The sequence below is a fragment of the Nannospalax galili genome, unplaced genomic scaffold, assembly GCF_000622305.1.
Source record: "Nannospalax galili isolate Female #2095 unplaced genomic scaffold, S.galili_v1.0 scaffold1119, whole genome shotgun sequence".
NCBI classification, from domain to species: Eukaryota; Metazoa; Chordata; class Mammalia; order Rodentia; family Spalacidae; genus Nannospalax; species Nannospalax galili.
Genome location: NW_008343597.1, coordinates 119,742 through 188,064, shown reverse-complemented (window position 1 = coordinate 188,064; position 68,323 = coordinate 119,742). Strand labels below are relative to the sequence as shown.

Below are 68,323 nucleotides of genomic sequence, written 5' to 3'. Positions count from 1 at the left end.
TAGGACTGGGAGGAGAGAGCAAGGGCCTCCCTAAGTCCTCAGGGTTGGTGGGGGTTGAACCAGAACCCAGGACCCTGCCCCTTATTCGTTCAGCTCTCAAGCAGTCTTTCACAGAGGCTTGGGGTGTCATCTGCTCTGGAAGGCCCTAGCCTTGGGATGCCAGGAAATCTGGGAGGAGGACTGCTGGCTGTGAGATGAAAGGGCCTGCTGTGTGGGGCTGGACGTGTGGGGCCAGGTTACAGCCGGGGTCTCTTGCACTCAGCTGGCTTTTCTCACCAGCTTCCCGATGGTTCTCCCCTCTGGTTCTCAGCCTTACCCAGGTCTTCCCCTTCCTTCCGATTCTCTTATCTTTTCTTGTAGGAATTCTCTGGACTCCTGCCTTAGACCACTTTCCCTCAGACATACTTGTCTGCAGCTGGGGCTTTACCAGTATCGCAACTGGCCAGAGACCAGAGCAGGAGGTCAGGGAAATTCCTCCCTTAGCCCTTCCAGTGAGCTGCTGTATCTAGTTTTCCAGTTCTAACCGAAGTGCTGGGGGCAGGGAGTGGTGTCTGCTCAGAGAACAGATGTACAGGAGGCCCCTGGTTTCAGAGGTTAGGGTAGGGTAGGCTGACAAGAGTCTTTGGGGTTCTTTAGGTTTTGTATAGAGAAGCACCTTCCTTCCTAACTTTCTTCCTTCTTTCTTCTTTCTTGTGATGGGGACTGAGCCTTGTGCTGCACCGTGCTACCACCGAGCCACATCCCCTGCCCCCTGAGTAGTGCTGTTTGAGATGCCTTACTCCTCGAGGAGCCCTACTTCCGTGTTTCTTGCTTAATCCCAGGTCAGCTTTTTCCAGCTTCTCAATTCCGGCTTCTATGGTTGCCTCTTTGGGCATGGCTCTTCACACCCCAAGACTCTTACTCCAAGTCCTGCCAAATGAACCCAGTGGCTTTGTCCATTCCCTCTTCCACCCCCCCTTCTCTTGGAGAGAGGCATTGCTGAAAGAGGGAACATAGTTTGTAGGGATTCTGAGTAACTCCCTCTCTTATTACAGAAATGAACAGAAAGCAGAAGTTGGGGTTGGGGGTGGGCAGGAGAACAGGGGTGTGAGGAGAATAAAGTTTTGTTTCAGGGGTTAAGAGGTCTGGATTTGATACTGACATGCTGTCACCAAATTATGACCCAGATAGAGAGTGTGACAAGAGTTTGAGGTGGGGCCGGCTATTTTCCAAAGGGGAGACCTGGGTCAAATAATTGCCTCCTCTTGAGCCCTGGTCTTTGTCTGCAGAACAATACAATAGTACTCTTCTCGTGTAAGAGTTGTGAGGGTCAGCTGAAATAATTTGTGCTCAAATACATTTGCAAAATGTAGAGCACTATGAGGGACAGAAGTTAGGTGGATTCATTTATTTATTTATATTATTTATTTATTTTTGGTCTTTTTGAGACAGGGTCTCCCGTAGCCACAGCTGGCCTAGACTCCTTATAGAGACGAGGCTGGCCTCAAACTCACAGAGATCTGCCTGCCTCTACCTCCTGAGTGCTGGGATTAAAAGCCAGGGCCACCACACCCAACAGGTGTTGTTATTAAATAGCTGTATAATGGCTTGGTTGTCAGATGGAAGTTGGCCTGTCCTTGTATAACTGAGCTAGCCTTTTTGTCTCTTCTCCCAGTGTTGGGGAACGTTTTCCATGTAGAGGCGATGTGGCTGACTCCATTTCCAGCTGTAGGGATATTGGCTTCTGCATTTTGACAGTAACCTTCTGTACATAGGCCAGCTGGCATAGAGAATTTATGAAAAGTAGAGGTTGCTAGAGAGATGGAGGGATGGGTCTGGGATGGCTTGTTTTGGTTTGAGTGGAAGAGAGATACAGGAAGATACAGGCTCACTTAAAGAAAGGCATGGCTGTGTTTTTATATTACCTGTACTTGATTTTCCTGGAAAAAATCTCTGTTAAATGCAAGTGCCTTTAGGGTCTTCTGTAGTGGTAGGATTTAGAAAATATCAAAGATGTTGCTATATATCCTATCCCCAGGCAGCAAAACAAACTCTGGGGATGGGACATTGGCTTCTCTGAGTAAAATCAGCAAGTGAAGAGGGGAGTTGGTTAATTGTTCAAAAAGCCCAGGGATAAGCCCTGCTCCCGTTCTGCATGCCTTGGCAACTGTGTGAGAATGGGTTGGGTGGGTAGCAGAGAGGAGAGGTGGCATGTGTGCCTCGTTTGTTTTGGGAGATGATGGACAGAGGTGGTGGTGGAGCCCAAACACAGTGGCAGTGGGAGTGGCTTCTGGGCTTGGGTTCTGGAGCTCTGGCGTGGTTGTCAGACGGCACTTGGCCTTTCCTTGATACACAGTGCATAGAACCAGGGAAATTGATTGTGGTCAGGAGTGTGCTGACTTGGCTCTTACTGACCCATTGTTAAAAATTTAGGAACGTTGGAGCTGGAGCGATGGCTCAGTAGTTAAGAGCACTGGCTGCTCTTGCAGAGGACCCAGATTTGATTCCCAGCACCCACATGGTGGCTGACAACCATCCCTAACTTAACTCCAGTTCCAAGGAAATCCAACACCTTCTGACCTCTGTGGGCATTGTATGACAGGGGCTCACTTACACACATGCAGGCAATACACTCATTCACTAAAATAAAAATAAAACACTTAAAAAATTAGGAACGTTGCATGCTAGTGGAGGGATATTTATAGCCATGGTGGGAATATTTACACCATAGAAATTGGCAAAAGTAAATAAGGGTTGTACTCCTCCCCCATGAACTGATTATGAAATGTTTACCCGCATACCAAGTGTGTTGTAAACACTTAATCTCTCTTTTTTGTTTTCTTTTATCAAGTAATATACATTTTAAAAGTCTAATAATTTTTTAAAAGTTCACGAAGATAACGATCCTTCCCTGTCTTTCTTCAGTAACCCTTCTTCGTAGACATTTGCACTGACATTCATGAATCTCCACATTTCCAAAACACTGTGCAGATACTATCATCTTTTGATCAATTTTAGATGTTCTCTTATTTCTTCCTATTACTCCACGTGAGGACTTAGCACTCCTACGCCCTCCTCCCAAAGTTCTGTTAAGCCTGTGTTTAGTTTTTGCTTCATTATGCCTGTGCACATGTCATTCATGTATGAAGTGCACTAGGATTTTGGTTTCTTTTTACTTTTATGGTTTAATTGATGTTAAAAATTTCTTTTCAATTTGCTTGTTTTTCTTTGCACATATTGCTAATTCTTATACCTCTGCTAGTGTCTCAGTAAAATTTTCTACCTAAGGTAAGTAAATTATAAAAGGGAGGGGACTGGAGCGATGGGTCAGTGGTTAAGAGAACTGGCTGCTCTTGCAGAGGACCCAGGTTCAGTTCCCACACCCAAATGGTGGCTCACAACCAACCATAATTCCAGTTCCAAGGGATTTGACACCCCCTTCTGGCTTCTGTAGGCATCGCACACACATGGTGCACTTACATACATGCGTACAAAGAACTCATACACATAGAATAAAAATTAAAAGCAAATAAAAATAAAAGGGTTTATTTGGTCATTTGTCAGAGGTCAGGCCACTGTCACTTTTTGTTTGCTGTTTTGGGCCTGTGATGCTACAACATGATGTAGTGGAAACACATAGCAGAGGGGGTTGTACAGCATGTGATAGTGGGAGCATGTAGCAGAGGGGGTGGTACAGCATGTGATAGTGGGAGCACGTAGCAGAGGGGGTGGTACAACATGTCATAGTGGGAGCACGTAGCAGAGGGGGTGGTACAGCATGTGATAGTGGGAGCACGTAGCAGAGGGGGTGGTACAGCATGTCATAGTGGGAGCATGTAGCAGAGGGGTGGTACAGCATGTCATAGTGGGAGCACGTAGCAGAGGGGGTGGTACAGCATGTCCTAGTGGGAGCACGTAGCAGAGGGGGTGGTACAGCATGTCGTAGTGGGAGCACGTAGCAGAGGAGGTCCTCTCATTTCATGGTGGCTGTCAAACAAAGACATGAAAGCACTGGGATCCTTCCTGAGTGTCCACTGAAGGGCATGCCCCGGTGACCTATTGTTCCAGTAGACCCCATCTTTCAGAGATTCCACCATCTCCCAGTAGCATCCAGCTGAGGGCCTTTGGAGGACATTCCAGATCCAAACTCAAACAGTCAGTCTATGTGAGTAGGTGCTTTCTTGGTTCCATATTTTCCCTGGTAGATATTCCTCTTTTTGTGGTCAGTTACTTTGTAGGTCAACAACCTGCCGTGTTGAGACTTCAGCATACTATTCTCCTGGGCATACAGTTGCCTTTTTCTTTGTTATATTCTTTCTCTTTCTTGGATTGATGGAGCTCATCTATCAGTAGTTTCCTTCCCTCCCTTCTTCTCCCCCCCCCCTCCGCTGCCTCCACCGTCTCTTTGATAGGGTCTTGCTATGTAGGTGTAGTTCAGGCTAGACTCAAGCTGGTGTCTGACTCCCAATTTTCCTGCCTCAGTCTCCTGAGTAATTGGGATTACAGATGTGTGCCAAACAACTGGTTCCTGTCAGTCGTTCATCAAGTTAAAAAGATGGTGTCCTGGCAAAGGAAATGCAGAAGATTAACCTGCTTGTTTACTGAGTCATACTCAGTCTGAACTATTTGCCTTCAATGATGATAGCTGTAGTCAGTGGTCAATGACAGATGTTGAATAGATGAATGAATTCTAAGATTTCTCTTCATCTTGGAGATTGTTTTACTCTTATGTTGGATCTCTTTTCATGGTTTTCTTCCTTGTTTTGCTGGAAAATTGCTATGCAGTGGTGCTATGGTTTGAGTGTCCCCACTGAAGCTCATATTAAAATTTAATTGCTATTATAAGAGTACGAAGAGATATGCTGGGTGTGGTGATGCATGTCTTTGATCCCAGCACTTGGGAGGCAGAGGCAGGTGGATCTCTGTGAGTTCAAGGCCAGCCTGGTCTACTTAGCAAGTTTCGGGGCAGCTGGGGCTACAGGGACACTCCGTGTGCGATAGGGAGATTGAGAGAGAGAGAGAGAGAGAGAGAGAGAGAGAGAGAGAGAGAGGGCCCTGTGCTAACAATCATTCATAACTCCAGTTCCAGGGGACCTGACACCTTCTTCTGACCTCTCTGGGCACTGCATGACACAGGTGCACTTGCACACATGCAGGCAATACACTCACACACAAAAAATAATAAATAGAAACCCTTTAAAAAGAGATAATGGTCTTCTTTTTCTTTTTCTTTTCTTTCTTTCTTTTTTTTTTTTTTTTTTTTTTTTTTTTTTTGAGACAAGGTCTCCCTGTAGCCCCAGCTGGCCTGGATCTCACTATGTAGATTAGGCTGGCCTCAACTCACACAGCTCCTCCTGCCTCTGTCTCCCTAGTGCTAGGATTAAAGGTGTGCGCCACCATGCCCAGCTGAGATAATGGCTTTTAAGAGGTGGGTTATTCATCATGATATGGGTTTAAGTTTGGGCCCCTCCTACCTGTGTCGTTGTCTTGCATACCTGAGCAATGATGCTCTGGACTGATGCTGGTGTCATGTGCCTTCTCAGCCTCTAAACCATGAGCCAAATAAAATTCAGTTCAATGTAAATGACCCAATATGTGATACTCTGTTATGACAGCAGAAAATAGATTAAGTGCTTTCCTAAACATTTTTTTTTCCAGGGCTTGTGTTCTACCACTGAGTAGCATGTCTAGCCCCTATTTCCTAGGTGCAAAGATGTGTTGTAATCTGCACATCTAGGTTGCATATCTGAAGGTCATTTGATTGGTAGTTTGGCTGGTATTGAGTGATGAAGGGGGAATGATTTTTTTGAGACAGGCTCTTTCATTGACCACAGAACTCGCCAGCAAGCCCTGGGATCCTCCTGTCCTGTAGGTGCCAGGGATCTGAACTCAGGTCCTCATGCTTGTACAGTAAGCATTTCATCCACTGATCCATCTCCCCAGCCCCGTTAAGATCTTTTTAAAGAAAGAGAAAAACTCCCTAGTGTGCCTCTTCAACTTTAAGATCTTATTTTCTTGTCATCGGAATGTGGGGAACAGGGGCTGAAAGACATTTGTTAAGGTGAGAGTTCTCTGCACCTGGCCAGATTTATTCTTGCTTGCTTTGGGTAGGAGAGGTTGGGATGCCCATCCGATTCTGTGCTGGTTGGTTTTGACTTGTTGAAAGGAGCCACCTCTGGGAAGGAGGTAAGCACAAGCATGTTCAGGGAAACATGTCCTGCATACCGAGTAGAGCCACTGATGTACTCTTCAAGATGGCTGCTAGAGATACAAAGTGCAATGTGTGTCTTTTAGTGGTACTGTCAGGAGAAAGGCTGATTGTCACAGATACGGATGTGGAAGGATGTGAGAGTGAACTCAGTCCACTTGGGCTGATACTTTAAGAGGGAGTGCTCCCAGGCTTACCTTGGTACGTGGAAGAAGCCAGCCTCTCTCGGGCTCTCTCCCTGCAAACATGAGAGCTTGGTTAGCCGGAGAGCCAGAGGCCTCCCTTCTGGTTAGACACAATGTATGTCTGTGGGGTGTTCCCCTGGACACTGGCCCAGCAACTTATCTTCTCTACTGGGTAACAGTTACCATGGTAACAAGCACCAGTTATGCTGGAGACCTTCTGGAGGGGATTAAGCCAGAATCTCACAGGATTACTGGAAGTCACTTTGCAGTTAGCCAGAGAGGTAGAAAGAACTCTGCTTTTAGTCAGGTAGACGTGGGCTGTAGGTTTGGTACAGACACTATTGAGCTGTATGTACTTGAGCAAACTTAGAAGTCTGCAGAATGGAAACAGCTTGTGCCAGGCACCACCCTAAGCACTTCTGATGTATTATTAGCTCCCTGATGCTTCAAGTAGCTTGATGAGGCAGGAAATGCCATTATTTCCAATTTACAGATGAGGAGGCATAGGTTGGAAGAGGGAATTAATAACTTGCCCCAGGCTGCCCAAGTTCCTGGCACATGGCTAGTACTTAGCATGGTGGCCCCTACCCCTTAGCTACCACCCAGTTCTGGAATGCCAAGGGAGTACTGGGCCCAAGAGTACCCAGCTTAACCTGCCATGTTATAGGTGAAGAGACTGATGGAAGTCCTGAGAAGGTGACAGATTTTTCCAAAATCCTAAAGAGGCCAAGTTGGAACTAGCACAAAGTCCCTTGACTCCAAACCTATATCTTTTCTCTTCTTTCCTCCAGGGTCTCTCCTCCATTGTCAGTATTCCCTGGAAAAAGGGGACAGGGACAGGAAGAGACTAGTTGGCCCTGGTGGAGTCAGTCATCAATGGGAGGCATGAACTTAGCAAGGGGCTGGCCTTTAACATAAAGAGGACAGAGCTGGGGCAGGCCACTAAGACTGGTTTTCTTTTGTTCTTTCCTCCGTGCCCAGGAGTATCTGAAAGGCCTGTGCAGCCCAGAGCTGTGGAAGGAGGTCCGATATCCACCGATCCTGCACTGCGCCTTCCTTGGGGCCCAGGGCTTGTTCCTAGACTGCCTCTGCTGGAGCACTCTGGCCTACTTGGTGCCTGGTCCCCCTGGTTCCCTGATGGTGGGTGGGCTGACTGAGTCGTTCACCATGACCCAGAACTGGCTAGAGGAGCTGGTGGCAAGGCTGCGCTGGGGCCCTGCACCTCTGCTCACCCCCCGGGGGGTTTGGGAGGCCGAGGTGACTCGGGCCTTTGGGGCCCTGGTGTGGATCCGTGGTGACCAGTACGCAGGAGACCTGTTGCAGCTGCCCCCAGCTGTCCAGGAGCTTTTGCTCAGTCTGGTGCGGGATGCTGCCGGCAAGGAAGACATCATAGAGTGGCTTGGCCACTTTGGCATCTCTGATGCCTGCTCCAACCCCGAGGTGCTGGTCTGCCCTCCCCAGCAACAAAAAGAAGGCTCAGACATAGTGACTCTAGGCGAAAACCCTGGACCCTTCCCAGAGATAGGAACCTTCCAGATTGGGGATTCAGAAAATTCAAAGACATTAACAAGCCTGGGAGCGACTGGGTCCCTGATCCCAGCCCAGAGCACTCAGCAGGAGACAGCATGCCAGCTGGCAAGGTAAGTTCTAGAGAGTTCTGGCTTCTCTGACCCTCCCCTGGTTCCCCTACCTTTTCAATAAACTTGGGCTTCCTCCAGGGTCCGTTCCAACAACCAACGTGATACGGACAGTGATCGAGAGGAAGGGCCCATCGTGCAAGCCACCAGCAACCAGGACTCTGCAAACCACACTCAAGCCCTGTTGCAGCAAAGGCAGGTACAGAGGATGGAAGATCGACTCTCTTTCCAAACGCCAGTGTCAGCCCTTGGTGTGTGTCCATCCTGGAAGGCCTGGGCCTCTGGGCCAACCTTTGGGCCCTTGTGGCCAGGGACTATTGCTGCAACTTTCTGGAAAATCAACGAACTGCATTCTCTCCACCTGGCCTGGCTCCTCTCCCAGGCTTGCTTCAATTTCCCCTTCTGGCAGAGGCCCCTGGGCCCCATTCAGCTGAAGCTGCCAGGGCAGAATCCTTTGCCCTTAAACCTGGAGTGGAAACAGAAGGAGCTGGCTCCTTTGCCCAGCATAGAAAGCCCAGCTTGTAGGCCAGAGGGGAAGCTGGGAGCAGAGAAAGCCCTAGAGAATTGCCCAAGGTCAGAAGGACCCCCAAAAGTCATGAGTTTATTGGTGGTCCCAAGGAATTGTGGTATAAAAGACAAGGTTAGCCCCAGACTTCCACAAGTAGGTCCATCTTTGACTTCTACACCCCAACTACAAGCTGGAGTTGAGCAGGGAGCACAAAGAAGTACGCTGTCAGATTGCAAAGGGCTGAAAAAGCAGGCCTCTGCGGCACCATCTGCAGAGCCTCGGAAACCCACAGCTCAAGGGAGGCCAGTGGCTCAAGGGGGGGTGATGGCCCAGTCAATACCTGAAGCTCAAACAGAGCCTGAAACTCTTAAAATGCCCATGGCCGCAGTAGAGCCCATAGCTGAAGGGCTGTCTGCAGCTCCCAAAGTGCCCTCAGGTCCAGCAAAACCAGCAGCTCCTGTGGTGTCCACAGCTCAAAAATCAGCTCTGAGTCAGCTTGGATTGGCATCGGCAGCTCACGGGGTACCCAGGACACCTCCAACTCCTACAACTCAGAAAATGCCTTCAGTGAGAACACCTGAGGGAACTCAGACTCCCAAAGCTCCAACGGGACCTGCAGCTAAAACAGGGTCTGCAGCTCCCCAGACATCTGCAACCCCCAAAGCACCTGCAGCTCCCCAGATACCTTTGACCCCCAAATCACCTGCATCTCCCCAGACACCTGTAACCCCCAAATCACCTGTAGCTCCCCAGATACCTGCGACCCCCAAATCACCAGCTCCCCAGACACCTGTGACCCCCAAACCACCTGCAGCTCCCCAGACACCTGTGACCCCCAAACCACCTGCAGCTCCCCAGACACATGTGACCTCCAAACCACCTGCAGCTCCCCAGACACCTGAGACCCCCAAACCACCTGCAGCTCCCCAAACACCTGTGACCCCCCCAAATCTCCAGCTCCCCAGACACCTGTGACCCCCAAACCACCTGCAGCTCCCCAGACACCTGAGACCCCCAAACCACCTGCAGCTCCCCAGACACCTGTGACCCCCAAATCACCCTCAGCCCCCCAGACACCTGTGACCCCCAAAGCACCCGCAGCCCCCCAGACACCTGTGACCCCCAAAGCACCTACAGCTCCCCAGACACCTGTGACCCCCAAAGCACCCGCAGCCCCCCAGACACCTGCGACCCCCAAAGCACCTACAGCCTCGAAAATCTCCAGAGCTTCCGGAACATCTGCAGCCCAGAAGATGTCTAAAGTTGCAGGGCCAACCTTGGATGTAGCAAAACTTCTGAGTGAGGTCCAGGCTTCATCAAAGAGTAGAGCAGCCTTGCCAAAGGGTCAAGGGAAGGCTGGAAGGCAGGGTCCTCAGTCCAGCAGCACCTTGGCCTCCAGCAGTAAGCACCCATTTCTGAAGGAGGGGATCCTTGGGGCCTGGGATGGGGCTCCGAGGCAGGAGAATAGCACAGTGACCAGCTTCCAGAGGTACCATGAGGCCTTGAATACACCCTTCGAGTTGAACTTGTCAGGCGAGCCCGGGAACCCGGGGCTGCGGAGAGTGGTCATTGATGGCAGCAGTGTGGCCATGGTGTGAGTAGACATGGGCTAGGGATGCTGGGGAGCTGGGCAGGCATTCCTTCCTGACTTCCACATAGGTGAAAGAAGATGGAGGGAAGCGGCACGTTGAGTGGCCACTGCATAGCAGATAGTGTGCATGACACTCTCACAGTAGCCCTGTCGTGTTTCTGTTCTCAGGTAGATGCCCATGGTCTGTGAGTCAGCTAGAGGTTTGCTTGGCCTTTGGGTTCAGATTCATCTGCTGCAAAGCCGATGCTCTCCCCGGGCCAGCTTTTAAACCTTTAGCCCAATTAGGAAGACCCAGCCCAGAGCCTGCCAGAAGCTTTTCGTGACCACACCCGCCCTTGTCCATGTTCGGTGCTTACTAGTAGAGGCATTAGCACAGAGACATGCAGGACTGCTTCATCTGTCACGTGGTAAAGTAGTTGTCTGTGCTGAACATGCTCTTAGCACCCGGTAGGTGGTTAGGGATTTTTGTTTTGTTTTTAAGTTTTAAATTGAGTTCTTTGAGACCAGACACTGCCTTTCTTCTTGTCTTGTCCTCGGTGTCACTGCACATACATGCACACACAGAGTCTGGAAGTTCCCTGCTTCCAGTGGTTGCTCACAGAGCACATGGATGTCCTTGGAGATGGACGGGAAGGAAGAGGGTGTTGCTGGCGTCTTTAGTCCTGAAGCTGCAACTTGGGCCTCGCCTGCTTGTGCCACAGGGCTAAGGGTGGAGATGGTAAAGTGAGGCTTGGGGCTGTTCCGCCTGCTTCAGGAAGATACTCCCCCACTTCCACCATCACAGGCACGGGCTCCAACACTTCTTCTCCTGCCGAGGCATTGCCATGGCAGTGCAGTATTTCTGGAATCGGGGACACCGAGAGGTCACTGTGTTTGTACCCACTTGGCAGCTGAAGAAGAACCGGCGGGTGAGAGGTGAGATGCCCACTGCCACCCAGTCCTTCCAGTGTCACCAGGGGTTTCTTCTGCCTGTTCTTCCACCACCTCACTGTGGCTTTTCCCAGTACCCTCTGACCATCTGTCTTCTTTTTACCTCCAGAGAGCCACTTTCTGACCAAGCTCCACTCATTCAAGATGCTTTCAATCACCCCCTCCCAGCTGGAGAATGGCAGGAAGATCACCACTTATGATTACAGGTGTGCTGCTGCTCCCCAGGGGCTCAGGGTGGTCCTGGTTGGGGCAGAGTCCCACCCCATCTTCCCTGGGAAAATGGAGATAAATGTGTCAGGGGGTCATATCTGAGAGGAGAGGGTGGGGCACAAGTGAGGGGGGGAGCTGAGGGTTGGCTTCTCAAGCCAAGGTCACTGGCATCTTTGGTACTTGCTTCCCTGAGTTAACTGGCTTTCCTCCTCCATGGCCTATGGGCCCAAACCCATTGCATTGGACTGCTTGAGCTTTGCGCTGCGAGCATCAGAAGTATCCTATGCTTTTGGGTGCCACCTTGGGTTAAAGTTAATGCCTTAAGGAATGCCTTCAGTTTTTTCCTCCCCCAAGTTCTGGTGCTGGGAGGAGGTATGCATGTGATTCTATGTAGATGGATCCCCCGGCAAGGCTCTAGAAAATGGAGTTAAATTGACCTTGTCTGCCTGAACCCTGAATGCCTCTTGGCTTGTCAGTTCTCAGCACCCACTGAGCATGGCTGTAGTACAAGTGTGCCTAGGGGAGTCTGTGTCCCTGCCTCTACTGGGGCAAGGAAATAAGGCCCTGCCATAGTTACTGGTCCTAGGCCAGATGCTCAGCAGACAGTTCTTGGCTACACTTAGGCATCTCCCAGACTGGATAGGGAGAAATTCTCTTTCTTCCCCACACTCCCCAAGACCTGGAATCCACCCAGCCTTTGGGCCTGTGAAGGGCTTGGCAGGGTCACTCAAGCATCCCACCTTTCAGAGATGGCTGTGGGTTAGCTCTTCAAGTACTCTAAATTCAGGCCTGGATTTGAGGGAAGATGTCTTTTCTGCAGAAGGCCCCTCTGCTGGGCACTTGTGGAACAGCGTGTGAAAATCCCAGGGGCTACAGGTAGCTTTCTTTTCCTAGCCACAGCTCTCCTTAGAAGGAAGGGGATCCTTAGAAAAGTGGTTTATATGACTACGTATATGTGAATGTACATCCTGACATGAATATGAGGACTGTACCTTGGAGAATATTGTGTGCTGACAGGCACTGAATTAGATACTTAAATGCATTAAAAGTATCACCTCAGGCCAGACACTGTGGCACCTACCTTTGATCCCAGCACTAAGAAGACTGGGAGATCTCTATAAGGTAGAGACCAGCCTGGTCCAGGTAGTGAGTTCCAGGCCAACTGGGGCTACAGGGAGACCTGTCTCTAAAAACAAAAACAAAGCAAAAAGGTATCACTTCAGCTTAATCTTTACAGCAATGTGGAGTGGATAGTTTATGTGACCCAGTGACTGAATTCTGTGTTGTGTATGCCTGTGTGTATGAAAGGGGTATGGACTTGTATACACAGTTGAGGTCTGTGGATCCATGTCCACCCTCTGGGGCCTACTGAGATCTCAGAGGCCACATGGAGGAGAGGATGTGCTGCGGGCCCTGGCTTGATGACAAAGGGCAGAGATTTTATCGACTCATCTCGCTGTGGAGCTCTAGTTCATCTTCTAGAGTCAGAAAGTGAGAGGGCAAGTTACTGGGTGGTTAGTGGTTTCCTTTTCCCTTGCAGGTTCATGGTAAAGCTGGCGGAGGAGACAGATGGAGTAATCGTCACTAATGAGCAGATTCATATCCTAATGAATAATTCCAAGAAACTGATGGTGAAGGATCGGTGAGGCATTTCTAAGGGCTCGAGCTACGGCTTCCTAATAATCAGGCAGAATGTGGCAGGGAAGATGTTGGGGACTTAGAGTAGGGCTCACTAATACCTTCTAGGAAATGGGTGTCTCAGACCCTGTGGAAGCACCAGGCAGCAACAGGCCCGGGCCAAATCAAGGACTGACCTATGACCTTGCCCTTTTCTCCTGTGGGTCCAGCCTGCTGCCCTTCACCTTTGCTGGGAATCTCTTCATGGTACCAGATGACCCCCTGGGCCGTGATGGCCCCACCTTGGATGAATTTCTGAGGAAACCAAACAGGTAATAATAGGTCAGGCCTCCCCTACCTCCCAGATCCTCCTGGGAGTACTTCCACCTCATATTGGTGCTGCTATCTATTTACATTGCTTTCAATATCTTTACAAACATGCATTAAGATACACTTCCATGACTTGCATTTGTGCTTAACATTTTATTATTGTTTTTAGATATATGCCATGCAAATTCATGTAGAGCCCTTGAGCAGCCATGCAGTATTCCATTATGTGGGTATCCACCCAGCAGGTGTGTCTGCTCTCTGGCTGGGCCATTGGGCCATTTCTACTTTATGCTGCTGCTGTGATATACCAGCAAGTAGCCTCGCTCTCAGTTCACCGTGTCCACAAGAGCTGTGTCTACAGTATATGCTGTCATGTCAATTGTCTCCTTTGATCCTCACAACTTTGAGTTAGAGGTAAATGACACTTCATAGATGAGGAATCTGAGGTTTAAGTGACTTTTCGAAGGTCACGCTGGCCGAACTGGTTTGTAGTAACTCAGCCTCTGGCCTTTCCATGATCCGAACCACTTTTGGTGCCCACCTTCTGTTGTCCTGGGCCAGCAGGGCATCTTGGTTGGGACCTCGGGACAGGCTACTGGTTCCTGATCCAGGTTCCCTAGTTCCATTTCACCAGTTTGTGGGGATGAGACTGAGGCTTGACTGCTGTGTGTCAGGTTTTCCTTCTTGTGTTGACCTTCCCCTGGAGTGTTTGTCCTGGGGTCAGAGTACAAGTTGCCACTCATCCTCTATCAAACCATCCACTCAAAACTAGTTTAAATGTGGCTTGGTCACTGTCTTCGTTTTGTTTCCTGTTGTTGTGATAAAACACCCTGACAAAGCAAGTTCTGGGAGAAAGAGTTTATTTTGGGCCCACGATTCCAGGTGGGGAAGTCGCAGCAGCAGGAGCTTGAGAGCTAGTCCTCTCATGGATGTAGTCAGAAGAGAGAAACAGATGCGTGCATGCTAGGGCTCAGCTCACTTTCTCCATTTTATGCAACCCAGAATCCTCTGCCTAGGGAATGATGCCACCCACAGTGGATGGGTCTTTCCACTTCAGTGAAATCAAGATAATCCCCCATAGACATGCCCAGAGGCCAACCTGATCTAGACAGTCCCTCACTGAGATTCCCTTCACACATGATTCTAGAGTGTCAAGTTGACAGGTAAAACTGGCCATCATAGTCAGTGATGTTTTGGTTTGACAAACCTTCCAAGGACAGGAGAGTCCTTGTTGAAATTCTGTGGAATGGGGAGAGCAAGTATTTGTGAGCTAGGGCCTGACTGACCCATGCCAGGTAGGAGGGGCACTTAGAAATGGAGTGAGGCTCTGAGGGGCAACTCTATGTGGCTTTCACTTTGGATGACCTGTGGGGGTGTGCCTGTCTCCTCTCCTTTTACCTGTTTTGGTATAGGTTGGATATGGATATTGGAAATTTCTTGAAGGTGTGGAAGACCCTTCCTCCCAAATCAGCCAGGATCTCAGAGTTGAGTGATGATGCTGACCCTGAGTCTTTGATGGATCTACAGAATGTGGAAGAAGTCGAGGAGGAGAGGGAGAAAAGCCTGGAAGAGGAGCCGTGGGAGGAGCCAGGCTTGCCAAAGCTGGCTGAGGAACATGACCTTGACTCTTGCCTGGCGTCACTGTTTGGAGCCAAGTGCCCTTCCTTTTCTGAGGAAATCCTCCGATGCCTCAGCCTCCATGACCCCTCCGAGGGGGCTTTAGACATTGACCTCCTACCAGGGGTATCCTCTCCTTACATGGATGACCCCTGGGATGGGAAGGCTCCTTGCCAGCAGGTTCTTGCCCAGCTGGCCCAGCTGACTATCCCCAGCAACTTCACCGCACTCTCCTTCTTCGTGGGCTTTATGGATTCCCACCGGGATGTTATTCCTGACTATGAAGTCCTTGTGGGCCCCCTGCACAGCCTTCTCAAGCAGAAGCCAGACTGGCAGTGGGAACGGGAACATGAGAAGGCCTTCCTGGCCCTGAAGCGAGCCCTGGTGTCTGTCCTCTGCCTGTCAACTCCCAATTCCCAGCTGCCGTTTCACTTAGAGGTGACTGTCAGCCAAGTGGCACTAACGGCCATCCTCCACCAGGAGCACTCAGGAAGGAAGCACCCCATTGCTTATACCTCGAAGCCCCTCCTCCCCGATGAGGACAGTGAGGGCCCCCAGTCAGGCGGGGATAGCCCCTACGCTGTGGCTTGGGCCCTCAAACATTTTTCCCGCTGCATCGGAGATAGCCCTGTGGTCCTAGGCCTTTCCTATGCCTCCCGGACCACTGTGGACTCTGAGGCACTGGAAAGCTGTAGTGTTTCCAAAGCGTGGTTGATTCGATGGTCTCTCTTGGTACAGGACAAAGGCAAGAGGGACCTGGAATTGACCCTTCTGCAGGGCCTGCTGGGGGAAAACCAGCTGCTGACACCTGCTTCCTCCATGCCGCGTTTCTTTCAGGTTCTGCCTCCTTTTTCTGACCTGTCCAGTTTTGTCTGCATCCACATGTCTGGCTATTGCTTCTACAGCGAGGATGAGTGGTGTGCTGGCTTTGGTCTCTATGTCCTGTCTCCCACCAGCCCCCCTGTCTCCCTTTCCTTCTCCTGCTCCCCTCCCACTCCCACCTATGCCCATCTGGCAGCTGTGGCCTGTGGCCTGGAGCGCTTTGGTCAGTCCCACCTCCCAGTGGTTTTCCTTACCCACTGCACCTGGATCTTCAGCCTCCTCTGGGAGCTCCTGCCCCTCTGGAAAGCCCGGGGTTTCCTCTCTGCTGATGGGGCTTCACTACCTCACCCCAGCTTGCTCTCTTACATTCTATCTCTCACCTCTAGCTCTTCCTCCCTTCCCTTTATCTTCCGAACCTCTTATCGGGGCTCTCTGTTTGCTGTGACAGTGGATAATCTAGCCAAGCAGGGTGCCCAAGGGGGTGGGCAGTGGTGGAATTTGCCTAAGGATGTGCCAGTTCCAGTAGTAACTCCCTGTCCTAAGGGCAGGAAGCCCAACTTGCTGGCCTTACAGCTGAGTGACAGCACCTTGGCTGATATCATTGGCAAACTAAAGGCAGGGCAGAAATTAACTGGCTCTTCCCCTTTCAGTTCTGCCTTTAACTCACTTAGCCTTGACAAAGAAAGTGGCCTCCTTATGTTCAAGGGAGAAAAAAAACCTAGGGTCTGGGTAGTTCCAAGGCAACTCCGGAGAGATCTGATTTTCTCTGTGCATGACATCCCCTTTGGAGGCCACCAGAGGCCAGAGGAGACCTACAGGAAGTTGCGGCTGCTGGGCTGGTGGCCTGGGATGCAGGAGCATGTGAAAGACTACTGCAGGAGCTGCTTGTTTTGCATCCCCCGGAACCTCGTAGGCAGTGAGTTAAAGGTTATCGAGTCCCCGTGGCCGCTCAGGTCAACTGCTCCCTGGGCAAATCTTCAGATCGAGGTGGTAGGTCCAGTCACAGTAAGTGAGGAGGGCCATAAGCATGTGCTCATTGTGGCTGACCCCAACACCCGCTGGGTGGAGGCTTTCCCTCTGAAGCTCTATACGCACATGGCTGTGGCCCAGGTGCTGCTGCAGCATGTGTTTGCAAGATGGGGTGTTCCCGTGAGGCTGGAGGCAGCCCAGGGCCCCCAGTTTGCCCGACATGTCCTGGTGAGCTGTGGGCTAGCCCTAGGAGCCCAGGTGGCCACATTAAGTAGGGACCTCCAGTTCCCTTGTCTGATGAGCTCAGACGCCTACTGGGAATTCAAGAGGGCCCTGAAGGAGTTTATCTTCCTGCACGGTAAGAAGTGGGCGGCTTCACTGCCCTTGCTGCACCTGGCTTTTAGGGCCTCTTTCACAGAGGCCACACCATGCCAGGTCCTGACTGGGGGTGAGGTGAGGCTGCCAGAGCCCTTGTGGTGGGAGATGAGCAGTGCTAACATTGAAGGGCTCAAGATGGATGTGTTCTTGCTGCAGCTGATTCGGGAGCTGCTGGAGCTCCACTGGAGGGTGGCTGAAAAGGCAAGTGAAAAGGCGCAGAACAGGCGTCTCAAGCGGGAGAGTCAGGAGAAGGAGTGGAACGTGGGGGACCAGGTCCTCTTGTTGTCCCTCCCCAGGAATGGCAGCAGTGCCAAATGGGTGGGTCCTTTTTATATTGGGGACCGGTTGAGCCTATCGCTCTATAGGGTGTGGGGCTTCCCGACCCCAGAGAAGTTGGGGTGTGTCTATCCTAGCAGTCTGATGAAGACCTTTGCCAAGAGTGGCACACCCCTGTCCCTCAAGGTCTTGGAGCAATGAACTAGAGCAGTGGGAAAACTACTGTCCCAGAGGTCCTGGGTTGCTGCTGCTAGGCTACCCCTGTTGCAAATGTGCTCTCAGCTCTTTGGGGGCCCTCACTGTGCCTTTTGTGGAGAAGTTACTTCATGAAGCTTTGCTGAATTGCCTTGACTTAAGGATGTTGTCTTTATGGAAATATCCCCAGCTTGGGGTATTAGGAGAATTTGCCAAAGGTTGTTATAGATGACTCAGGCAGTTTCACACTGGGGAGTAGAAAGTCCCCTTTCTAAAAGTAGGCCGGACTCAGAGCCATTTTCTGCAAATGCCCCCCTCTGCCTTCACACACGTACAGGTGTGTGGTGGTGTGCGCACTTCCCCTCCCCCATATCTTATACCTGCTGTCTTAACCATTAAATATGTGGCTTTTTGGACCTCACAATTGGAACCACAGTTGTGGTTCTCTCCCAAACAGAAACCTCAAATTTGGGTGCTCCCCTGCCAACTGTGCATTTGGGGGACCTTTGCCCTTGGAGTTTTCACTGGCGCAGATCCGTTTCAGTAGTGGGAGTCAGAGGCCCCCCATTCTCATGGTCAGCTTCCTTGGCCAGGCTCTGCCTTCTCAGCTGTCAAGGAAGTATTGTAGAGTATCTTGTGCCTTGAGGACAGTGGCTCTGGGTGGAGGTGACCTGTCATAAGCCACCTACCCACATGTCAGCACGGGAAAGGGAGGGGTGGAGGGGGATGACTTGGGCTACCTCATTTGATTCCAGCCAATGGAGATGATTCTTGACCCGTGCTGTGACGGTGTTCACGTCACAGGAATCAAAGACCTTGATGCTAAGTGTGGAGTCTCTACTGGAGCTGCTTCTACTAGGACAAGGGGCGTCCACACTCTGCTTCAAGGGGCAGGGGTGTGTATGACACGGCTGGTTTGCACACAGCCAAGTGCTGGGTGGCTTTACCTCGTACCCCTCACCCCCTCTCAGTCCCCACAGCTGTCCCTTTTACCTGCACTCTACCTGCCTCCTTAGACTCTATGGATCATGTAACGGCTCTGTCCTTATCACCCCCAGTCCTCTGGATCTGCCTTCTGTGTAGAGCGCCCTCAGAGCCAGCTGCGTGGGTGCGAGTACTTCTACGCGGCCTTCTGAATTTTTGCTCAGCCAAACAGCCGTCTGCAGAGGAGGGGCCGCACCGTACCCCTCTGGCTTTGTCTCCAAATACCTTCACTTCTTTGAAGCTGAGCCAGTTTTCTGGCCTAGCACTGGTTGCCAAAACACTTGACATTGCAGAGCACTACAGCCAGAGAACTTGTCACCAAGTCCAACTTGCTTGTTTCATAGTGGGGAAAGAGGACCAGAAATGGAAAATTACCTGACCAACGTCATAAAGCTAGTTGGTGGCTGGGGCCAGGATGAAGCTTCCTGATTCCGAGTTCACCATGAAAAGGGTCTGGCGACAGGTTCAAGCAAGAGAATCCCTCGAAATTCTATACTTACATTCCCTTTGACCCCCCATTTCCCAACTTGTGTAGACAGACTACTGGGTATTGTTCTTCGTCCAGTTCCAGTTGGTAGCCTTGCCCAGGAGTGAAGGCTGGGGCTAGCTGGGAAGCCGAAGGGTTTGCTGTGGGGATTTTGGCAGGTATGCTGCTTTCTCACCCTTGCTTTTTCTCTCCTCCTCCAGTGTATATCTAACCTCCCTCTCCCACCCCAGCTGTACTCATTGACCCTCTTCCTGTTAACTGCAGTTTTGATCCTATAGCTTTCAAGTGATTCTTTTTCATTTTATTTTTCAATAAATCGATTGAAATGGAACCAATGTTCAATCCTTTTCTTTGTTTCAACTTCAGAATTGGGGGATAAGGAGAGTAGGGAAGCCATGAGGTGTGGCTGTTGTACCTCCCGGGCAGTGTACAGACTTCAAGGGTAGTGCTTTTCCAGATCACCTGTTCAAGCTCTTAGTGTGCACATGTGGAGGCTGGAGTGCAGAGGGTGGCATGCTTATGCTCCAGGGCTGACTCGCCCCAGTGCTGGGACGAGAGCCCAGGCTGGTGCTCTTCCAGGCCAGGTCCTGGAGGTGGCAGGGTAGAGGTGAAGATAAAAGGTACTTGGCTGGTGAGAATGGCATTAGTGCTGAGCCCTCTAACATGGACGGCCCCTAAACCAAATAGGACATGTATGTCATCTGTTTCTTCAGGTCTCATCTTCCTCATCTGTACAATACAGGACAATAGTAATTCCTGGAATCTGGGATGATGTGAAGAGAATAATCTGTGTGAATGGGGTAGCATGCTGATGGGCGCTGAGCAAGTGTTCACCACATGCTAGTCAACGCTGCTCCTTTTTTGCACTTGGAGTCCTTACTCTCCCCCCTCAAACTCAGAGAGCTTCTTATTCCTGGTTAACCTTCCTGAACTCGGGCTTTGGCTTTTTGCTGCCTTTCCCACCTTCCCAGATTTCTGCTGGTGCTGGCACGGGTATGGAGTGGCGTGGCAAAGTATCAGTTCGCGTGTCACCACCATTTGTTTGACATTTAAAGTAAACCTACTATGTGTCAGGTTCTGTCTAGGTATGGAGCAGAAAGTAGGTAGTGTGACTGACGTGGTCTCTGCCCCACTGGAGTCCATAGTCAAGTGGAGGAGAAAGCCCACTGAACACAGTACAGTGTGATAAGAGGGACAGGAGGCATAAGAGCCCATGGCACAGGGTCCTGGACTCATAACCTGTGTGCCATTTAGAAAGGCCATCTCAGAGCCCCTTCTCCAAAAGCAATACCTCCACTCTTCATACAGGCCAGAGAGGAGAGATTCAATGCTAGAATGGAAGGCTGATTGGAAAGCTGGTCAGTCAAATCTCTTTACTTTCTATCCTAGATGGGTTGAAGCAATGATCAACTCTTACCTACACTGACTTTTAAGAATTTTCCTTGCTTCTGGGTGCTTTACAAGGTCTTTGCAGAGATTTGAGACTTCAGTATGTAGACTGTCCCTTCACCTAATGCAAACCATAGAGACCTCCTGTGCCAGTGTTAAAACACACATAAACATCTGTGAGTTTGGGACCACCTAGGCTTGCTGTACCATACTAAACCCTTGCATTTAGCATAAAAGTGAACATACGTGGAAGACAGAAACACTGTGAAAACAGGTAAAGGGTCATCAGAGCATGAAACAGCTCATCTGCTTTTGGAGATTGCCCAAGAATCCCTGGGATCCACATAGTCCTCCAACTGTTTACTAATTCATATATTAATACCTCATATGTATTTACTTGCCAGGCCCTCTTCTAAATGCTTTCCAAACCTGTGGGGGCAGACACAATATCTCCATTTTACAGACGAATAAGATGAGGTACAGAGAGGTGAAGTCACTCACTGAAGGTCATATGCAGCTAAATGGAAAGGCTGAGTCTGAATGCTTCTTCCTAGATGGCCTGGGGAAGTGTTATGCTTGCTACCTCTTATGTGAGCCTGTTTACTTTGTTGTTAGAGCTATTCCCCATCCCTTAACCTATGTCCTCTCCATCTTTTATTAGTTCATTATATAGTGTCAGTTAAGATTTCTCCATTTCTGGGCTGGAGAGATGGCTGAGCAATTAAGAGCACTGGCTGTTCTTGCCAAAGACCCGGGTTCAAATCCCAGCACCCACATGGCAGCTAACAACACTTCCAGGGAATCTGATGCCCTTTTCTGACCTCTGTGGGCACTGCATGACATGGGTACACTTATATACATGCAGGCCATAACACTCAAATACATAAAAATAAAAATAAATAAATAATGTTTAAAAAAGAATTTAAAAGATTTATCCATTTCAGTTTGGTCCAGATTAATAGGCTTCACAATCTAAAGCATGCTGATTTTCTCTGTTGGGTGCAAGAACAAGTTTCTTGGTTTTATTAAGTTTTGACTTCAATCTCATACTTTCTTTTTCTAAGGACTGTCATTTAAGAGGTGCAGTTTCTTAGGTCTTCACATTCTTGCAGATGATGAAAGATGAAGTGGTGGAGCCAGTGACAGCTGGATTATAAAACGTCTCACACAACATGTTAAGAATTACACATTCCGTTTCAAGGCCCACTGGGAGCTTTTAAAGGGCTTTAGGCAGCACAGTTCATTTAGTGAGAGCACTATTGCAATTCCCAAGGGAGAAAGTGCTGGAGATTTTGGAGAACTGGAGGCGGTGTGGGGGTTAGGGATGGTGGTTAGGAGGCTTCTATCCAAACTAGAGATTCCTTGGGCTAGGTGGATATGAACGACTGGCTGTGGTGGGTGAAAGTTCCAGGTACAAAGAGAACAAGGAAGGGAGAAAAGATTTAGTCAGTAAAGTCTGTAAGTTCATGTTTCAACAAGTTGACTCTAGATGGAATGTGTGAGTCTATTTAGAAGGAGCTACTTGTTCAGAAGGCATAAAAATGGGGAAATTGCCAGCACATGGCTGGACATTTGTTAAGACCAAAGAAATTCTGGGATAGAATCTTGAGAAGAACAACATTTAAGAAAGGACGAGCTAGGCATGGCGGTGCGCACCTGAAATCTGAGCAACACAGGAAGCTGAGGCAGGAGGACTGCTGAGTTAGGGGTCAGCCTAGGCTACAGAGTAAGACCCCTGCCTCAAAACAAAGAAAGAAAGAGAGAAGCGGTGGAAGAGTCTAAAAGAGGATCTGAGACACAGGTAGAGGGATGTAGGGGAAGCCCACCTAGAGTGCGACGGGTAGTTAGGAGGGCATGGACAATAGGGCCCAACTGTCCCAATGTTAGGGACAGCTTGTGGCAGGAGGATTAGGAGGTGTCTGGGGATACTAGTGACATGGAAGTGTGGGTGACTGGCTAGGGGAGTGTGGGTGGACCAGCGGAGGCTAGAGTTTACCAGTGACTAACAGGCAAGAAACTGATAGCCACAGACGTTTATAATACTTAGGCCTGAGAAGAGGTGAGTCAATGCCTAGCAGCCGCAAGGTGTTCACAGTTGAGGATGACCACCTGGGTCACAGCTGCTTCCTTACCTGACTTTTTTTTTTTTTAAATATGTTTTGTTTATTTATTTAATGTGTATGAATGTGTTGCCTGTATGTATGTAACTGCACCTGTGTTGTACAATGTCTGTGGAGGTCAGAAAAGGGTGTCAGATTGCCTGGAACTGGAGTCACAGGTGGTTTTAGCTGCCATATGGGTGCTGGGATTTGAATCCTGGTCTTCTGCAAGAGCAGCCAGTGCTCTTAACCCCTGAGTCATCTCTCCTACCCTCTTTTTTTTGGTCTTTTTGAGACACGGTCTCCCTGTAGCCCCAGCTGTCCTGGAACTCACTATGTAGACCAGGCTGCCCTTGAACTCACAGAGATCCGCCTGTCTCTGTCTCCCGAGTGCTGGGATTAAAGGCTTGTGCCACCATGCCCGGCTTCCTACCCTCTTTTTATCTTTAAATTTTTTTTCCAATTTATTTATTTATTTTTATTTAGAGTGTTTGCCTGCATGTATGTAAGTGCACCCGTGCCATGCAATGCTCAAGGAGGCCAGAGAGGGCATTGGATCTCCTGGAACTGGAGTTAGGGACAGTTGTTAGCTGCCATGTGGGTGCTGGGAACTTCAGGTCCTTTGGAAGAGCAGCCAGTGCTCTTAACTGCTGAGCCATCTCTCCTGCCTCCTCTTTTTCTCTTTTAGGTTTAAGAAACTCAAGTTCTTAAACCTAATCACTGAAGGGAAGGAGTAGAGGAGAGCAAAAAACTAGGCAATGCTCAGAGAGAAAATGGGGTCTATGGCTAGTGGATAGTCATCTTGACAGGTGGCAAAGTCAGCACTGACTGAAAGACACAGGAGGAGATGGGGAAGGCCCCGTGTGGGTCTGGTGAGGGCCTTCTGCCTGGTGTCTGCATCTCAGGGCACACTTGAGGCTATCTGCTGACAGTGGGGGGTGAGGAAGGTGGCACCAGATCTTGAAGATGACAACAGAATGCTGCAGTTGGATTCTGGGGAGGGGGAAGAGGGGAGCTGGTAATGTATTGCGGGGGCGGGTCTGCCCCGGCCCCCCCCCCCCCCCCCGGCCGTGGTGTGTGCGGGCACCCTGGGGTCTCTGTCACACCTGGCTAGCGCGCCTGGGCTCCTGGGCGCACTCACTCTGTGAGGGAGCTCGCCTGGGCTCCCGGGCGCACTCACTCTGGATGTGGCCCAGGGTCAGGTGTGCGTGCATTCTCCCGCGGTGGTTCTGGTCCCGCTGGCTAGCCGCTGCGAAGACTTCTCTGATGCTGGCTGTAGCTGATAGCTACACACTTCTCTAGAGCGGAGAGCTTCCTCTGCTACTAGAGTATTATCTAGTCGGGATCCCGCCTCTATTACACCCTTGTGCCCTTCCTCAGGATTGCGGAGTTCTGGCCAGTGAACTCCACAGGGAAGAGGCATGGAGAGAGTGCTGCTCTCCGGCGAGATCAGGTCTTGGGTAGTAAGACACAGGACTCAAGGCACTGCTTAGTCTGTGTTTACTGCTTTATTGTATCTCTGCTCCTTGCTGTCCAGCTCTCTGCTGATCCAGCTTTCTGGGGCCCAATCTCTGGGACTCAGTCTCTGACCCGATCTCCCACTATTAAGAGGAGACTAGCATATTTATATACCATGGGGGTAGTGGTAAAAGCTTTTAGATACTTTGTGAGATATTCTATTTACATGTGGAAGTGGGTTTCTGCTAGACTATTGTCTACCTGTAAAAATCACACACAGGAAGGCATGGTATGCATAGAGCCAAAGGCCATGTTTATGTCAAGGCATCTGTGGCGGCCACTTCAAAGGGAGAGACAGGAAAGATGCCAGAAAGCACCTTGCTATGAAAAGGAGCCCTCGCCACATTAGTCTGTGCTTACAGCTTTATTCTCTCTGGGACCCAATCTCTGGGACCCAGTCTCTGACCCAAAATCCCAAAATCCCAATATTAAGAGAAGGCTAGGATATTTTATACCATGGGGGTAGTGGTAAAAGCTTTGGCTGTTAGATGCTTTGTGAGACATTCTATTTACATGTGGAAGTGGATTTCTGCCAGACAGTTGTCTGCTAGGAAAATTACAAGAAGGCATGGTATCTTTTCAGAGCCAAAGGCCATGTTTATGTCAGGGCATTTGTGGCGGCCACTTCAAAGGGAGAGACAGGAAAGATGCCAGAAAGCACCTTGCTATGAAAAGGAGCCCGGGGCACATTCCCCGAGCTGCATGAGCTGTCCGGTGTGAAGGGGCTTCGACTTTTGCATAACAGAGGTCTCCCAACAGTAATGGACCAGAGAATGGCTTGATTACTGAGGACCAGGGATGGCTAGAGGCTGTGTGTTTAGATCCACACTGGATTCTCCAAATGTCAATTTCCTCTGTGGGAATTAGCTGCCAGGAAGAGAGCAGAGCAAAGGCACACAGTGTATTCTATTTTTAGGATCTCAAAGTCTTCGGAGCTGTGGTCTCTGGAGAGGAACACCCACTGCTACCTGGGCTTGACTGTTTAATCTGTGTATTTTATAAATCTACCTAAGCAAAAACAGAACACATAAACACTATTTCTAGAGCCAACAAATCAAGATTTATACATTTTACAAGTCAAATCACTTAAACATTGATTACAAATGTAATTAAATCCTCCTAGATATTTTAATGGAATTACAAGTCTAATATGTCAACTCCTCTAAAAGTTTCAAATGTTTTGATAAAGAAAACACATCCTTACAATGACTGCACAATTTTTGTGTGTGTGACAATAGTCTATGTAGTTCAGGCTAGCCTTTAACTCCTGAGCCTCCTGCTTCCACCTACCAAGTGCTAAAATTATGGTGTGTAATCTGACTACAGGTTGGACTGTACAGTAGTTTTTTGTTTGTTAGTATAATGTTTATTTTTGACAGAGGGTCTCACTGTGCAGCCTTGGCTGGCCTGGATTCACTACGTAGATCAAGCTGCCCTCAAACTCAGAGATCCACCTGCCTCTGCCTCCTGAGCACTGGGATTAAAGGCGTGCTTTACCAAGCCCTGCAAAAAACAAAACAAAAAAAACCCAAAACCAACTTTTTAAAAAAATTATTTTTATTTTATATATCTGCATGTGTGTGTGTTCTACGTGCAAGGGCCACAGAGGCCAGAAGAGGGTGTCAGATCCTCTGGGATAGAGTTACGGATGGTTGTTAGTCACCATGTGGGTGTTGGGAACTGACTCCAGGTCATTTGTAAGATCAACTGGGCTTTTTACCACTGAGCCATCTCTCCACGCTTGGATTGTAGAGTTTTAAACCTTTCTTCTACCATCATAATGCACCTGTAGATTCATGAAATGGATACTATTTTACTTGAGTTTGGTCTTAAAGGGAAGGGTATATAGTCATGTGGCCTAATGGATAAGTTGTCTGCCTTTGGATCAGAAGAGGGGCACTCTCTCAGTTTGGAATTACTAGTCAATGAATTCTTGGTTGATCCTAGGAACTGATTTGCCTTCTAAGATTATTAAAATCTAAGTTGGTATTGATAGTCTTTATTGGGTATTTTTCAGGCCCATACATTTCTAAGCAGTCAGTGAATGGTATCAGATGCCTTTTTCTGGATGTTATCTTGAAATTCAGAGCCTGTGATAGATGTCTCAGGGTCTATGCCCTAGTCCCCAGGACTTTGCCTCTAAATATCAGGTTAGGGACTTAAAATAAGGAGATTATTCTATATATTCTGGGTGGGCCCAGTCTAAGCACCAGACTCCTCAAAGTCCAAGAATTTTCTCCTTGGAAGTCATATGTGGCAAAGGGTAGGACAGAGAGACTCAAAAGGTGAGATTTGGCCCATAGCTGTTGGCTGGAAAACAGAGGAAACTAGGGACATCAGCGCTACAAACCTAAGGAACCAAATTCGAAGTGATTTTGGAAGCGGCTTCTTGCATTAAAGAAGGCTGCTGGCCTTCACCTTGTTTTTGACTTTGTGAAACCCTGAGCAGAGAATCCAGTTATACTCTGCAAGAATGAAGACGTATAGAAATTGGAATAAATGAACAATGTTATACTACTCAGTCTTTAGTAATTTGTTACACAGCAGTAGAAGAATAATACAATACTTTACCACTGATATTAACAGACTGATCTGATCTATTTATATTTTGAAAAATGTCCAATATCCAGTGTCTTCTTCTTCTTTCCTATAAAACTCCTGGTTTTTAGCTGGATATAGTTGCTTAGAATAAAGATTATGGGCTGAGGAGATGGCTCAGTGGTTAAAGCACTTATTATGTAAGCCTGATGACCTGAGTTCAGATCCTCAGAACGTGCGTAAGACAGCCCTAGCCTATGCATCATGAGGGACCTAATCTCAAACAAGGTAGAAAGTGAGGATGGACACCCAAGGTTGGTCCTCCGTCTTCTACATGTGCACATGGTACATGTGCTCAGTTTCTCTCTCTCTCTCTCTCTCTCTCTCTCTCTCTCTCTCTCTCTCTCTCATACACAAACACAAACACACACACATATATGGAAAATACCATAAAGAAGCAAGACTGTTTCCTAGCCTGTCTCCTGTCTCAGGTTGATGTGGCCAAGTGTGCTACATTGTAGCAACTGCTCATGATCAGAAGTCTGCATGCTACTTTCAGGAAGCTTCTTTAAAGGAAAGGTGTGTCCTTTCTTTTTCCCTTCTTCCTGGTGCTGCTAGGCTGATGTAGCTGCTGAAGCTTGAGAAGTCATCTTGGGCTGAGTTGACATGCAAAGATGACAGAACAGCAAAAAGAGATTGGGCTTTTATGATTAGAAACAGTCATTCATCCTTGAATTCCCTTGCTGCAGATCCTTCTCTGTGAGACAGAAATAATCTCCTATGTCATTTAAGCTATTTTTCCTGGTCACAAAGTTTGGTCAAATGCTGAAAGAAAATGTTATTTCTTTTTATATTTCTCCCTCCCTTTTCCTCCCCCGCCCCACAGTTCTGGGGATCAAACCCAGTGCTTCGAGCATATTTGCTTCTGCCACTGAGCTACACCTCCAGCCTCCACCTTTACCTTCCTGCTTCTTTTTTGTGAGACAGGGTCTTACTATGGAGCCCTGGTTGGGCTAGAATGTACTACATAGACCAGGCTGGCCTCGAGCTCACAGAGATCTACCCGCCTCTGCTTTCTGAGTGCTGGCATTAAAGGTGTGCGCTAACATGCCTGGCTTCTTGTTTCATTTTTAAACCACAAACTCACACTGGTATTTGTTTAACTTGAGTATCACTATATTCTTTTTTATTTGATTCTAATACTCAGGTTTGCATTCATTTTCTCTTCAACATGCCACATGTGCTTGAAGCCTGTAACCCCTGTTCCAAACTGCGACTTCCCTACAGTGAACTTCCAGTGTCTCACCAATCACGGTTCTCTAGTAACTCTTGACAGTCATCCATGCTGGGCCACTGGGACAATGGGGTAAGAGAGAGTTTCTGATGCTGAAAGGAGAGTGGTTGGAGGGATGAATCAGGGACCCCAAGGAGGAAGGATGCTTAAAGACAATAAGTATGGATTGGGTGGAAGGGAGATGGTGGGTCAGGCTGCAGTGGGTACAGCCTGGTTAACTAAGTGAGAGCTAGAGGAAAGAGGTGGCAGTCAGGAGTGGGGAGTGACCGAAGCTCAGCGTTCAAAGTTCAGGCAGTTTTAGGAGGTGGCCAAGCAGGAGGACGCATGGTCACTGATGTGTTCCATGGCCCATGTGTGACCTTCCACCCTTACCTCCAGCTCTGTATATCTGCTCTCACCCCACCCCCCCATTGGTCAGAGCAAACACACACACCTAAGTCTCCCATGGGGAAATGAGGGCCAGAGTCCATTGGGACCTGGCACAGATGGATGGCAGGATCCTTGCCTGCTGACTGTTCTAGTACATCTGCAGAATGTTTATCATGTTCAGACAAGACACATGTCCCTGAACTGCCTTTCTCATCACAGGCTCTGGGATTGCTCTATGACCCTTCCCAAGCTTCTGTGTGTGGCTGAACAGTCAGTCCTTGTCCATACGGTGCTCACTGAGAGCCCTGATGCTGGCATTCCTCACAGGAAGGAGCCTGCAGGGTGCGCCAAGGCTGGTCCATCTGGGCCCCTGTGAGAGCCTGTCAGGCTTACCTGTGCCACCTGTCACCAAACAGCACTGAGCAGGAAGCTGCGGTGGGAACAGAAGGAGTGAAGTCTGTGAACTAGTGCAAGCTTTGCTCTTGCCAAGTCTGCCCTAAGCCAGGGCTGCAGGCTCAAGGGGCAGCGGGAGGCCGGGAGGGCAACTGTGTCAGGGTGGTGAGGACTGCCCTGTCTAGAGATGACATAGCTCTGCTCTTCTCTACTCTTAGCTTTGGGTTCTTGGTGCAGGGTCTCATGCAAAGAGGTGGGCTGTAAGCAGCTGGAGGGGAGCCCCGCTTGCCCCAATGATGCTGCGTCTGGGGCAGAGGAGGGAAGGAGACAGGGGCCAGGTGCTAGATTTCTTTCTTTCAAAAGCATGGGTCTTCAGAGTGGGAAGATGAGAAAGCCAGAGAAGCTTGAGTATTTCCAGCCACCCAGAAGATTCCCCCGGCGCAGGCGCAGGGACACGCGGTCCCCAGGGTCCAGGGGAAGCAGCACGGAGCTTGTGGCTGCCTCCCGGGTCACATCAGGGTCGTTGGCAAAGGCTGAGACGACGGGCCATGTGTTCAACATCAGGCTCACCTGAGGAGAGGAGTCCAGTTAGCATCCGTACCCCAGCCCTCGGCTCAGGATCCTCTTCTCAAGGGCTTCCTTTTGGCAACCTGGAGCTTTATGGCACCCCTGCTAGGGTTGAGGGGTGGCCTGTGTTGGGATCTGCACATCCTCCATACCCTGCTTACCAGGGTCTTTCCTCCCTTGCTTCTGGCCCCCATGACACAGGTCAATGGAGGGACTCTCTAGGGCTGTGCTGTACTCCATTTAGGACCTTCCCTTCCCTCTGAAGATGGGCCAACATTCAGGTCACCTGGACAGTTTGGCGGTTGTACACCTTCACCACATGGAACCGGAAGCTGTAGACTCCCCGGACAGGGGCCACGAAGCATCCCGAGGTCCGGTCAAAGCCACCGCCCTCATTCACCAGCACCTGGGGGAAGTAGGTCATGCTGAGTGGGGCTCAGGGTCATCCCTGGGATTAGGGAAGGGGTAATGAGTAACGAAAGGGTGGCATGCAGGTGTGACAGGGATTTATGGATTCAAACACAACGGGAAACAGCAAGGAGGGCTGTGGGGATGAATGAAAAGGAGGCAGGCAGTGGCCCTTAAATTAGGTGAAGGAATAATGAGATGTAGGAAATGGTTTTCTTAAAGTCTGAGGGACAGCAAGTGGGCTTGGACGATAGATTCTAGGTCCTTGCAGGTCCTCTGAACAGGGGACGGCATTACCTGGTCGAAGTAGATGGCCCCACTGGTACCGTTGCCTGTCTCTCCTGATGGCTCATGGTGATGGCTTCGAACTGCTGCAAATGCCACTCGTCCTGGGGGTGCCTCTCCCAGGGCTGCTCCGCCAGGGCCCCCTGCAGCTGCTCGGCCTGGCTCACAGACCACCAGGCACTCGCCCTCCAGCAGGACAGGCTCTGATCCTTCTTGGGCCCAACTAGCACACAGGATCATAAGCATCAGGGCCAAGGGCAGCCCAGGGCTGTGTAGGGGGCCGGGAATCCAGAGTTGCTTTGGTCCCAACATGGCCCACAAGTCTTCCACTCCCTTTTGCTTTGGTTCCTGCTCCTCTGTCTCAGGTTTCTGCTAGCCTTTCCTTGCCCGGCTGTCCCCTCTGTGGCTGTCTCCGTCACCTGGCCTGGGCCCCTCCCTCCCCATACCTGTCTGTGTCCCACTGCTCTGCCTGGCCTCTCCATTCTCCCGCAGTCACTGCAGTTCCCTCCTCCTTGGCAGAGCAGGAAAAGTGACAGCAGTTAGGTGCTGGGAGGGAGAAGAGGGATGAAGACAGGACACCAGGGCTGCAGCCAGACTCCGTAGTAGGGAGGCTGTTACTGGGGGTGATGGAGAACTAGGTGTGTGTGGGGGCAGACACGCAGGGGTATGCTGTGTGAGACGGATTTCCTTCAGCCTCATCCTCTCCTCTTCAGAATCCCTCACAAATCAACAATCCTTTTCCGTAGAGTCTTTCTGTTTATTGGAAGGGGTGTCCAGGTCTTCCCTTACTTGGGGCCAAGGGCAATATTATCTTGTCACCCTGGACCTGTCACTTTCTCTCTTGGAACTTTCAACAGTGCAAACCCCACAAGGACTCCAGGAACCGGGCAAAGGTGGGAACTGTCTGGAAGCGAGGCGGGTAGAGGTTGGGGGGAGAACTGCTGGACGCTGGGTGGGCCGGGCAGCTGGGGAGCACGGGTCACGACGCGGGCTGGGTGGAGGGCGGCGCAGGAGGAGGGCGGCGCGGGAGGAGGGCCCGCAGCCCCGCAGTGAGTCCCGGCGGGCGCCGAGCCGAGGGAGGAGCTGGGCTGGCTCCGCCCCAGGCCAGGAAGTGACTTAAAAACAGTATTCGTTGAGGACAAGAGAAGGCTCGGTTGGGTGAGGAATCCGGGAAGGCCCACCCCGATTCGGGCCCCCTGCCCCGGACTCCTGGGCTGGGGGCACCTGGAGGCTCCGGCGGGACCCGCAGCCTCGGCGGGTAGGCGCTTCCCTCCTGGGGCCGGAGGCTGGGAACGGGGGGCGGGGGGGGGAGCTCGGCTGGATCGGGGGCGGTGGCCGCGGCTACTGTGGGCGGGCCGGCGGGTCCCTGGTCCCCCGGAGGGGCGCAGGGCGCGGGGGGGAGGGGGGGCGGGGGGGGGAGCTCGGCTGGATCGGGGGCGGTGGCCGCGGCTACTGTGGGCGGGCCGGCGGGTCCCTGGTCCCCCGGAGGGGCGCAGGGCGCGGGGGGGAGGGGGGGCGGGGGGGGGAGCTCGGCTGGATCGGGGGCGGTGGCCGCGGCTACTGTGGGCGGGCCGGCGGGTCCCCGGGCCCCGGGAGGGGCGCCGGGGGCGGGGGGGAGGGGAGGCGGGGAGGTGGGAGTGGCTAGAGATGGAACAGGGCAGATCGGGGACCCCCAGGATAGCCCAGTTCTAGCCTCGGCGTGGACGCATAGCTAAAGAGGCCATCTTTGACCCGAGGACTGCAGAGGCCCCCGAGTATTGGGACTGTTTCGTCACCCATCTACTTCTTAGGACCTCCAGAGCGAGCTGGAGGCCCCTGACTCTTCCCTCCTTAGGGCGATGGTCATCAGTTTCCTCAGGCCAGTTCTTTGTCTCAGATAGCCTTGTTTACGCATGACTGCGGGTCTGGGCGAGGCCTGCGTATGGATAATTTCCCACCCTCTCCACCCACAAGGTGGACTCGCTACCTCCTAGGGTTGTTTACCCGAGCTGTAACCCGGTGCGACCTGTTGATGGTTGGTGTAGACCGAGAGAGACCAGGATTTGGGCTGAAGGCAGACAGAGGATCTGAGCCACCCGCCACCATCTGCCCTTCTAGGACCCGGGGAAGAAGCCATGTCTGGTTGGCAGTCTGCCTTCCCAATTCCCGACCGCTTTGCGGTGTCTGCAGAGGCAGAGAGCAAGGTTCGTGAGCAGCAGGCTCGCTTGGAGCGCATCTTCAGCGTGAGGATGTGCGTCCTGCCTAAAGACTGCCCAGAGAACCCTCACATCTGGCTGCAGCTTGAGGGCCCCAAGGAGAATGTCAGAAGAGCCAAGGTGAACTCTTCCCCCCAATCCTCCTAGGAAACTAGGACGCTGTCCCTCCCCGCTAGAGTCAGAGGAGGGGCTGGGGAAGATCGCCTGGTCTTTGCCACCTTTATCAGCCTCTATGCCCCCAAGCTTTGAGGAACTTCGTAATTCTCTTTATCTCGAGTTTTGGTTTCATTTCTGCCTGACTGCTCAGGTGCTGCCTGCACTGGGGAAACAAATCACTTCTTCCTCTTGAAGATAGTAGAGGTAATCCCACAGAGCAGGTGGCCCTGCTGAGGAATTCACTGGGGATGGGGGTTGCAGGGAGGCTGGCCACATTGCTTTCTTTTGGAGTCTGGGAGGAATTCTAATATGGCTCTGCCACTTGCCAGCCCTCCATCCAAGTTTCCTGATCTCTACAACGGGAATAGTAGTAGCTACCTGATGACCCAGGCACCTTGAAAGTCAGGGGAGAGTAATGAACCTCAAGGGAGTGACTTCTAGAAGTTTCCTCTTCTGACCTTCCCTCCAGGAGTATCTGAAGGGGCTCTGCAGCCCAGAACTGCAGAGTGAAATCCACTACCCGTCCAGACTGCACTGCATCTTTGTTGGAGCCAAAAGCTTCTTCCTTGATTGTCTGGCGTGGAGCACATCCGCACATTTGGTGCCTCTGGTTCCTGGCTCTCTGATGATCAGTGGCCTAACTGAAGCCTTTGTGATGGCTCAGAGCCGGGTGGAGGATCTAGTGCAGCGGTTGAGCTGGGACTTGCAGCTGCAGCCATGTCCTGGAGCCCCGGAGAGTGCCAGAGTGCTGAGAGACTTCACTGCCTTGATACAGCCCCTGGAGGATCCCTACGAAGAGGCCTTGCTGCAGCTGTCCCTGGCTGTCCAGGAAGAGCTCCTAAGCCTGGTGCAAGAGGCATCCAGAGGGCAGGGGCCAAAAGTACTGTCCTATAGGGAGGGGAAGATCATAGGCCTGTTGGGTGCTCAGTTCCAGGGAGCTAGAGCTCACTTGAATGAAGGTGGGGAATCCCTGGGCACTGGGACTGCAGGGCAGGGAGAGTCAAAGGCAGCAAGAGGAGAAAGTCATACTGTGGAGAAGGAAGGAGGCAAACAGGATGGTCCCAAGGAGATGGATTCAGGGTGGAAAGAGTCACCTGGGGAAGAGGCTTCGAAGACAGCAGTGACTTTCAAGTCACAGCCAGCAGGTGGAGGAGCAGAGATGGGGTCCCTGAAAGGAAAGGCCTTGGGGAGGCAGCAGGTACCCCAGCAAAAAGTAGGGTTCACTGTGCAAGGTGAGCCTCCCAGTGCCCACGTCCCCTGTCAGAGGGCAGCTCAACCCCGAGGAGCCTCTCTCCTCCAGCGGCTCCATAATGGGAAAGCCTCACCTCCAAGAGTGCCTAGTCCTCCACCCGCACCAGAACCCCCATGGCCCTGTGGAGACCGAGGAGATCGGGGAGACAGGGGAGACAAGCAGCAGACTGTGACTCGAGGTCGAGGGTCTCCGAGGAAACGAGGCACCCGTGGGGGCAATTTGGTCACTGGCACCCAGCGTTTCCAGGAAGCTTTACAGGATCCTTTCACTCTGTGCCTTGCCAATGTGCCTGGCCAGCCAGATCTCCGCCATATTGTCATTGATGGCAGCAACGTGGCCATGGTGTGAGTAGTTGGTGGGGCTGATTCCTGGGAAGGGAGGATGAGACAGACATCGCTGTCTACCTTGGGACGTCTGCTGAGGGATTGGTACTGCATCCGGGGTGCCAGCCTGCTCTGCTGGGTCTCTTTATTTGCAGGCATGGCCTCCAGCACTACTTTTCAAGCCGTGGCATCGCTATTGCCGTGCAGTACTTCTGGGACCGAGGGCACCGTGACATAACTGTCTTTGTGCCTCAGTGGCGCTTCAGTAAGGATTCCAAGGTCAGAGGTGAGTTGGGTCTTGTCATCTGTCCTGGGAGAGGCTCTGTTTCCACCTTGAGGAGAACCCTGTTGTGGTGTTCTTTTCCTACAGAGAGTCACTTCCTGCAAAAGCTGTACTCCCTCAGTCTGCTTTCCCTCACCCCCTCACGAGTCATGGATGGCAAGAGGATTTCCTCCTATGATGACAGGTACTTACTCCTCTCCTGGCCCCAAGTTTGATATTTAAGGAGCCTAGCAGGAATTGGAGTGGCAGCTCCTGACCTCTCTGTCTTCCAGCCTCAGTAGAGGAACATAGTTAGTGTTCATGTGTCCTTATGACTGGCAGGTCCATCAGCTCTGTAGGTAAGATGAGATGGACTGTAGACTACTGTGTTTTCCTGCTCATCATTCATTCATCATACTAAACGACACCTTGTTTTTCTATAAAGTGCCTTACTATCTAGAAAATTACTGGTTTATAGAGAAATGGGAAAGCTGGTGACATAAATAGGTGACAGAATTACCAAATATATAGAGAAGTTCCTTGAACATTTTGGGAAAGATAAACATTCAAAATAAATGAAATGAGCAAACACAACCCCTGGCTAATAGGTTTCTATAGAACGTAGTATAGTGGAAAGGTCCAGACACAGAATCGGAACATCTGACTTGGAGACCAAATCGCGCTAGTGGTTGGCTCTCTCTGTGGCCCCATCTCTCAGTGAATTCACCTCTTTGTCTCAGGCCCTTCTCCATTCATTCACCCTCCTTGTGACTATGAAAAGAAGATAAGGTATGTGCTTGCTTCACCCAGGTGCTAAGCCAGAATCTAGTCACACACTGCTTACTATTGCATGGGTTCCTTTAAGAATTGCATGAAGCTGGGTGTGGTAGCCCATGTCTGTAATCCCAACACAAACATGGGAGGCTGAGGGTGGAGAATTGCCATGAGTGTGAGGCTAGCATGAACTACATAGTGAGTTCTAGGTCAGCCTAGGCTACAAAGTAAGACCCTGTCTCAATAAACTAAAAAAAAGTGTTGCATAAAATATGATGTCTGTTTTATAGAGGTAGAGACAAAGGGTAAGTGGTTAAGTCCATTGACAAAGGAAAGTTAGAATCAAGTGACCATATAGATTAAATAGAAAAAATAGGATATGCTACTGCCATACTTGTGCATATATGGTATGGCAAGCACACACATTTTAAAGCTAATCAGCTCTTTAAATCTTTTTCCAGCTATACTTATTCCTTAGGACATTATTCAGTTTTAAAAAATCAGTTTCCAAATCACAGCTTCCAATCATTTTTTAGTGTCTTTTCCTGTTGCTGTGATAAAATACTCTGATAAAAAGCAACTTAAGGGTTGGATAGATACAGCTCCATGACTAAGAGTACCTGTTACTCTTCCAGAGGATCTACATTTGGTTCCCAGCACTCACATCAGGCAGCTCACAACAGCCGGTAACTCTAGCTCCAGGGAGCCGATGCTCTCTTCTGGACTCTACGGGCACATACACGCATAAAATACTCTCTCTCTCTTTCTCTCTTTCTCTAAAATCTTCACACACACAAAAAGTAGCTTAAAGGCTGGCTAGATGGCTCAGTGAGTAAAGGCACCTGCTACTGAGTCTGACAGCCTGAGTTCAGTCCCTGGGACCCACATGGTAGAAAGAGAGAATGAACTGATTCCTGCAAGTTGTCTTCTGACCTCCACATATGCGCTGTGTCACATGTGTGCACACAAACACAAAATAAGTAATTTAAAAATGTAAACAAGGCAATTTGAGGAAGGGAGAGTTTCTTTTAGCTTACAGTTCCATGACAGTCCTATGCCACTGTGAGAGCTGGGAAGTCACAGTGGCAGGAGCTTGAGGAAGCACATTGCAGCCATACTTGGGAAGAGAGCAGTGGGTGCATGCATGCTAGTGCTTAGCTTGCTTTCTGCATTTATGGGATCCAGAATAACCTGTTTAGGGAATGGTGCCCACAGTGGGCAGGTCTTTCTACCTTAATTAACATTGTTAAGATAATTCCCCACAGATATGCCCACAGGCCATTCTGACCTGGGCCTCTTCCCAGTGATTCCAGATTGTGTCTAGTAGACAATTAAAATTAATACAGTGCTTATATGTTTTGTCTTTTCAAATACTTAACTTTTACTCCTTAAAGGTAAATAGTACTTTACAAAAGGTACTTCACTTTCTCCTGATGTTATTTATTTATTTATTTATTTGGACTAGGTCTTGTGTCTCACTATATAGCCTTGGGCTGGTCTGGCACTTGATCGGTAGGCCAGGTTGGCCTTGAGCTTGGGGCATCTTGTGCCGCTGCCTCCCAAGTACAGCTATTTTGTTTTGAGTCTAGACTTCACAATTTACCCAAGATGGTAACATTTTTTCCACATCAGCACTGAAAGAGAATTGATGTTGAAGATTGAGTAAGTTTTAATACAGAGCTTTGTAGGGCCTGGTAGATACATAGTATAAATGGGGAATTCTGACTTGGGAATCAGCACAGTGCTGCACAGCACAGGCCTCTGAATGAGTGCTGCTAAGCAGGATACATCCTGTCATGAGCAGAGTAAGCCACTTAACCAGGAAGCACCTTTTGTATGCTTCACATATCCCCTCAGCTTGTTTCCTAGACATCTGTCATGCCTAATCCTGATTCCCTGTGAAACTGTAAATCAAACATTACAGGGACTCAGAGGGAAGGGACTCCTGTTCTGACTGGGATTCTACAGAATTGAAAGGGTTGGGAGTTTTTGTTGGTTGGGAAAGACATAGGATAAGCTGGTCTCGTGACTTAAAACCTCTTAGAAAGGCCATGGCCCACCACCTTATCAATCTTGCTCTGTGACTCAGAATCACCAAAATGGGAGTTGGGCATGATAAAATCCAAGCACTTAGGTAGAGATGGGAGGATCAGGAGTTTGAGGTTAGCCTCAGCTATTCAATGAATTGGAGGCAAGCCTGGGCTACATGAGTCCTTGTCTCAAAAATCAAAACAACAAACTTACTAAAGTAGGTCCCAGGTGTCTTTTTTAAAAAACAATAATTTTGGAACTGGAGAGATAGACGTGGTTAACAGCTTTTACTGTTCTTTCAGAGGACCTGAGTTCAGTTCCCAGCACTCACACCTGGTGACTCACAACCACCTGTAACTCCAGCTCTGGGGAAATCTGATGCCCTCTTCTGGCCTCTGTGGGCATTGCACTCATGGGCACCCCCCCCCCATACACATAATTAAAAACTGCTAAAAATATATCTTAACATTTTTTTCTTTTTGGTCTTTTTGAGACAGGGTCTCCCTGTAGCCCCAGCTGTCCTGGGTTTACTATGGAGACCAGGCTGGCCTCAAACTGACAGAGATCCGCCTACCTCTGCCTCCCGAGTACTGGGATTAAAGGCGTGCGCCACCACGTCTGGCCCTATCTTAACATTTTTAATTTTTATGTTTTTTTTTTAAAAACAAGGTCTAAGTAGCCTAAGCTAGTTTTGAACTCATCGAACAGCTGAAGATGACCTTGAACTTCTAGTTCTCTTGTCTTTACCTCCTAAATGGTGAGACTGTTGGTGTGTGTCACTAAGCTCAGTTTATGTGGTGCTAGAGATTGAACTCAGGGCTTTGTGCATGTGAGGTGAGCAGTCTGCTGACTGAGTTGCATAACCAGCCCTGCAGGCATGCATTTATTTCTTTTAAAGTTCCTCAGGTGGCTTTCATCATCAAGACTTTGGGACCATTTTGAGATGGAGGGAACAGTTTGAGGAACAAGTCAGAGGACCTGTCAAGAGTTAACGTGTTGAGTAAAGTCAGAGAGCAAAGTGCAATGTGTTCATTGATTTTGGCTCGAGTTGAGGGCACATTAGGAATGCTGGAAGAGAGAAGGCTACAGGGCAACGTGGAGATTGTTTCTAGAGGCCCTTAGTTCCCAGGCCTAGACATGTGGACTTCGCGCAAGGTCCTTCACTTAGGGGTGGGTGGGGGTGAAGGGCAGGTGCAGGAGTGCTGTGTAGGAGAACATGCTTTCTTGGGGGACAGCAGGTAAGACTGGAGGGTGGTAGATGGTTAGATAAGGCAAGTGAGTTGTTAGGGGCCAGGTGTTATCTCAGTTGCAGTGTCTGAATTATGGCCCAGGAAAAAAAAGCTGCGGAAATTATCTGGAGTGGAAGGCTTTTCAGAGGGAAGGTGGAGATTGTGAGTGACTGGTGGGGTAGGGTGGGAGACAGCCACAGCTAGTAGCTCTTACTGCTCTTAGCGGCGACAGTGTTCAGGAAGGGCTGTGGTAAACCGGATGCTGTTGGGAGACTACCTTGGATTCATTGTTACCTCCTCTCTGAGCCTTGGGGCTGAGTCTAGGGGCACAGGCTTGCGGTCACAGCCACTTGGGAGGCTGAGGCGGAGGACTGACAGTTCAGAGCCTTCCTGGACTACAGAGTGAATTCAAGGCTAGATTGAGTACCTTAGCAAGAGCCGCGCTCAATAGTTTAAAAAAAATTTTTTATTTTATGTGTACGAGTGTTATGCTTGTATGTAGGTTAGTGCACCCATGTTGTGCAATGCCCGTGGAGAACAGAAGAGGCTGTCAGATCCCCTGGAACTGGATTTTTGGACAGTTGTTAGCTGCCATGTGGGTGCTTGGGGTTGGAACCCGGGTCTTCTGCAAGAACAGTCAAGTGTTCCCAACTGCTGAGCCATCTCTCCAGCCCTGAGCCTCTCTCAGTTTTTAAAAACAGTTCTTTGGGCTTTAGAGTTCAGTGGTAAAACACCTGCCTAGCGTTTATGAGGACCCAGGTTCAGTTCCCAGCAAGCTGCCCCCATGCTTAAATAAATGAGGTGAGGATTGATTTCCATCAGCAGAAGTGGGTTATAGTTGTTGATGACATACTGTGTGGTTGGAGCCTTGGAAAATCCCAGAATGGTTTCTGTGGTTTTTGAGACAGGTTCATGGTGAAGCTGGCTGAAGAGACTGATGGGATCATTGTCTCCAATGACCAGTTCCGGGATCTGGCAGAGGAGTCTGACAAGTGGATGGCGATCATCAGAGAACGGTGAGGGAGCTTTCTCCTTGAGAATAGGGCACAGACTCAGAGCTTTGTCTAAAACCAGCTCTTCTCTAGCCTCTGGGTGAGAATTCCCGGAAGGGATTTGAAGCTGCCTCAAAGGATGGTAGCCAGTATGATCTGCTGGTGTTGGTTTGGTCTCAGATGCAGGGACATCTCTGTGACTTCCTTTTTCCTCATCCAGCTTGCTGCCCTTCACCTTTGTGGGAAACCTCTTCATGGTCCCTGATGACCCACTGGGACGAAAGGGCCCCACCCTGGATGAGTTCCTGAAGAAACCAGCCGGGTAATGCCCTCACTTCTGCAGGTGTCGCTAGGTCTGCTCCTCTTTGCAGGCCTGGGTGGAAGTGTCTCAGTTTGGGTCTGCTTAATTCTGCAGTTGCCTGGGCTGGCCTTTAAAAGCTCCCCAGGGAATCCTGACACAGAACTTTCTGGTTGGGAGAGAAACTTGTTTCATTGTTTCTCCTAATCAGTATGTTTGATGGTGCTTGTATGAGAGCCCGCTGTACCTCTACACCCTCTGTTGGCTTTTTAAGCAAGTGATTGCATTTAGGACTAGAATAGATACACATCCTGTCGGGGTTTTCATCTTCCTGGTTCCTCTTAAGTGGGTTGATACTGCCGCTCAGTGGTCATTTTAGGAAACTTCAGAATTACTCTCCTAGAGCTGGTATTAGGAAGTGCAGTTGGGGTCTCTCTCTCTCTCCCCCCCCCCCCTCTCTCTCTCTCTCTCTCTCTCTCTCTCTCTCTCTCTCTCTCTCTCTCTCTCTCTCTCTCTCTGCTAATTTTTCTCCAACATGCTTATCCGTTCTTGTTCTGTTCTTTCCCAGGGACCAGGGCTCTGCTAAGACTCAGCGTCCCTCTAGGGGCTTTGCTGAACATGGTAGTCAGCAGCCGGGGAAGGAAGAGGAAAGAGGTGGTGGTGGCCTTAGGAAGACCCGAGAGACAGAGCGGCTCCGGCGCCAGCTGCTGGAGGTGTTTTGGGGTCAGGATCACAAGGTGGACTTCATCCTGCAGCGGGAGCCATACTGCCGGGATATTAACCAGCTGTCTGAGGCCCTGCTGAGTCTCAACTTTTGAGCCTTACCTGCGTGCATAACTGCTGCCTTGTTAGATCCAGCCTCCCCCCAGTGAGCCCCTTGTGTGACAGTCCCTCTGCTGCTCAGACTCTGACCCAGACTCATTCTAAGATGGTGCTTTGGCTTGAGGAAGTACCAGGGAAGAGCATTTTCATGTGGGAATACTCTTCCTGGGGTACTTTGGGGCAGGTCCATGAAGTGACTCACCCTTGAGTCAGGGCCTCAACCAGCTCTCAGGAGGTTTGGGTCACTCTTCTCAACCTTGTCTTTGCACATGGGTTCTGTAGGGAGTTGAGGCTGCTCCTTCCTGAAGACCAAGACTGTTGGTTCTACCTCCAAGCTGAGTTGGGTGAAGGTTAGGGTGGCTGGAGTGACCAAAAAGCTGACCTTTCTTCCTCAGGCTGCTGCTCTGAATGGCCAGGACAGGTTGAGTTCTCCTGGGAGTATTAGAGAATGCTGGGTTTTGGGGGGGCTATAGTGCTAAGGGGGGTACATGGCGGTGGGGTTGCAGAGCACTAGGGAAGACAGTGGGGGAGCAGGCTTCCAGTCTGAGTTGTGCCTGTCTGTGACCTTGACGGAGTTGCTTGGCCTTTACATATATCTATAAATAAGGCGTTAAAAATACTTTTTTTGAGGAGGAATGACAAAACAGAGGTAAGCTCCTGGGAGGAAATGTCCTTGGATCAGGTCTCAGGTGTGTCTGCCTGTGGCTACACAGGTCCCCAACCGAAATCTCTTTCAGGGATGTGCATTCTCCACATCCACAGCCCACACCCTGGGTTTTAACACTGCATCTTCACTGCCACATGCCCTGTTATGGCTACTACACCCTTGATTTTAACACTGAACCTTTAGTAGAAAATGCCCTGGAATGGCTGCATCCCTTTCCAACGTCCTTCAGCATCCGAATTTACAAAAGAGTTAAGTTAGTGCTGACTGTTTGCATTATCTGAACACTCAGGATTCCTATAAATGGCAGCCAGCTGGTTGCATTCAAGTGCTTGTTTACAGATTAACAAATGGGTCAGAAAGGCTGTTTTTCACTGACAATGTTAAAGGGATCTACCTAGAATTTTCTTTATAGGAGACCCGGGTTGCATTAGGCAAGACACACTCTGCTGTGTGTACAGTGACGGAGGGCGGCAGGGGTTCCATCTAGAAGGAACAATTTTCTGGGAGATGGAAGCCGAAGCATCGGAGCGGGAAAATACCTGATTGGTCACAGACTAGCTCCACTGTCCTGTCCTATCTTGAATGCTACAGGTCACTGTCTTGTACCTGCTTAAACTCTTCCCGTGTCAGGGAATTTACTACTTGCAAGGTAGCCCATTCCTTACCTGGACATATTAATCACTTCCTCTAGTGTAGCCTAATGTGCTTTTCTGTTACTTTTACATTTGAGGCCAGTCATTCCCCAGGAATAATACAGAGCTAGTCAACTTGGAGTCCAGGACCAGACAGGGGTAAAGGTGATCCTCGGTTCAGTTGTGTTTGGGACCTGCAGCAAGTCCTGAATAAGATCCCTTTCAGAACCTGGCTTACTCCCTGAGTGACACAGGGGTTTGAATACTGCCTGTGGAGTTCCGTGATCAGGAAGAGGGTCCCTAGGTCCCAATGTTGTTGCCTTTGTCTCACTGGGTGAATTATACAATGCTAGGCAGACTGACCCAGGCTGGAGGCAGCTGTAGTGAAGACAGGTTAGTCAGGGAAATGAGTGACTCCTTCTGCCAGGGGAAAAGGAGACTGGTTCATATGGTCTCACGTGGGGGCTGCTGGAACGGCTTCTGGTTAAGTTGTGGCTGATACCATACCTTTAGGTAGATAAAAGGCCCTAGAGGAACACTTGGGAGTCCTTTTCTTGCGATAGGGTTGGGTTTGAGTCTGTGATTGCTTCCCTGTTCTTTTCACTTTCTGTGATGGTGGGTGTACAGTAGGTGAGAAGCACCTTCTCCCCTTTTATGCTGAGAGCCTTGGAAGGCTGACATGTCTCCCAAGCAACTGTGAGGCAAATTCTAGGCTTCTTATAGACAGGGATATCAGCTTTGTCTTACTGCATTGATGAGCTGGGATTCACATGTTTATTAATCCACTGCCATTTGGTGACACACTGAAGACTGACCTACTGAGGGGCCTTGTCTGCCGACATCCTTTGAACAGGTGGTCAGGTGATCCTTTATCTTCTGTTCTCTATCATGACCATGTGTCTCACCAGCTCATTTGGCAAGAGGGACCAAGAAAGGAAAGGGCGGAGAGAGACTGTAATGAAGAAGAGTCATCTAGGGTGTTAGTTCTTGAGATAAATTCCGGGAGAACCTACACCAAAGAGATGAGCTGAAGCTAGCGATGTAATTAACCTTTATTGTCCTAACTGTAGACCATTCTCTACACAGCATAAAGGAGAACTAGGGCAGCAGTGTGACACAGAGAAACCAAACTTGGAAATTGTTGTTACCAGGAGTTGATGACGTTACAACTCCTAGAGACTGGAGTTTCTCAGGGTGGAACAACAGAGCAGTGAGAGGAAAGCGAGGGGAGAAATCCCAAGATGCCATCCTCGATGGCTTCTGATGTCAGGTACAAGACCACCCGAGCGGATTGGATTCACAGTATCTAACAGGAAGCCTCCGTACAGGGACAGGTCTCAGCCCCTGCCCTGGGTCTCCCTCCCTCCTTAGGCTATGACATCCTTCAAGGCAGCCCCCAACTCTGGGAAGGAATACTGGTAGCCAGTGGCCAGTGTCCGCCGTGGGATAACCTTCTGGCCCTCCAACAGCATGATGGCCCGCTCTTGCCCAAAGATAGCTTGTACCACGGTGCTGGGGACAGGGATGAAGGCTGGGCGGCCCAGGGCAGCACCCAGGGCCTGGGCAAACTCAGCATTGGTGGTGGTGGAGGCTGGAGCCACTCCATTCAGCACTCCCTGGACGTGGTTTGCTTCAAGGGCATGATTCAGAATCCCAGCCAGGTCACCAATGTGTATCCAGGGGAAGAACTGGTGACCTGAGCCGATGGGGCCTCCCAGGCCCATGCGGAAGGGCAGAAGCATGTGGCCAATGGCACCACCCCCACGGCCCAGCACAATCCCTAAAAGCAGGCAAGGGAGGGGTGGTGCTTAGCCTTGAAACAGCCCAACTACTCTCCATTTTTGCCCCTTCCTCCTTTCTAAACCCCGTGTGGACCTGGAACTGAAAAAAATTGAGAGCTGTGGCTGTCCTTGGAACCTTCCCTTGCAGGTTGGCTGGAGTGATGGCATCCTCGCCCTGTAAGCTCAGCCCAGAGAAATCAATCCACCTTGCCTGTTCCCCGGGCTCTCACCTGAACGCACCACCACCTGGCGTGTAGAATCTCCAGGAAGCTTGGCTGCTGCTTCCCATTTGGTTACCAGGTTGGAGAAAAAGTCAAAGTTCCCTCCCGGGCTGTCTTCGTCATACTCCTCAGTCAGGCTGGGCTGGTAGTAAGCTGTGGGAGAATAGCACTCATGTGCTCTGGGTGTCCTTGTCCTGCCTGGCCCTATTTTCTTGGCCTTACCCTCTTTGACCCTTTCTATCTCCACAGGGGAAGTGCCGTGGAAATTTCCCCTTGACCTTGTCTATGACTTGATCTGTTCTTGCCTGGAAGTGTGGCCTTTGGTTGTAGGGCTATCCCCAGAGGCTGCTAAAATGCAGTGGTTAAGGACAGAAACTTGGGTGCCAGGCCACCCAAGCTCCACCATTCGCGACCTCTGTGACTTTGTGGAATTTTTGCATCTTTAAAATGGGAGTATTTGTACCTACCTCATAAAGCTGTTGTGAGGATTAAATAATACAGTATGTATTGAACACTTAGAATAGTGGCTGTTTGCAAGTATTTCGTCCCAAAGGTGACACGACAATTCAGAACTCTTCATAAAGAACTGTGGTACAAAAAGCAACGGTCTTGGGAGTAGGCAGGCTTTTCTACAGCACTAGGAGAGAGGGCCACCAGTGAGGGCTCCGAGCACTCAGGCTCCGGATGAGCCCACTTCCCATCCTTTTCTGCCTTTCTTCTCTCACAAGTACCTCATAGTCATCTAACCAGTGAAAATACAGAGGTCAGGAAAGATCTGCATAGCGGCAGGGCTTCAAGGTTACTCTGGAAAATGGGAAAGGTCAGTGCTCTGGGGTGGTGGAGATGGTGGTATACCGCTAGCCACAGGGGCTGGAGCTACTCTCTCTGCTACCCCCTTCTCCCTGGTCGATTTAAGAGGTTGGTGATCTGCAGACATACCTACGCCTGTGACTAGTATCCAAGCCCGGGGAGGTTGTGAAGCTTTGGAGATGGCTTCTGCCAGCATGTGGGTGGTGTCCAGGCGACTGGCAAGGACTTCTTTTTGGAAGGTTTCATTCCATCTGCAGAGAAAAATGAAATAAGGAAAAAAGTACATACAGGCACCCGTATCTCAACTGCTCATCCTGCCCTATCCGTTTACACCCACCTGCTCTCATTCCAGTCAGCCAGACAACTGACTTAAGTCTCCATGCATTACTCAGGACGCCCAAGAAGGACACCTTTTCCCTCCCTGATAGACACGGACTATGTGTATTTAGCCACAGCAGTGGGTTTTCTTAGCGGGATGGATGGGCATGTGCACGGTGCAGCTCCACCATGCCAGCTCACAGGAGGCAGCCCTCTCCTCCCGGGGCTGCGGAGGACATCCGCTTTATGGCCCTGCTGACCTTCGCAGAGGGTTGAGGATGTTCTCTCCAGCCAGGTTGATGACAACATCGCAGCCGGGCAGCCCCAACCTAGAGAGCTCATTCTGTCAAAGAAAGCACAGTGCTCACAGATCCCGTCCATCCGGTGCAAACTGCCTTCCCATCCAGCTTTCCGGACGTACCCACGTGATTCGACTGGGCCCAGGCTGTCGGGAGACCAGCGTCACTTCGTGGCCCCGGGCTTTCAGCAGCTGGGTCAGAGCGGTCCCAATGAACCCCGACCCGCCACCTGGGGGGAGAACACAAACTGTAAAGACCCCGGGAAAGGAGGCAGACCGTCCGCACCCCGGCTGGCGGCCCCGCCGGACCCCAGGCTTCTCGCCCCTCCCCTCCAAGCAGGGGTGACCAAGGGGGGACCCCGGAGGGTCGGAGAGACCGAGGCCAGGTCGCCGGCGGCGGAGGGCGAGCCCTGGGCCCGCCCCGACTCTTCCTGCCCGCCCTCACCCACAAGCACCCGCATAGCGCGGGGGACCAGCGGGCGTGGGGTAAGTGCTGAACACACTGCACATGCGTAATTCGAGTCTGTGCATGCTCCCGCCCGTGGCCCGGAAGTACTTATCACAGGGGGAAGGGAGGTGGAAGGCAGAAGGAGAGGAGGACGTGCAGAACAGCGTACTCCCAAGGAATCCGACAGCGATCCAGACCCGGAGCTCTAGCCTCCGGAACTGCACAGTCTGGATATTTGTGCAGTTTGGTGTGTCAGCACCACTATGGATTTCTTTTTCTTTTCTTTTCTATTTTTTGGTCTTTTGAGACAGGGTCTCCCTGTAGCCCCAGCTGTCCTAGAACTCGCTATGTAGACCAGGCTGGCCTTGAACTCACAGAGATCCGCCTGCCTCTGCCTCCCGAGTGCTGGAATTAAAAGGCGTGCGCCACCATGCCCGGCTTACTGTGGATTTCTTTTTCTTCACCCCATTTGCTCTTTTCTTACTGTTCTGCCTCTCCCTGTCACCTGTATAGTTCCAAATTTCTCCTCATATAAAATAATCCTCCAGCACTCTTTTCTCTCCAGTTAACCTCGGAGGTTAGAAAAGGGCATCTGATCCCCGGGAATGGGATTTTTGATGGTTAACTGCCACGTGAGTGCTGGGAATTGAACCTGGGCCCTCTACAAGAGCACTGCTGTGCCATCTCTCCAGCCCCTGATTTCCGTTTTCTACTTCCCAATTCACCCCATATGGTTTATGCCTTTATGAATCATTTCCTCAGTCTCCAAAAACCCAGTTGGTAGTGAAGATTAACCATCATACCTTGTCTTCAGCAAAGACACTGTTAAGTTGGTTTAGCCAGAATTATGCTTACCTTGGTATTTCCTCACGACTCTAATAGTAAAAAAAAAGAAGTTGCAGGGTCTGGAGAAATAGCTCAGTGGTAAAGAACACTGGTTGCTCTTGCAGAGAGGACCTGGGCTCAGTTCTAAGCTCCTACTTGGGGGCCCACAACTGTTTGTAACTCCAGTTTCAGGGAATCTGACACCTTCTGGCTTCCTTGGGTGCCAAGCATGCACATGGTGCATGTACGTACATGCAGGCAAACACTCATAAAATAAAAACAAACCTTTAAAAAAGGCAGTTGTGTAAGTATAATGCTATTTTAAGATTTAAAGAAAAACTATGCTATTTTTAGTCTTTAAAATTTTTATTTGTGTTTTTGTGTGTGTAGGTATTTTGCCTGTATGTATGTGTGCAGTGCCCACAAAATCCAGAAGGAGGTGTTGAATCTGCTGGAACTGGAGTTAGGGAACATTATTAGCTGCCCTGCAGTGCTGGGAACTGAACCCAGGTCCTCTGCAAGAACACCAAGTGCTCTTAGTTGCTGAGCCATCTGTCCAGCCCCAACTGTGCTATTTTAAATAAATTGATTTCTTTTTGGTCTTTTTGAGACAGAGTCTCCCTGTAGCCTCAGGTGGCCTGTAACTCACTATGTAGACCAGGCTGGCCTTGAACTCACAGAGATCCACCTGCCTCTGCCTCCCAAGAACTAAAGGCATGCACTACCATGCCCAGCAATAAATTGACTTTTGAAAGTAACAATAAATGCATGAGAGTGATGGTGAGGAAACTCAGGGCAGCCTTTCCCTGAGGAGGTAAAGTGTGATCAGGGAGGAGTGCTCAGGGAACTTGAACTTCTTATTTCTTAGGTCAAATAATGGGTACATGGTATTCATTTTATTTTTCTTGGTATTGTCTGAAATATTTTATAACAAAAATTTGTTTCAAAATTTATAGTCATATTTAAGATATGCAAAACTTTATGTAACTTTATTTTTTCAAAAACATTTTCTTTTTGTCTTTTTGAGACAGGGTCTCTCTGTAGCCCCAGCTGTCCTGGAACTCACTATGTAGACCAGGCTGGCCTCGAACTCACAGGGATCTGCCTGCCTCTGCTTCCCAAGTGCTGGGATTAAAGGTGTGCACACCCAGCCCTGAATTTATTTATTTTTATTTTAAAAATATTATTTTTATTTTATGTGTACGAGTGTATTGACTGCATGTACTTAAGTGTGCCACCCGTGTCATGCAATGCCTGTGGATGTCAGAAGAGTGCATCAGATCCCCTGGATGTGGAGTTACAGATGGTTGTTAGCCACCATGTGGGTGCTGGGAATCGAACCCAGGTCCCTTGCAAGAGCAGCCAATGCCCTTAACTGCTGAGCCATCTCTCCAGCCCGTTTATTTTTATTTTATATGTACGCATGTATTATCTACATGTAAGTGCACTCATGTGGAGGCCAGAAGAGGGCATCAGATCCTCTGAAACTGAAGTTACAGATGGTTATTAGCTGCCTCATGGGTTCTGGGAACCAAACCCAGGCCCTCTGCAAGAGAAGCCAGTGCCTCTAACCACTGAACCAGCTCCAGTCCCAAACTTATTTTTTTGTGACAAGGTCTATTTCTGTAGCCCAGTTTGGCTTCAAACCCAGGGCAATTGTACTGCCTCAGCCACCCAAGTTTTGGGAATACAGGCTTGAGCTACCACATGCAGCTTAAAACTTCATGTAATTAAGTTGCCCATGAACATTTCTTCTTGGTAGTGGAACAAACTTAAACTCACTCAACAAAGGAAACCATCATTTCTAATTCAAACTTCTGTATTCTCATTTTTGTGTTGACAATATATGATGCAAATGTCTCCCGTTCTGTGACTGTTCTTTTCCAGTTAAAGATGTTTTTTAATGAACAGAAATATTTCTTGTAGTCCAGCTTATCAAATAATTTTTATTTCAAGGCAATAGCTCTCAATTATGGGGTGATTTCACCCACTCCTCAAAAAATATACATTTCCAGTTGAATCTAGGGCCTTATACATGAACTATAGCCCTAGCCCTCTGTTAAAAACTTAAACACAAATTACATTTATTTATCCATTTAGTGTGCATGTATATGTGCTTGTGCACATGTGTACACGTACCACAGTGTGCACGTGGAACTCAGAGGACAACTTGTGAAAGTCAGTCTCTCCTTCTACCCTGTGGGTTGCAGAGATAGAATTCAGGTCATCAGGCTTGGCTGCAGGTACCGTCTTGCTGGCCCCATAAACTTTTTTTTTTTTTTAAATTTGAGGCAGGATCCTAGTTGCCCATGTAGCCTTGAGCTTGTGATCCTCCTGCCACATCCTCCTGAGAACCTGGGATAACAGGCCTGAGCCACCAGATCTAGTGAAAAGAGATATCTCACTATTTTTCATATATATATATGTATGTATATTTCTCTTTATATATGCACAAACGTGCATATATGTGTGTATGTATATTTTTTCTTGTTTGTCTGAAGTTCAAACTTAATTGGGCATCCTGTTTTCTCTCCCTCCCTCTTAAGCCTTTGACAATATCCTTATCATTGGATGATGTCTCGGAAACATTTTTTTTTGTCACAATGGGTGCCAAGAGGTGGAATCTGCTGGCACCTAGTGGACAGAGATGAAGGCTACTGCTTTGGTAACGAGAATTTATTTAGTTTAGAATGTCAATAGTGAAAAGTTGAGAAACTTGCTTCAAGTTTAGTGCTATTTGTGTGCCTTGAAGAAATCATCCCCATCTTAAAGATAGATATTTTCTTATGTTATCAGAAAACCGTCTTTCACATGTGCACGGCTGGAATTGATTCTTGTCTTTAGAGTGGGAGTCAGTTTATTTTTCTCATGGGTATTTGCAACGGACCAGCCCAGACTGGAAGCAGTTCAGTCCGATGGGAACAGGGTCCTCGAGAGAGTGGGCAAGGATTCGGCGAGTGGCAAACAGACAGACACAGAAGAGCTTGGTGAAGGTCTGAGTGTATTTGTGCAGCTGCAAGGTTTGAGATATATACAGCAAAGACTGCAAAATTTCATTAACAGCATGACTGTTCTGTAATTCATCATTTTCAGTTTCAGAGATAAAAGTGAAACAGTTTTGCCAACCATCATGTATAGCCAAAACACATTTCTTTATCTTATCAGCCTGGTACCAGCCAGCAAATTCCTGCTTTATGATACTGTGGTTTCTACTACCAGTTTTTATTACGCACTCAGAATTCTGCTTAGCTTTGTGATTTCAGGTCAGAATGACCTTAAACCACCAAGTACTTTCAATATCAACTGTGCCTGATACTACATTTTTAACTTTACTTTAATTTGATATTATTCCTTTCTCATTTATGGTGGGCCATAGGGCTTCTAAGTTATTTTTTAATTCCATAGATCCTAAAAATCATCCCATGCTAGGGATCTATGTAACTATCCTTCCCAGCTCTCTTGTTGATTTTTTATCAAAAGACACCAAGGTGGTCTTGATCTTGCCAATTTATCCATGAATTGTAATGAATACCAAGAAACCCTTCTTCCATCTATATTTACCCATCTATGTCCCTCTTCATCAGAGGCTCCTGTATATGGTAAAGGCTCATCTGTTGGTTCTGGAAGTTTAAACATACTCCCTTTCCCTTTTCCTTCTAGAAATTTGTTATTCCCTGGACTTTCCAGCATTAATTCTGCTTGACTGCTTCTTGCTGCGTCTAAAATGGCTTTCATTAATAGTGATGCTTCTGGAGGCAAAGTTGTCTCAGGTGATTGAGTTCCTGAGAACTCTTCCTGCATACTAGGATAATTAAAAGATTTCAATAAAGGCAGTGACATCGGTGTCAAGGACACCAGGTGCTTTCCGGGCCCCTTGAAAGCCCTTGATACAGTGACAGTCAGAAAGATAATAGCAAGTAAAAGCACGCCAAGTGCACAACATGTTTTTTAGCACAGCCAGTTCCAAGAGGCAACCTTCCTTGAAGTTTCAGCCTCAACCCACGGAGGATCTCACGCGGGCTCCATTGGAGATGGCGTGACAGGTATTTATGTGGATTCCCACTCTCCCGAGGCTCCTCCCTTGCTCTAACCAAGTGTTCATGTATAAAAGTGTCGGGTTTGGGGCTCTGTCCCGATCTGGGTCTTCAGTTGATGCCTTTGCACCAATACCACACTATATAATTACAGTAGTTTTAGATGACTCGATGCATGGATTCATGGGAGTATCTTAGACTGGGTTTCCCCCAAACAGATCCTGATACAAAAAATTGAATGCAAATAGTTTATCAGTGATATGATTCTTAGAAGTATTTACAGAGGAATGAGGAAATGAAACAGAGAAGGAAAGAAGGGAGGAAGCACAGTGTGTGCTGGTGAGCATGTTACCTCTGTGGGCAACTGAAGGTTTACCTCACCTGGGGCTTCGGGGAGATGGCAGAGGACATGGCTTAGCATCTGTCAGAAGGGCGATGAAACTGGGCTCTTCGTCCACCAGCGTTGAGACTACTTCAAGGGCATGTGTCTCCTAATATGTGCTGGCTGAGCATGCTCTTATAACCAAACAAAGATGGAAAGACGAGAGAGAGAGAGAGAGAGAGAGAGAGAGAGAGAGAGAGAGAGAGAGAGAGAGAGAGAGAGAGAACCAGCCCTAGAGGCTTGCTTTGGCGAGCAGTCACGCAATACTGCAGGACAGGCCCACACTGAGCTCATTTCATCTTGTCACTGAGTCTTCAAGGCAGAAGCCATTTCGCTTCATAATAAAGTCTTTGAATAGATAATGAAAATATGTACACATACACAATGGAATTTTATTCAGCTGTAAAGAAAAAGGAACTTGTTAATTTAGCAGGAAAATAATTGAAACTGGAAAATATTATGTTAATTGAGGTAGCCCAGACACAGAAAAACAAATAGCTCATGTTCTCTTTCATGTGCAGATCGTAGCTTTACATTTTTATATTTGTGCATTTATGTGCGAGTGTGTGTAACTAGAGAAAGGCTCATGAAAGGGGAGGAAAAGAGGCTGGGAGAGGTAGTAGAACACAGATGATATGAAAGTCGGAGGGGGACTACTGGGGTGGAATGGTTTAAGTAGGGAGCGGGGACAGAAAGAAGAGAGGAAAGGTTCAGGGGAGGGTCAGCAAAACTAAGGCCCTGAGGTAAATTAAATAGCGGACAAGCTATTTAAAAGATAAAATTGAGTGCTCGAGAGGTGGGTCAGCAGTTAAGAGTACTTGCTGCTCTTTTTTTAAAATTGAGTTTTAAAAATTTCATACATTTCCACTCAAATCCAGACCCCCTCCCCCATGCATGTCTCCCCATGCCCCCACCGAACCCTATGCACTCTGCCATACATGCTGAGTCCTATTCATTCAGGTGTTTGTACCCAAATGTCCTTCAGTGTAAATGCGTCCACTGGAGTCTAGTCAACCCATCCATTGGTCACATATAAGTCATACTCTACCTCACCCAGCAGCAATAAGTCTCAAATAGTTCTCAATCTAGTGCTGGCCGGCCACCTATTTATCACCTCCCCTTTGGGCCCTTGTTTAACTGAGCTGACACGGGTCCCAAGCTTGACACCACCACTGCTACAGGCTCACATGAGCAAGCCTCCAGGGGCGCAGAGGCCTCTACCTCCCTGTGTTCATGAACAAGCTCTGGCTCTTACAATCTTTCTGCCTCCTCTTCTGCAATGGTCCCTGAGCTGTGGGTGGGTGAGGTTCCATATAGGAGTCCCATCCTATACTCTAGGGTCTCTTATTCTCCAAAACTTGGCCAGTTGTGGCCTTCTGTGTGCATCACACTCTGCTGTACAAGGAAGCCTCACTGGGGAGAGTTGAGGGGTGCATTAGCCCTCTCTCTACCTATTATTCTGCTATATTCCATGAGCCTTAGTTGTAGAGATTGGACTGCAGATGTGTCACCTAATACTGGGCATTTCCCAGGTGTATGCTCTCTGTGCCTGACCAGATGTGCAACTCTGCAGTAGCCTCCATCTGTTGCAAAAAGAAGCTTCTTTGGTGAGTGCTGTATGGCATGTTTGTCATGCTAAGGGAGGTCTCTTCTATCTGGCACTGTGTTCCCTGCCCAGGAGCTCCCAGGTATACATACGCATTAATGTTCAGACACTCTATGTTAATTTCTCATAGGGTTTCTAGGGCATCACTTTACGTTCTAGGTTTCCTATCCCTTCCCCCATTCACTTATCTCCACTCTTTTCTCTCCCATCCGGCTTCCCTCCTTCCTCCCTCCCTAGTCACTGTTGCTGCTCTTGAAGAGGACCTGAGTTCTATTCCTGACACCTGTGTTGGATGGCTCACAATTGCCTGTAACTCCATCCAGATGATCTGACACCCTCATCTGGCCTCTGCAGGCACCTGCGCACACAGACGAAGACGCCCCCCCCACTCCTCCTCACCCCCCACGCATTAAAAAAAAATAAAGCAAATCTTAAAAAAAGAAATTAGGGGCTGGAGAGATGGCTCAGCAGTTAAGAACACTGGTTGTTTTTGCAGAAGACCCAGGTTCGAATCCCAGCACCCACATGACAGCTAACAATTGTCTGTAACTCCAGTAACTCCAGTTCCAGGGGATCCGATGGCCTCTTCTGTCCTCTGCTGGCCTTGTGCGACACGGGTGCACTTACCTACATGCAGACAATACACTCGTACACATAAAACAAAAATAACAGCCAGGCGTGGTGGCCTTTAATCCCAGAACTTGGGAGGCAGAGGCAGGCATCTCTCTGTGAGTTCAAGGGCAGCCTGGTCTACATAGTGAGTTTCAGGACAGCTGGGGCTACAGGGAGACCCTGTCTCAAAAAGACAAAAAAAACATTTTTAAAAAGAGATTAAAAAAATTTGAATGGAGACACCCTGTCTAGGTGGATAGAACTGTTGCCAGAAGCTGTAGGTTACTAAACAAAAAAAATCCCAATACCAGGGATAGGCTACCTCCCTGAGTTGTTTGTTGGTCAGGGGGGTCCCTGAGGCCTCTAGAACAATGCAGGCAATTGTCACCGCTGTCATTTGCCCACCAGAACTAGATGGTAAGGGTGAGGAGGTGTGTGTGTGTGTGTGTGTGTGTGTGCAGAGGCCCAGATGTCTTTCTCAGTTGCTTTCTTTTTTTGGCCTTTTTGAGACAGGGTCTCCCTGTAGCCCCAGCTGGCCTGGAACTCACTATGTAGACCAGGCTGGCCTTGAACTCATAGAGATCCACCTGCCTCTGCCTCTCAAGTGCTGGGAATAAAGGCGTGTGCCACCATGCCCAACTCAGTTGCTCTCTTTTGAGACAGGGTCTCTCACTGAATCCGAACCTCGCCATCTTGGCTAGACTGGCTGGCTAGAGGACGCCTAGGATCTGCCTGTCTCCATCCCCCAGCGTTAGAGTTACAGTCATGTACTGCTATGCCCAACTTTTCATGTGGGTTCTGGGTGTCTGGACTCAAGTCCTCGGGCATGGCAAGCACTTTGGGTTTCTGTGTTGAAACCTTGAGAACTCTCTGCTTTACGAACTTCAGTCCTTGCTTTTAAGGTCTTCGATGGGTTGGTAAAGCCCACTCATATTGTGAAGGGAAGTTTGTTCCAAAATCTACTGATTAAAATGTTAGCAACATCTGAAGAACCTTTACAGGGAAAAAGCTACAATCTATACAGCTGCAGTTGGTCCTGAGGCCATTATTAATAGTCCTCTCTCTCCTCTGGTACCATTTCTGTTTCTCCTCCTTGACCAGCCCTGCTGTTGGTTGAGATTCTTTGTCTGTTGGGGTAGTCCAGATCTTTATCTCTGTGGTTACTGTGCCTCTGTCAGGATATGGTGACTGCAACTGCATGTTATAGTTATCACTGGGCATAGACTCAGCAAGAAGGATTTATACTCCCCCCAGGGCTATGATTGCATTGTTATGTGGCAACAGCTCTATCTCTTCATGGCAATCAGGGTCACATGGTAACTTCTCTGTTGCCTACAGATCTGTGAAGAGAAGCTCGACATGACAGCTGGTAGCCATAGCTTTCGATTTTGTCTAACCCTTGCTGTATACCTGGATCTGGGGGAAATGAACCAGGTCCCTTAAATAAGTGAAGTAGGACCAAAAGTCATAGAGACAGATGAGCTGAACTCTCCCAGTAGATTACTAGGAGTGCCTCCTTGTGATCTGGTAGCTCTGATATTATCCAGCTCACAATGGACAGTTCTCATCACACAGTCAGGTCCTGAGGTCAGATACTTAGTGTCTACTAGGGACCACTGGTGTAGGGGCTCATTTCCTATGATAAGTAGTTTTCGCTGTGTATGGCACAGCCTTACTGCAGAAGCCTAGAGATCACCTACTACGGCATATAAGCCACTGCACACGGTACCTACCTTTGTCATGCCATCTCCTGGGTCATTTGGCCAAGTGCCAAGGATGCTCATCAGCAGCCTGAATCTCTTGCAGGCTCTGCCCTTGTTTGCAGACATCCTCTGAAAACTGACAGCAGCATTCTGAGACAATAAGTGTCTCAGTTTAAAATTCCCAAGTGTGATATACACTGCTTGCAAACTCCAAAGAGGCCTACCATGCATTGCCTCTGCTTGGGCTCCATGCTGTTAATATAATAAACCACTCGGGTGCCTGCCAACTGTCTGAATATAAAGGTCCTTTTGGACTATATCGAGAGAGAATAAGTGGGTTAACACAGTGAGAACACCGGGTGAATGCTAACTACTCTGATCCTTCTTCCTGATGGTGATGAAAGCATACACTTCCTGATCAAAAGTCACACAAGTGCCAGAGGCCATGTTGTTCTAGTCTAGTAAAGACACAACATGCAAAATAGCAGCAGTAGAGCCTTCCAGCTGGAGAAGCTGACAGTGGGTCATTGTTGTCTGCCATAGTATAGTTGGTTTTCCAGGGAACCATCCTATGCATTATTTGTCTTGGATAAATAAACCAATGATGTTTTATTTAGGATGCTATTTATGAGCTATCTTGTCTGGGAGGGGTGTGGGCACTATTGTGTGACACTTCCTGGGGAGACATGAACAAACGTCACCTCACCTCAGATAGGGAACTAATGCCAGACTAAAGTAACATTAATACCAAAGTCCAGCTTGGTGAATCAGTGAGTTTACCTGGGGCACTTCCAGGAATATGGGTGAGGAATTACTTACAGGAGTGTGGGTGACTCAAATGCAGCTGCATCACCAAAGCCCATCCCACCATGGGTGATGACTCACAAAAGCTGGAACCAACATTCCTTCAGGTAAGATTGGGGTCTGCTGTTCATTTTCCAAGTTCTATGCTGGGTTATTGTTTGCCTGAGTTCCCATGGGTCTTGTGTTTGCTGACACCATTGCCGTAGAATCATATGAGCAGGTCCTCAGGAGCCTGTAGGACTGTTTCTGTATGGTCATGCACCTCCTCCCTGGCTCTTACAATCTTTCCACCCCCTCTTCTGTGATGGTCACTGAGTCTTGGGTGGGTGAAGTTTAATAAAGGGGTCCTGTCCAAGGACCATTATTTAGCAGACTCTTGATCTCTACACTTTGGCTATTTGTGACCTTCTGTGTTCCTGGCCCTCTGCTGCAAGAGGGAGTTTCATTATTGAGAACTGTAGAAGAGCTGATCTTCCTAAAACAAGGGACTCTAGATAGGCTGACTAGACTCAGTGGATGGACTTGCACTGGGAAACAGCTGGGGACATTGACAACACAGTGGGCTTTGACAGGGGTAACAGAGTATATGGGCTCCAGTGGGGGGGGGGCTATGGGAGGGTGCAAGAGGGGAAAGGGTAGAAAGATGATTGAGAGATTTTGTATGAAATGCACAAAATTTCAATAAAATACACTGAAGAAAACAAAAAAGAAAAAGGAAAGACAAAAGACTACAAATGGCCAAAGCATAGAGAATAAGGGTCTACAGAATGTGGGTCCTTGGACAGGACTCCTGTATTAAATTCCAGCCAGGCGTGGTGGTGTACTCCTTTAATACCAGCACTTGGGAGGCAGAAGCACGTGGAAGATTGTTTGAGATATTCTGTATGAAATACACAAAAAATTCAATAAAATTAAAAAGTGATACTAATAACAAAGATAAAAAATGAAAAAAATTATTTATTTGCATTAAAGAAAGCTGGAACATTGGAGCTCTGTGTATAACTTGCAGGTAGGTTGGCAGGTCAGAGAGTCACCTTAGAAGTCCTTACTGCTCAGATAAGCTTGAGGAGGGAGGGGCCTTGTAAGGCCAATTTCAGGGACTTCCTGAGCCATTTTGTTATTTTTAAAGATTTACCTTTATTTTTATATTTTTTTATTTTAAAAATTTTACATGTTTTGTCTATATATATGTAAGTGCACCCATGCATGCAATACCCACGGAGGCCAGAAGGAGGCATCAGATTCCCAGGAACTAGAGTTAATGGATGATTGTTCACAAGCACATGAGTATTGGGAACTGAACCCGGGTCCTTTACAAGAGCAGCCAGTGTGCTTAACCACTGAGCCATCTCTCCAGTTCCCCTTATTTTTATTTTTAAGTGTGTGTGTGTGTGTGTGTGTGTATGTGAGTGAAGGTACCCATGGAGGTCACAGTCATAGGATCCCCTGGAGTGATGGGGGAACTGCATGATATGGTGCTAGGAACTGAACCAGGTCTTCTGCAAGAGCAGTACATACTTTTGATTCGAAGTCGTCTTTCCAGCCTTCATAGTGTCTCTCATTTTATTAACAGGCAATTTAAAGATTTCTGTTAACTTATAGGTATGTACATCTCAACTATGCATGCAGGGTGCAAGACCTGACCACAGGATATGTTGAAGGACTTGACGTGCTGTGGGATGGGCTTAGGCTAAAGTTATATTTGTCATTTGACTTCTTTTAAGTTCAATGCTGAGATGGACCACAATTGCATTTTGGGTTTTCTGGTGTTAGAATCAGCTCAGCACAAGATACTTCAAGAGTACTGCACCCAGTAGGTCTCTTTGGCAAAGGGTTGGGAGTATATCTTCTGAAGATCAAATCAAGTATAGTAGGAGACCTAGAGTAATCGGTTCTCTAAGATGCAACTAAAGCAGTGAGCTAGATTTTTTTTTATTTAATATCCAGTGTCAGGCATTCTGTAATAGTAACACACAATAGCCTAAGACCCCACTCCAGGCCCACAGTCCACTCTGCTCTGGGGTCCATATTGGTGGGCTGCTTTGAAAGCTGCTCCAGCCCAATGCTTGCAGTTGGCCACTGGAAACACTGGTAGGGGTTGGTCAAGAGGTTGAATTTATTCACACACCTTCTCTCCACCACAGCCCACAGCACCCATCCTGCAGCCTTGTGCACAGACAGAACTCCAACTCTCTCAGGTTCCAGTAGCTTCTTCACCAGACCCCTTTATGCTGCAGAGGCAGAGCTGACATCTCTCAGCTAGCTCTGGGGTGTACAACGCCTTCCATTAGTTTCCAGAATTCTTCCCCCTTCACAAATAGTCCCTTAACTGAAATTCCCCCAAATCATCCTGTATGATTGTGCTGTTACTACTGTGACCTGGCAGAAAGGCCCATTGAAAGGAAAGGCCCAAAGCACAAGCCAGGATAACTGAGACCTGGAGGCGGGGTTGGAATGGAAAACATGCCGTTGGTCATGGTACACTTTTCAAAGTCAGCAGGTCCAGCAAAGATAAGGTCATGTGCTAGATGAAAACCACAGCAGGTTTTCATCAGGAAAATCACCATAACTACAAGGTCTCAGCTTTCTGGCTATCTGTCCATGTAATTATTGATGAGGACACAAATCCGAAGAAATGCAGCCAAGCTTCTTCTGTTGCGTTTGATAGTCCTAAATCCATGTAACAAAAATAAAAACAAAAAGCACTTCAAGAGAAGTTGGGAGCACTGAAAGGCTGAATAAGGATGGAAGGCTCGTGTCATTTAATTAAAACCACAGAATCAGTAAGAACAGCCCCAGCCACAGATCCTGTAATCTGGAAGGAGACCTGTAAGTCTCCCCCCCCCATCTCTCTAGCCTGGCAGGCTGACAGATGTGCTGCACAGAAGGGCAGTCACAGATGGTTTTTATGAATAATGCTCATAATCACAGGATATTTTATAGGGGCAAGAAAAAGTTTAGGTTCCGCACCCCCCCCCCCCAGGAAAAACTGAGCCTGCCCTAGGATCCGCACTCAGCACATCCATCCAGCCCATTTAACTTCATGCTGTCTTGACCTGCGCAGTGTTAACTTCTTTCCTTTTCCCATAGCACAAGGTGTTCATCTTGGTCAGAGTCTGCGCTGGGAAGTCCTGGACTGAGTCCCTTCTCCAGCGGTTAGATGACACTTCCTGTGCAGAGGTATGAGGCTCACATAGCTCCCCACTTTTGGCTTTCGGGACCAGCCAGGCAGGAGCAAGAGCGACTCCCAGAAACTCAGCATCAAATATTTCTTCTGGGTGCTTTCATCTTTCCTGGTTGTGGGCCCACATGGAGCATCTGATGGGGCTCACTGGCAGGGATGATGAGGCCCCGAGCCAGGGTGTCAGGGCTCAGCAGTATCCAGCTTCTAACCCTCCATACTGCTGTTCCCCTGAGTGGCTCTTGAGTGGACTCAAGACTCTTTGCCCTGGGAACCTGGCTCTGGAATCTTCTGGGAGGGACTCTCTGTATATATGCTCCATTCCAGTTTGCATTCTGGACCCCAGGGAGACGTTTCAGAAGAAGCCCCCGCTTTTTTGTGTTCTATGTTTAATCTTATTGATTAAAGAAATCACCACGATAACTTTGAAATTATTAAAAAAAACAATCATGTATAATTTCACACCTGTCAAAAAGACTTTCTTTTCTCCAAAGTACATTTTGGGCATCTTTATCAAGAATCAGGTGACAGCAGCTGCATGTGTTTGTTTTGGGTTTTCTATTGTACTCCATGGTTTGTTGGCTTTTGTGCCAGTATCATGCTGTTTTATTATTATGATTCCACAGTATGGTTTGAGGTCAGGTGTTATGATATTTCTAGTAGTGCCCCCCATTGCTTTGGCTATCTGGAGTTTTTTGTGTTCCCATACAAATTGTAGGGTTATAGTTTCCTTTTATTAAAATGGAAATTTTTTTTTTGGTCTTTTTGAGACAGGGTCTCCCTGTAGCCTCAGCTGTCCTGGAACTCGCTATGTAGACCATGCTGACCTTGAACTCTTAGAGATCCGCCTGCCTCTGCCTCCCAAGTGCTGGGATTAAAGGTGTGGGCCACCATGCCAGGCTAAAATGGAATTTTTGAGAATGTCATATAATGTGTTATGATCATATTTAGATCCCCTCCCCTATCTGCACCTCTCCCTTACTGCCCCCGCCTGATATCATGTATAATATGTATATTTTAAGGCTTATCAAGTCCAATGCCCTTTGCTGTGGGTCTATCCACTGGAGCCTGGTTAACTTATTGAGGTTTCTCATACTTAAAGAAAGCTGACTCTCCCTCTCCCAGCAGCTATTGATCATCAATAGTTCCTCAGGTGTGGTTGGGGCTTCTACCCCACTTCCCCACTTCTGCGCTGGAATTTTGTCTGGCTTGAGTTTATGTGGGTCCTGTGCGTACTGTCACCATTACTGTGAATTCACAAGAGTATATCTCTGTTTCCTTGTGGTCATCCACCACCTCTGGCTCTTACAATCTTTCAATCCCTCTTCTACAATGATCCCTGAGTCTTGGGAGGCAGAGGTTTGGTATAGGTGTTCTATTCAGCTGTGAATCCTGCAAGCTACAGTAACAACTGGCCTGGCAATATATGCCCACGGATGCAATAGTGGCACAAATGCTGTGGGAGATGCCTGACCCTGATATCGGGCTTAAGAACCTGTGGCTAGGGCTGGAGAGATGGCTCAGTGGTTAAGAGCACTGACTGCTCTTGCAGAGGACCCGGGTTCAATTCCCAGCACCCACATGGCGGCTACGAACTGTCCTTAACTCCAGTTCCAGGGGAATCCAAAGCCCTCTTCTGACCTCCGCGGCATTGCACGACACGGGTGCACTCACATACATGCAGGCAATACACGCATACACATAAAATAAAAACAATAAATAAAATATATTTAAAAAAGAACATACTATAGTGGAGAAGCCACTACTATTATTGTGCTAAATAGGCACAGTATTAAACCAACTCCTCATGACATTGTTATACCCATAGATGAGTGCATCTTTCAGCTCTCACTAGAGAAGCTTCTTGCAGCAGAAGTTAATCTGGTGATTAACCCAGAGACTCACAACTGGTCCAGATGCAGAGAATAAGGACTGCAGAGTGCTTAGCCCTGAATTTTTTCTTAGCTTTGTGAAAAAAAATATCATTGGAATTTCGAAGCTATTGGAGCTGGCTTGTGGTACAGCACCATTTCCATCCTGCCGATTCCCGAACCTTGCTGATTGCTCCACCTTCTTTCTACCTGTTCTTCCGTCATTTTCCTCAGCGTTAAGTGATTTTCACTGCAGAGGTCTCTTACACCTTTAGTAATTTGTTTCTGTTTTTTTTTTTTTTCAGCTGTGAATGGTATTGTTTTCTTGATTTCTTTCTCAGCGTGCTCATTACTGTTAACAGGAAAGCTACTGCCTTTTGCTTCCTGATTTTGTGTTCTGTAAAGTTTCTGCCCATGTTTAGCGGATCTAAGGGTCTTTTGGTGAGATCTTGACGACCTTCTAAATATAGGACTGTACAATCTGTAAATAGGGATACTTTGATTTCTTCCTTCCTGTTTGTGTCCCTCTGATGCCCCTTTTCTCTCTTTCTCTTGCTTTCTTGTACTCACTAAAACTTTTGGGGTGGGGGAGAGTCGGGAGAGATGACTTAGTATTTAAGAACTTGCTGTTCTTCCAAAGGACCAGGGTTCAGTTCCCAACATCCACATCAGGTGGCTCACAACCAACTGTAACTCCAGCTCCAGGGGATCTGATGCCCTCTTCTGGCTTCCTTAGGTACCACACACATCACATAAATGAAAATAAATCTTAGAAAAAGATTTTTTTTTTGAGATAGGGTCTCATGTATTCCAAACTGGCCTTGAACTATGTAGCAAAGGATGGTTTTGAATGTCTGATCCCCCTTCATCCAACTCCCCATCACTAGGATTATAGGCCTGAGTCACCACACCTGGTTTATGGAGCCCAGCACCTTTGCATGCTAGGCAAGCACTCTACCAGCTGAGCTGCACCCCCACCTGTATTTATTGAGGGGTTAAGCACTGTATTTAGTGAGACTGGAGAGTACTCTTTCCTCATCCCTGCTTCCAGAGAAAATGCTTTTGGTTTCCCCATTCAGTATGGTGGCCGAGGATCTGCTATACGCAGTTTCTTAAGCGTGGTCATTCATTATTAGTTTCTTCAGGGATTTTATCATGAGGAAATGCTGAATTTCGTCAAAGTTTTTTTCTGCACTGACCTGATTATGTGATTTTCCCGATTCTGTTTGTACTTACATATATTGATTTGCGTGTGCTGAGCCAGCCTCTCTCTCTCAGACCTTCAGGGTCTATTTGCTGCTCTTTGCCAGGAAGGCCTTGTCCTCTGTGTCCCCTGGGGAGAGCAAAGGCTACAGGAAGGGCACCTCCTTTCTCCCTGTCTCTGGGATGCCTAGGCTGCAGGGCAGAGAGTCCAGTAGAGGTTCTGCCCCTCCCCAGCAGCACCCCCCCACCCCCCCACACGCATATGCACGCACACGCACACACATGCACACACGCACGCACATGTGTGCACACATGCATGTACACACACACACACGCATGAACACACGCACGCACACCTTGCTCCAGTCATGCCACAGCTTAGGGACCCAGATGTAAGTTTTCAAAATGTTCTTTCACGAGCATCTGGATTTTAGTGCTATCTGTGTATCATCCTATTTTACTCCAATTTCATTAGTTTGTGTCCGGCTCTCTCTCTTTTTTGTTGAAAGGTTAATTTGTTCAAGGGTTTGCCAAGTCTTCTTAAGTCTTTGAAAGAAGCGACTCTTCCTTTCACTGATCCTTTCTTGCTGTTGTTCTTTCGGTTTCCATCTCGTTACTTTGGCTGTGATCGTTATCATTTCTTTCCTCCTGCTGATTCTGGGACTGACTTGTTCTTCTTTTTCTAAGACCTTGAGGTATATTGTTCCGTCATTTATTTAAGAGCTCTTTTTTTTTTTTTTTGGGTATTTTTTGAGACAGGGTTTCCCTGTAGCCCCAGCTGGCCTGGAACCTGCTATGTAGATCAGGCTGGCCTTGAACTCACAGAGATCCACCTGCCTCTGCCTCCCAAGTGCTGGGATTAAAGGTGTGTGCCACTATGCCCAGTTCAGGAGCTCTTAATTTTTAATGTAGACATTTATAGCTTTAAACTTCCGTATTGCCCAGGGTCTCTAGAGGAACAGAACCATTAGACTGAATCTACATTACCAAAGGGGGTTTATTAGGTCGGATTACAGGCTACTGGCTGGGGAATACAGCAGTGGCTGTCTGTACACTGGAGAAGCTGAGGACCTAGAGGCTGGATGCTGCAGTCGTCTCAGTCTGGTACTAAAGGCCTGGAGGATTCCCAGAGAACCATGACATTCAGTCTACATCGGGAGTCCAAAGAAACTGGGTTCCAGTGTTAGTGAAGGCAGCAGTGTCAGGGGATAGATGTGCTCACCAGCAAGGAGATAAGGTGGGCCAGCAAAAGCAGGCTGCTTCCCCCAGGCCTTTTTATGTTCGGGCAATTGGTAGAAGGGGCTGTCCACTCTGGGAGACGGTCTTCCCTCTCTTAGTTAATCTGTCTAGGAAGTACCCTTACAGACCTGCCAGGGTCATGTCTCTTTGTAGATTCCAGATCTAATTAACTAATATTAACCATCACAACTTCCCTCTTAGAACTGAATCTCACAGATTCTTTTAAAATGCATGTATTTATTGTATATATGGATGTAGTGTGTGTGTGTGTGTGTGTGTGTGTGTGTGTGTATGTGTGCCACAGCACACGTGTGGAGGTCAGAGGACAACTTGCAGGAGGCAGTTCTCTCCTTCTACCATGTGGGGCCTGGGGATCGAACTGAAGTCATCAGACTTGGTGACCATCTCATTGACCTCTCACAGGTTCTCGTATATTGTGTTTTCATTCGATTCTATGGATTTAAAAATTTCCCTTGATTTCTTTGATGACTTACTGATTGTGCAAAAGTATACTGCCTAATCTCCATCTGTCCCCCCCCACAGTTTCTCTTGCTATTAAATGGCTACCATCAAGAAAACCCAAACCAAACCAAACCAAAACGGCAAATACTGGCTAGCATGTGGGGGTGTGGGAAAGGAATCCTTATGTAATGTTGGTAGAAATGTAAATTAGTCACTATAGAAATCCTGTGGATGTTCTAAAACAACGACAAAGGAACTACCAAATGATCCAGCTATATGTCCTTGGGGCATACCTAAGGGAAGCAAAGGCATCGTACAATAGAGGGGGATACCTGTACACCATGTTGATGCTCACAATAGCCAGGCTATGGGAGTAACCTTCTGCCCATCAGTGGATGAAAGGATAAGAATGGCAGCTATACACAACGGAGTAGCATTCAGTCATTAAAAATAATGAATTTATGTCATTTGCAAGAAAATGAATGGAACTCTGGGTTGGACAGATGGCTCAGCAGTTAAGAGTACATACTTCTCTTCCAGAGGACCCGAGTTTGATGCCCAGCACCCACATCAGGTGGCCCTAATTGGTTGTAACTCCGGCTCCAGGGAATCTGATGCCTCACCTCTGGCCTCTGTGGGCACCTGAGCTCACCTGCATAAACCCCCACACAGATGCATATATATAATTAAAAATAAAACTAAAAAAGGCAAATGGATGGAACTGGAGATCGTACGTAACGTGACCCAGAAGTAGCCGGGGTTAGAAAGATGAACATGCTCTTCTCTCATGTGTGTAATTAACAAAATAAAACAAAACCAAAATCCCAAAAACAAACCTCAAAAGTAACTTCCAGGTAAGCTGCTGAATAAAAATCTCACCATTGAGACTCCGTGAAAGCAAAGTCAAGACAACGCATAGTAAACTCTTATCTTGCAAGAGGCAAGGCCTGTCAACGAACTTACTCTGCCAGGCGAGATCTCTTCAGGGAAGCAGGCAGGAGAGATGAGATTTGGAGTCTGGCTGCCAGCCCTTGCCAGTGGGGGGAGCCGTAGAAACTGCCAGGAAACTGCCGCCCCTCACATACCCTGGAACCATGGGGCAAGAGGATGTGGTGGAGTGTAGGGGTCTGAGGAAAGGACTTACCACCTCCCCTCCCCCACATCCCAGAACTGCACAGATCCCATGTCAGGAATTTGAAGTACAATTCAAGGAAGGGTGATTTATGCTGGTCTGCCTTAAGTGTTTCCTGTTAAGATTCATGAGCACGGGGGAATGGAAAATACAAACCCAGGACTAGTGCTGAACACAAGGTCCAGAGAACAATCTGTCAGATTTGACAGGAAGACAGAGGCTGCATAGAAGATGAAAGGCTCTGGGAACAGACAGTAATGAAACTGCTGAGCATCACCTCCACCACTGTCCTTCTTTGGTGTAGTAGACAGTACCCTCAAGCTGTCAGCTGAAATAAACCCTTCATCCCTTAAGCTGCTTTATCATCAAGAATTTGACTACAGTAACGTGAAGTGTAACTAACATAGTTGTATTAGTGATATCTTCGTGGTTTCATGTCACAATTTCTATTTAAAAAAGAAAAAAGCAGATAGTGGTCTGGAGAGATGGCTCCTCATTGGTTAAGAATGCCTGCTATGAAATCATGAAGACCAGAATTCAATCCCACCATCCCCCAACATAACAAGCTGAGTGTCCCCTGCTAGCCTGTAACCCTAACTCCCAGCAGGGCGGAGAGAAGAGGATTTCTGGGATTTGATGGCTTCCTCTTACTGGAAAACTGAGGCTCGGGATCAGTCATGCACTGAGAAGGCACCAAGAGACTCACGTGGAGAAATCAGAATGTTTATTCACACTGGTGCACCGGAGTGGAGTTATCTTCCAAAGAACTCGAGCCCTGAGTTGAGTGAGTCCCTTTCCAGAATTTATAGGCCTGCTCACATTATTCTCAACCACCACAGCATTGGTGGGTTTGTTACAGCATGTTAGACCATTGACACGTGCTTATGTGCCCAAGACTGCTGATGCAAATTCCTTCCACAGGCACGTTTGCAGAGACAGACAGCTAGGGCAGGGGTTATGGTATTTTTTTTTTTAATAGGATTTTGCCTCAGGTGCCTTAGCAAGCAAGGTAGTTGTAAACAGATGTTCCACTAGATAATTCTGCTTTTCATTTTGTAAGACTGCTTTCTCCATTTTAGTTCTAACTTCTTTTTCAACACAAGTTTTAGCAAGCATTTATAAAACAATATTCAAGTATAAAATCAATCATAAAACAATATTAGACATGCACAAAAGTACACTAAAGGCTATATTTATTTCTCCATTGTTCTACCTCACAAGTGTTGGGAGAGACCCTGCCTCAAAGGAATAGGTGGAAACTAACAGAAGAGGGCACTCGATGCTCTCCTCTGGCACCTGCATGCATATACATGTGCATGGATACACTCTCATAGACACACACAAGTAAATACATCTTTACAGAAAAAGCAGATAGGACTCGATTGGAAAAGAAAAAAGGGAATTCCCACTGAGGTTACTGTGTGTGTTCCCTCAGTGGAGCTCAGAGAACCAGTGAGCCTCAAAAGAGTGAGCCTGGGCCAGTCATCGGGCACCTCAGAGCAGAGCTGCGGTGGATATGCCCTGGCTATAGTTCCAAACTCTGGGGTTTGTTTCTCAACTTGTTGGAGTCCAGACTGTGGAGCCTAATGCCCAGTTTCCATGGGTCCGTGTGCCCAGTTTCCAGTCATGCTAATGCTGGTCTGTTGCCACACTGAGGTCTTCAGGTCTAGGCTGAAGGTAGGAATGCGCTCTAAAGAAATGGGTAACTTGCTTAAGAGGGGCTAGGAGTTCATGAGTTGGTTGTGTGTGTATATACACACATACACGCATATGTATATATATGTAACAATAACGAAAGAAGATGTCATGGAATTGAGAGGGAGTTGGGGAGAATGTGGGAGGAGTTGGAGGGAGGAGAGGCAGGAGTGGAAATGTAAAGTACTCATGAATGAAATTCTCAAGACAAGGAAGGGCTGGGACTAAGCGTCCTGGGGCAGGGGCCACATATTAACAGACAGAAATTAGGAAATTCTGTCTTTTCCTTCCTTCTTTTCTCCTTCCCTCCCTCCCTCCCTCCCTCCCTCCTCCTCTTTCACGGGGATACATGATGTAGTCATGGCTGGCCTGGAATTTGCTGTGTAGACCAGTGTGCTGGAGAGCTTCAGTTTTCAACTTGACACACCTGGGTAGAGGGAGCCTCAATTGAAGAATTGCCTCCATTGGACTGACCTGTGGCCATGTCTGTGGGGTATTTTCTTGATTATTGAGTGATGTGAGAGGGCCCAGTCAGGTCTGCATGCACATACATGTTCTGGGCAGGTTGTTCTGTATTGTATGGGTCAGGGGAGCAAGCCAGTAAACAGCATTCCTCCATGGCCTGTGCTTCAGCTCCTGCCTCCAAGTTCCTGCCCTGAGTTCCTATCTTGGGTTCCCTGATGAACTGTGACCCGGGAGATGTAAGCCGAATAAACCCTTTCCTCCTCAAGGTGGTATTGATCAGAGTGTTTTGTTATGACAATTGAAGGCAGACTAGAACAACCAGGCTGACCTTATTTTTTTTTGTGTTCAGAACTCTTAAAACTTCCCAGTGATTTCTAATTGTGAAATACATTGTTATTAGTGGTGGTGCACTCCTGTAATCCCAGCTCTTTGGAGGCAGAGGCATGAGGATGAGGAGTTTAAGGTCATCCTTGGCTACATGATGAGTTCAAGCCCAGCCTGGGCTACTGGAGATCCTGTCTCAAAGACCAAAACCAAAACTAAACAAACAAAAACCTAAAACCATTATTATTAACTATAGCCCATTTTATCCAACAGACTCTAAAATAGGTCTTCAGTGGTATTAGTTCCTTTCTTTAATTATGTTTTACTTAGGAAACTTTAAAAAATTATAATGATAGTTTCACCCCTACAGTGAAAAGCCTGTAAGGGAAAGTCAGAGCGCGTATTTCACAGTTTGCAACCCCAACGATACCAGTGAATCACAGACACGTGGTTTGCGTGGAAGCACCTTTCTATGCTGAGCCATCTTGCTGGCCCTCTTTTTCCAGGTTTTTTTTTTTTTTTTCCCCCCATAGGGTTTCACTATGTAGCTCTAGCTGACCTGGAACTTCCTATGTGGACCAGGCTGGCCTTGAATTCACAAAGATCTGCCTGTCTCTACCTGCCAAGTGCTGAGATTAAAGGCATGCACCCCAATGTCTGGTTTCCTTTTCAGTTTTAAAAAAGTCATTTATTATATAGCCACCTTAAAATAATCTGTAACACGAAGGGAACTTAGTTTCTCCAATATCCACTTTCTCAATATTACGGGAGATTGTGAGAGCACAAAGTAGTTAGAGGAATTATGGGGTGGAGAGAGGGACCAGCACACGTCTTGGTTCAGTTTAGGTTTGGGTTGATATGTGTGTCCTTGTTTGGTTTTCTGTCTCCATCTTCTCTGTAGAACACAGGAAAGCTGAGCTGTTTCAGTCTGAAAGTCTGTAGTGTTCATGCTGAGCCGTTCTTTTTCATAGCAGAGGAACCCCGCCTTCTGTCTCTGCAGAATTTTCATGCAGATGCTGGCACATTTCTCCCAGTGTCTGTCGATGGAAGCCATGCCATTCTCTGAATCTTTGAATCAAATCTGCATTGATTATTGATTTTTCTTTCTAGGTGGGTGGTTGAAGGGGGTCGTGTGGCTCCAACAGCTATTTCTACACCTTGTGCTTTCTTTGGGCTCATGCTAGGAGCAGACAGCTTTGTCCTTAGCATCCTTGAGTCTTTTCATGGATGGCTCCTCCCAGCGTAGGCACTAAGTGGTCCTGAGGTTGCCCTTCCTCCTCATCTTCTGCCCCAGGCAGCAAAATACTATGTTCTGTGGCTCCTCTGCCTTTGGGAGAACGGACAGAGCAGGGAAAGTACAGTGGATAAGACCATTTGCCAAAGCCCCACCCCCAAGGCGTCCAACACTGAGGGATGCTGACAACATTCACAAGTATGTGTAAAATATTTTAAAAAGGAGAACAAATATGCTAAAAAGCCATTCTTTTAATAAT

The 68,323-nt window shown here is 48.4% G+C and overlaps 4 protein-coding genes and 1 long non-coding RNA gene across 9 annotated transcripts in view; 3 read left to right on the top strand and 2 right to left on the bottom strand.

The window, feature by feature from the left end:
- Nynrin (NYN domain and retroviral integrase containing) overlaps positions 1-19,254 on the top strand; it is a 20,205-nt gene extending 951 nt beyond the window's left edge. Inside the window, exons 3-10 of the mRNA XM_008839789.3 lie at positions 7,354-8,012; positions 8,091-8,979; positions 9,591-10,111; positions 10,893-11,023; positions 11,148-11,244; positions 12,789-12,890; positions 13,096-13,197; positions 14,608-19,254. Of these exons, the coding sequence (XP_008838011.1) occupies positions 7,354-8,012; positions 8,091-8,979; positions 9,591-10,111; positions 10,893-11,023; positions 11,148-11,244; positions 12,789-12,890; positions 13,096-13,197; positions 14,608-17,458 (5,352 nt within the window). The 3' untranslated portion in view covers positions 17,459-19,254. The remainder of the gene's footprint in view (positions 1-7,353; positions 8,013-8,090; positions 8,980-9,590; positions 10,112-10,892; positions 11,024-11,147; positions 11,245-12,788; positions 12,891-13,095; positions 13,198-14,607) is intronic.
- An 8,155-nt stretch (positions 19,255-27,409) lies between these two features.
- On the bottom strand, positions 27,410-30,670 carry Cbln3 (cerebellin 3 precursor). The gene is made up of 3 exons (XM_008839780.3): positions 29,796-30,670; positions 29,377-29,496; positions 27,410-29,093 (listed from the first exon to the last, which is right to left on the bottom strand). The coding sequence occupies exons 1-3, from the start codon at positions 30,093-30,095 to the stop codon at positions 28,896-28,898; spliced, it is 618 nt and encodes a 205-aa protein (XP_008838002.1). The 5' UTR covers positions 30,096-30,670; the 3' UTR covers positions 27,410-28,895.
- A 239-nt stretch (positions 30,671-30,909) lies between these two features.
- On the top strand, positions 30,910-52,583 carry Khnyn (KH and NYN domain containing). Of its 3 annotated transcripts, none has more exons than XM_029566819.1 (8): positions 30,910-31,041; positions 31,881-32,098; positions 32,604-33,730; positions 33,865-33,995; positions 34,080-34,176; positions 38,914-39,021; positions 39,218-39,319; positions 52,377-52,583. In XM_029566819.1, exons 2-8 carry the CDS (start codon positions 31,898-31,900, stop codon positions 52,393-52,395), a joined length of 1,785 nt encoding a protein of 594 aa, XP_029422679.1. In that variant the 5' UTR covers positions 30,910-31,041; positions 31,881-31,897; the 3' UTR covers positions 52,396-52,583. The 3 variants fall into 3 exon arrangements, with proteins under 3 accessions (XP_029422679.1, XP_008838006.1, XP_029422680.1); XM_008839784.3 differs by lacking the exon at positions 52,377-52,583 and adding an exon at positions 39,864-40,479; XM_029566820.1 differs by lacking the exons at positions 30,910-31,041; positions 52,377-52,583 and adding an exon at positions 39,864-40,479 and having other exon boundaries at positions 31,979-32,098; positions 32,579-33,730.
- Positions 40,754-45,390, bottom strand: Sdr39u1 (short chain dehydrogenase/reductase family 39U member 1). Of its 3 annotated transcripts, none has more exons than XM_008839786.3 (6): positions 45,300-45,390; positions 44,968-45,074; positions 44,807-44,889; positions 44,358-44,479; positions 43,428-43,571; positions 40,754-43,196 (listed from the first exon to the last, which is right to left on the bottom strand). In XM_008839786.3, exons 1-6 carry the CDS (start codon positions 45,373-45,375, stop codon positions 42,784-42,786), a joined length of 945 nt encoding a protein of 314 aa, XP_008838008.2. In that variant the 5' UTR covers positions 45,376-45,390; the 3' UTR covers positions 40,754-42,783. The 3 variants fall into 3 exon arrangements, with proteins under 3 accessions (XP_008838008.2, XP_008838010.1, XP_008838009.1); XM_008839787.3 differs by having other exon boundaries at positions 41,433-43,196; positions 45,290-45,320; XM_008839788.2 differs by lacking the exons at positions 44,358-44,479; positions 44,968-45,074; positions 45,300-45,390 and having other exon boundaries at positions 44,807-44,888.
- On the top strand, positions 43,194-43,936 carry LOC115071489. Its single transcript, XR_003850578.1, has 2 exons — positions 43,194-43,497; positions 43,668-43,936. It is a non-coding gene; the product is annotated as an uncharacterized LOC115071489 (long non-coding RNA).
- Positions 52,584-68,323: the final 15,740 nt, after the last annotated feature.

What these genes read in the sequence shown, in the direction of transcription:
- Cbln3 (XM_008839780.3), bottom strand. Translation starts at nt 30,095, where the DNA reads ATGTTGGGACCAAAGCAACTCTGGATTCCCGGCCCCCTACACAGCCCT. An exon ending in GGGCCATCTACTTCGACCAG is followed by an intron (nt 29,497 to 29,795) that starts GTAATGCCGTCC and finishes TACTTCCCCCAG; the next exon opens with GTGCTGGTGAATGAGGGCGG. An exon ending in ACAACCGCCAAACTGTCCAG is followed by an intron (nt 29,094 to 29,376) that starts GTGACCTGAATG and finishes TCCTCTCCTCAG; the next exon opens with GTGAGCCTGATGTTGAACAC.
- Khnyn (XM_008839784.3), top strand. Translation starts at nt 31,898, where the DNA reads ATGTCTGGTTGGCAGTCTGCCTTCCCAATTCCCGACCGCTTTGCGGTG. An exon ending in TAAGGATTCCAAGGTCAGAG is followed by an intron (nt 33,996 to 34,079) that starts GTGAGTTGGGTC and finishes CTTTTCCTACAG; the next exon opens with AGAGTCACTTCCTGCAAAAG. An exon ending in ATGGCGATCATCAGAGAACG is followed by an intron (nt 39,022 to 39,217) that starts GTGAGGGAGCTT and finishes TTCCTCATCCAG; the next exon opens with CTTGCTGCCCTTCACCTTTG.
- Sdr39u1 (XM_008839786.3), bottom strand. Translation starts at nt 45,375, where the DNA reads ATGCACAGACTCGAATTACGCATGTGCAGTGTGTTCAGCACTTACCCC. An exon ending in TGGTCCCCCGCGCTATGCGG is followed by an intron (nt 45,075 to 45,299) that starts GTGCTTGTGGGT and finishes TTCTCCCCCCAG; the next exon opens with GTGGCGGGTCGGGGTTCATT. An exon ending in ATCCTCAACCCTCTGCGAAG is followed by an intron (nt 44,480 to 44,806) that starts GTCAGCAGGGCC and finishes TTTTCTCTGCAG; the next exon opens with ATGGAATGAAACCTTCCAAA.